The 71,324-nt window shown below is 49.3% G+C and overlaps 2 protein-coding genes across 4 annotated transcripts; one reads left to right on the forward strand and one right to left on the reverse strand.

The window, feature by feature from the left end:
• The first annotated feature begins 1,557 nt into the window (after window positions 1-1,557).
• Window positions 1,558-33,202, forward strand: LOC130030341 (proteasome inhibitor PI31 subunit). The gene is made up of 7 exons (XM_056121593.1): window positions 1,558-1,732; window positions 4,715-4,867; window positions 6,559-6,641; window positions 17,737-17,922; window positions 30,909-30,962; window positions 32,054-32,212; window positions 32,812-33,202. Exons 1-7 carry the CDS (start codon window positions 1,604-1,606, stop codon window positions 32,861-32,863), a joined length of 816 nt encoding a protein of 271 aa, XP_055977568.1. The 5' UTR covers window positions 1,558-1,603; the 3' UTR covers window positions 32,864-33,202.
• Window positions 33,203-46,909: 13,707 nt separating this feature from the next.
• Window positions 46,910-51,760, reverse strand: LOC130030417 (transmembrane protein 74B-like). Of its 3 annotated transcripts, none has more exons than XM_056121693.1 (2): window positions 51,437-51,760; window positions 46,910-47,690 (listed from the first exon to the last, which is right to left on the reverse strand). In XM_056121693.1, the coding sequence occupies exon 2, from the start codon at window positions 47,655-47,657 to the stop codon at window positions 46,983-46,985; it is 675 nt and encodes a 224-aa protein (XP_055977668.1). In that variant the 5' UTR covers window positions 47,658-47,690; window positions 51,437-51,760; the 3' UTR covers window positions 46,910-46,982. The 3 variants fall into 3 exon arrangements, with proteins under 3 accessions (XP_055977668.1, XP_055977669.1, XP_055977667.1); XM_056121694.1 differs by lacking the exon at window positions 51,437-51,760 and adding an exon at window positions 50,865-51,008; XM_056121692.1 differs by lacking the exon at window positions 51,437-51,760 and adding an exon at window positions 48,788-48,808.
• Between the last annotated feature and the right edge of the window lie 19,564 nt (window positions 51,761-71,324).

The following is a 71,324-nucleotide window of genomic DNA, read 5'->3' on the forward strand; positions in this document are numbered from 1 at the left end:
TGACCCCAAAAGCAAAGATAAATAAATAAAATTTTAAAAAATTATGAGGGATTCCATGGGGGGTTGGGGGACACCAACGCAGCCAGTTCATCTGGATCTGGCTCACAGTGGGCACTACAGGAGGACTCCTCTGAGTAGGAACCTTTGAGTAATACCTACCTGTTCATGGGAACCCAGTCTACAGCTTTAGTGAATGGTGGGTTGAATGAACTAGTCCACTGGGCGTTTCAACAACCAGGAAAGGTTTTGCCATCAGAAGGGACCCAGTAAGTGGAAGCAGGGGAGCTGGAAAGTATGCAGAATCTTAGCTGCTGAGTGTAGAACACTCTTAGGGAGAGAGAAAATGGAGTCCAGCAGTTGAGAGTCTGGTCCACTTGCCAGTGAGATGATGATGCATCATCTGAGATGGAAAACACTAAGTTTGTTTAGGTAGAAACGATAAGTGGATTTGAAGAAATTTGTCGAGGAAGGGAAGGGCAAATACAAGATTGAAACCGGTTCTTTTACAAAATTATTGTTCTGGTTGTAACATGGTTACAATCGTGTTAACATTCATGTTTTTGATGTACAAAGTTACTGGCACCTTCAGGACCACCCGAGTCTCCAGACCCTCCAGCATAGATTGAAATTTGATAGTGGATCCATCGTTCGGGGTAGCTTCAGTTCCCTGAGCTGGTGCTGTCATGGGCAAACAGAGGTCATCAAGGAACATCCCTCAGAATGGTTGATAGTGAGGTGAAGCGTGGGGCACAGGTTCTAGCGCACAATACGCACGTCCACGTTTTGTTGTAGGAGGCAGATTGTTGGGTCCCTGCACCGTGTCTGCTACTCCCAAGCTGCCAGTGGCATCTTGGTCACCTCCGTGCCTGTTCCACTCATCTGCACAATGGCTCGATCAATGCACCCCCCTTATAGGGATGGGTTGCGAGGATTGCGTAAAAGAATGCCAGCTGGGGGCTGGAGCAATAGCACAGCGGGTAGGGCGTTTGCCTTGCACGCGGCCAACTCGGGTTCGATTCCCAGCATCCCATATGGTCCCCTGAGCACCGCCAGGGGTAATTCCTGAGTGCTGAGCCAGGAGTAACCCCTGTGCATCGCCAGGTGTGACCCAAACCCCCCCCCCAAAAAGATAAGCATGCCAGCAAAGCACCTAGAGTCACGTGGCACACAGCGGGCACCGCACAAGTGCCAACCGTCGCGAGGAAAGGCTTCAGCCCCGTTGCCTAACCTCTTCCCCCACCCTGCGTACGGAGGGGGAGTCAGTGGCCCAGAGCAAGGCGCCCTTCCGGGCAGGCACCGATCCTGTCAGCCACAAAGATGCAGCTTCGGGGTCCGGCCCCATGCACCCCGCCCTCACCCCGCCAACGCCCCCGCCCCCACCCCCCAACCCTCCGGCGCCCGCGCGCGGCCCGCGGAACTGGCAGCGCGGAGCTCGGTTTCCCGCCGGACGCGAGGCGGCGCCGCGCCGGGAGCCACTTCCGGCAGCCGCGCCCCGCCCCCCGGGCGTCCCCGTTTCGGCCGCAGGTGGAGACGCCGCCGCGCCCCGAGGAGCAGCGCAGCCGAGTCGTCGGGCGCGGAGGGCGCCGGAGCGGCCGTGGCGGCCATGGCGGGCCTGGAGGTCCTGTACGCGTCGGCCGCGCCCTCGCTCAGCTGCGCGCAGGACGCGCTCGTCTGCTTCCTGCACTGGGAGCTGGTCACGCACGGCTACTCCGGCCTGGGCGCTGGCGAGCAGGTAGGCGCGAGGGACGCACACGCACACGGATGTGCACACGGGGACACACACAGACACACTCAGACACGCACACACACAGACACAGACACGCACATACACACACGCACGCAGACACGCACACACACGCACACAGACACGCACACACAGACATAGACGCACACAGACACACACACAGACACAAGCACACACCCAGACACACGCACACACAGACGTACTCAGACACAGACACGCATATACACACGCACAGACACACACAGACACGCAGACACAGCACACACGCACACAGACACACATGCACACACAGACACACACACAGACACACACGAAGAGACACACAGACACAAGCACAGACACACACGAACAGACTCAGACACAAGCACAGGCAAACACAGACACACACACATGCACACACAGACACACACAGACACACACGAACAGACACACAGACACACACGAACAGACACACAGACACAAGCACAGACACACGCACACAGACACACAAGCACACACACCCTGGGGGCTTTGTCTGAGTCCCCTGACACCTTAGGGACATCAGACTGGTATTGACATCGTCCAGGGAGGATCTGTCACCCCTTGCTGTAAACTATGCGCCCCTAAATTTTCAAAAACGTGCAGAGAGAATATGATGGTCCTTTTTTTTTTTTAATTGAATCACAGTGATCAACAAATTTACAAAGTTGTCATGAGTAGATTTGAGTCGTAATGTTCCAACATCCGTCCCTTCACCAGTGTACCTTGCCCACCACCAATGATCCCAGTTTCCCTCCTGCCCTCCACCCTCCACCCCATCCTGCCACTCTGGCTGCCCACTCATCCTCTTAGGGGAGCCCAGAAGTGAGGGGTGCCCCCTGGCAGTCTGCCCCTAGTGCTGATCATACCTGCCCTCCATGGGGACGGCATTTGTATTCCACTCTTGGCGGGGGGTGTGGGGTGTGTTTTTGCTTCTCCCTGTAGAGACCCCACGCAGAGGCGTCATTACTATTGTTTTATTTGGCGGGGGGTGGGAGGGGGGGCTCTCTGGCCGAGGCCAGGAGATTCTGCTGACCTAGAGTGTTTGTCAGACTGAAGATGTTTCTGTGGCCTGCTGCCACCTCCCGCCACCCTTTCAGAGGTGATAAGAGAGCATGGAAGGCGTCCTAGATGTCTACTTGGTCGTTTGACAATTAAACAGAAAAAAATAAATTTCTGCTTTTTCTCTTTGATGTTGTCTCCCTTGACACAGGGAAATTGTGTACATAGAGTATTACTAAAAGTAACAAAGCTATTGGCTTCATGAAAATTCTTGTGCTTAAATTGTTTCTTGAAGCTCAAACCAGCTTTTCAGCTCCTGGATGGGCTAGGTGGCCAGGGGACAAAGATGGCCATAGATTTGAGGTAGAGAATTGGGGTTTCTGCTGTTGGGGCCTAAGGGCTCTGTTTCCTTTGGATATGTTTCTGCGCCTAGGCCGTGGGATGGACTTGCAGCTGTTACACAGTGCCACCAGGCCCAGGTCTCTGTCAGAGGGACAGTCCTTACTTTCTTGGGGCTTGTCCAGCTGGCCTTGCTAATAAAAGCCCCCAGCAGTCGCCCATCTGGACCTCTGGATGCCAGGCCCATTCTGCCCTTGACTCACCAGGACCATGGGCACATGCAGCCCTCAGAGCCCTGTTTTTCATCAGAGGAGAGGTAGTTCAACTCCACAGCACGCTCGCTGGGCTGGCCAGTTTCCATCTGTAGCTCTCTGGAATGCCTGATACTGATGTTAGGGCCTAGAGGACTGATGGATACCGTGTTTGGCTGTTATCACCAGGGCCAGTGCCCCGCTGTCCCATCAGTCTCATCAGTCTGCCCTATATCAGAGCTGGTCTCAGCCTGGGAAACTCTGATTCCAGTGCAGTAGGAGCTTCACCTCCCAGGGCCCCCAGAAATGATGGGATAGTGAGCAGATCAAATTGGGGGGGTGGGGGTAGAGGGGCAGACAGACAAACAGAAGTGTCTGCCATAGAGGCAGGCTGGGGAGGATGGGTGGCAGGAGGGAAACTGGGGATGATGGTGGTGGGAAATGTGTGTGCACTGTGATGGGATGGGCATTGGAACATTGTATGACCTGAAATCCAATCACGAACAACTTTGTAACTGTGTATCTCACAGTGATTCGATAAAAATGGAGAGGGGGTAGATTATTACTGATTAAAAAAAATCCTGGTGGGTTGTCAGGAAGATAACTACACATTGCCCCCACCCCCCTACACAAATCTACCTTTAAACAAACAGCAGAAAGTGCCCCCAATTACATTGGAGGTCTCAGCTGCATCCCTGGATCATTCTGTACTCTGCCCCCACCTGGAGCAACACCCTGCTTCCAAAACTTTTGCAAATTTCCCAGGAACTTGTTGGGGGAGGAGAACAGTTTCTTTTTCCTACAAGTAGCATAGTGGTTGAATCAGTTTCACTTTTGTTTCTGTGGGTTTCATTTTGCTTCAGGTCTGTGAGTTTCCTTATCCTTAGCCAAGTCTTCACACAGGACGTTTAGAGTAGTGGGACCCCTCTCCCGCTGTGGAAAGAGGCGAGGCCTCAAACCTCTGTTCATCTCCCTAAGGGGGTGTTGCCCCCCAGCAACTTGATGATCCTCTTGCAAATTGCCCGAGTTCCTAGTAATGAAAAACGCAGTCTCAGAATCTCACGGTAGCCCTGAGGTGAGTGGCCTTGTTCTTGGCAGGAGAAGGTGCTTCTCTTTAGACCAAGGCTGCAGATTTCTTGACAGGTCCTACCCGGGGCTGTACTATAAAGCACTGTCTTTATACAGCTGTGAGGGAGGAGCACCAAAAGAGAGTTCAGGCCTGGCTCCCGCACCTCTAACTTGTTGTGTGGCTTTGGGTTCCTGCCTTCTGACCTCCACGCATCAAAGAAATGAGTACAAGGACAAGGGTCCTTGAGAGTTTTGTGTCCTGATCCTCCTTTCTACCCTACTGTCTCCTTAGCCAGGTCCCAGCGATAAGAAATCAGAACTTCTGCCTCCCGAGTGGAACAGCAACAAAGACCTGTATGTCCTCCGGTATGAGTCTAAGGATGGGTCCAAAAAACTCCTCCTGAAGGCTGTCACTGTGGAGAACAGCATGATCATCAACGTGCTGGTGAGGTGCTGGGCTCAGGGGCTGGCCTCTGGCAGTGGACGTTGGGCGCCTTTTTGAAATCCATAACCAGTGTGACTCTAGAACCTAAAATGCTTATAAAGTCCTTACTTGACCTGAGGTGAGAACCCTGAATAGTGGAATAGAGACTATTATAGAAAACATTTAAATAAAAAAAAAGCTGTGTGCTTAGAGATGCTGACCACCTAGTTTTGTAGAAGGGAGAAGGACTTTCCAATATGGGGACTGGTCAGATAACCACTCATGGGTAAATAAGGTCAGTCCGTTTTGTGGCAGACAGTAGGAGGGCATAAAGCTCAGTGCAGTCCTAGGGAACTGGCTCTTCTAGCTTTTCACTCGGCCTACGTGTATATTGCCTGGAAGGTTTGACATTTCATGCTTCCTGTGCTGGAAAGTTCTTTCCCCTCTGCCATTGGCCACCATACCCAGAGCACGCCTTTCTCTACTCTAGCCAGCTCGTCTCAAAAGTCCCATTCTCCTTGCCAGAAGAATCTACATTTTTATTTTCACCATCATTTTATTTTCCTGCCTGGTGCTTGCCACAATTTGCAGTTATATATTTACGCTTTGATAATGTTTATGTTCTGCCTATAAGCACCTTGAGGACCACTAATATTGTGCCCCTATTATTTATACGCATGCTAAAAGTGTCTGCCTGTACTGCATCTTGCTGTTCTCACTCAGTATGTTTTGGAGACTACATGGAGTGGTTGGGCTGGAATAATAGCACAGCAGGTAGGGCATTTGCCTTGCACGCAGCCAGCATGGCCGACCCGAGTTCGATTTCCTCCGCCCCTCTCGGAGAGCCTGACAAGCTACCGAGAGTATCGAGCCCGCACGGCAAAGCCTGGCAAGCGCCCCATGATGTATTTGATATGCCAAACACAGTAACAGTTGTCACAATGGAGATGTTACTGGGCCCGCTTGAGCAGTATGAACAACGGGAGGACAGGGACAGTGACAGTGACAGTGATGTGGTTATAAATATATCTTGCAGACTCTACTATGTGGTATTCTTTGGTACTATAATTTATTCATCTCTCTTTTGTTAACTATTTAGATTTATCTCCCTTTTATTAACTATTTAGATCCAATTTATTCATCTCCCTTTTATTAACTATTTAGGTCTTTAATCAGTGCATTCAGTTAGTTTACACAGATCGGTTTATTGAAAGAACCAGGATGGGTTGCGCATTGAATTGTTCAGATTTCTAGTCTGGTCTTCCAGAACAGTGCCTGCAACATGTCATGGAAACCACTGCTGCTGCCCCCGGGCATTAAGTACTGGGCCACCAGCCTGGTGCCCTTCCTCTGCGCTGCCAACACCATGCCTGCTGTCCCTGCTGCTTCCCTGTTTAGCTGATATCTGCCATCTGCCAGCTGGCTTCTCCTTGTCACCCACCTCCAAGTCAAAAGTTGTACTTCCATTTAGACTCTCAGTTATATTCATGTGCTTAAGCCTCAAAAGAGCTTAAGGGAATAAAGGGCGTTTTCTGGGCTTTGCTTGGAAAGGTGATTTCCCATGTCAGCACTGTTCCTAAGCTGTGATGTCTTGAAATGCATAGATATATTCAAGTTGAAGATTCGATTGTTACCGTTCTCCCCACACCCCCCCAACCCCCTTAGCCCAGAAATATTCCTGTTCTCTCATTTTTCTGTTTGCATTTTTCTAGGAATGTGGCTCACAGCAAGTGTCAGACTTGACCCTGAATTTGGATGATTATATTGATTCAGAACACCTGGGTGACTTCCACAGGTACTTCAAAGGGGGGGTGTTCCCAGGGGATGAGATGAGAGACCCAGTGGCCAGATAAAAGGACTAGGTGGAAATGTCCAGAAGAAGGTTTCTGGAAGATTCCTTTGTCTCCCAAACACTGACTTCTCAGTTCATATTTTATTTCTAACTGAAAGTTGTTCACTATTAATTGAAAGTGTTCTTCTCAGAGAAGACCTATAAAAGTTGCCTCAGGAAGTGAAGTGACTTGAGCCAGAAGCCCACCAGAGCAGCAGTGGTCGCAGAGTGTGAGGATGCGGGAGTCAGTGGTGGGATCAGAGAGCAGATTCCTGAAAAGGGGCCACCTTGCCCAGTCTCCTGTCCTCCTCAGGTTTGGTTCTTCAGAGCATCTCAAACCAAGTGCAATTCCCTATACGGCCATGGCCACATACGTGCCTGTGTCTGCACAGCCTCTTGTGGTCTGCCCTAAGTGATGCTTTTGGTGCAGTGGATGAACCCACTTAGGGTAGCCCCACATGCTTAGAGTAAGAATTAAGTGGTCATCCTTGTGGTGTGAGGGTGTGTTTCGTAAGAAACTGCCAGGCCTTTCTAAAGCAGTGCTACCATTTGTACGTTTACCAACAGTAAATGAGTTTCATCTCTCCATATTTTCCCGGGTATTTTGTGGTATGTGTTTTACAGATTTGGGGCATTCTAATCAGTGTGTAGTGACATCTCATTGTTTTAATTTATGGTTTTCTAATGATAGGATGTTGCGTTTCTGTGCTCATCTACTATATATATATATATATATATATATATATATATATATATATTGTTTGGTGGGCAGGGGGGTCTGCCTAGAGTTTTTGTTGAGCTTTAATAATATTTCGGTTAATAGTCCTGTACCCTCTTCGCAAATATATTTTCCTAATCTCTCCTAAAAGTTCTCATCTTAACCTTTCATTTGAATTAGCAACGCCAAAGAAAGATAGTTTGGGTTAGTGAGATACAAACTCTGGTTCCAATCGCCAGCACCACGTGTGGTCCCAGAGCACCACTGGAGGTCACGCCTGAGCACTGCCAGAGGAGGCCCAAAGCGAAAACCAGAAAAGGCTAGAGAAAATAGTTTGCAAAATTGTTAGTGACAACCCTTTCCTCCGCCTCTCTAGGAGAGCCCAGCAAGCTACCGAGAGTCACCCGTACGGCAAAGCCTGACAAGCTACCCGTGACATATTTGATATGCCAAACACAGTAACAAGTCTCACAGTGTTACTGGGTCCACTCGAGCAAATCGATAAACAATGGGAGGACAGTGACAGCGACCCTTATACCCATCACCTAGATTTATCCATTTTTATCATTTGATTAATTTTCCTATTTTTTTCATTTTGAATCATCAGAATTCTTTTCAGATTTTATGCGCCTTTACTTCTGACTTTCTGCTGTCCTCCTTGACCCTGTGTGAACAATGCCCTCATCACACAGGGAGGGTGAGTACATACATGCAGGTTACTGTGTGCAGCCCGGACTGTGACTGCCTTATTCATCACAGTGCTGTGCTTTGTAGCTCATCTCCGACTGTGAGTGTGCTGGTGTTTCCTCATCTATTCAAGGAGCACACATTGGCGTTTGTTTCCATGACTCTGTAATTGCATTTAGTATAAAAGTTCCCTAGAAGTGCTTTTGGTATTGGGCGTTTTTGAAGACTAAAGATTAGTCATTGTGTTGAACGTTCAGATAGTTTCCTCATCATCACTCTATTCAGGCTGAGCATTTTCAACAGGAGGACTTTGTAGGTGAATCTGTGTTTAATGTTATATCAGGCACTTGACTTTTGTCTCAGCATTGAATTTGTTCTGAGCTATCTCTTAGTTCTGACAGCGTCTGCCAGACTGCTACAGTAAAGACATTTGTTCGCACTTGGGTATAGCAAGTGATCTCATACTAGGAGACTTAATATTCTGCTTTCTTTATTCCTCCACCTTTCGAAGAAATAAATGAACCATTCTTTGATGCAGTGGTTTTTATCCGCTATTTATTATAATCCTTAGCAGAATCACTTGTCACTGTGATTATAATCTTCTTAGAACTTCAGGGGGTGCTCCCTGGTAGTGCTCAGAAAGTCTGGGGTGCCCACTGCTAATTCTTGACCAACCAGGCTGGCAATTCAGTGCAGGGGCCCAAGGCTGTGATGCCGGTTGGGCCCTACAATGCCCAAGATCACCTGGACCACACCCAGCGGTGCTGGGAGCTCTACAGAGCTGCACCCATTGTTGGTCAGGAGACTGTGTAGTGCTAGGAGTTGAACTTGGGTAGGGCACATGCCTAAGTTCTCTGATCATTTTATAATTATCATGGGACTCTAATCCTCTTTATTTCAGTTTCATCTTTCTTCTTTGGAGTGCCGTTGCCCAGTATCAAGACTCATGTTCATGGATTGATCCTAAAATAAACACACAGTTTCTTTTTTTTTCTTTTTTTAAAAAAATTTTTATTAGTGAAGCACCATGAGGTACAGTTGTAGACTTACAAATTTTTGTGCTTGGGTTTCAGTTATACAATGATCAAAATACCCACCCCTCCACCAGTGCCCATTTTCCACCACCACGGGTTCCAGTATCCCTCCCCCCATCCCACACTGCCTCTCTGGCAGGGAATTCCCTTTTGTTCTCTCTCTCCTTTTGGGTGTTGTGGTTTGCAAAAGAGGCGTTGAGTGGCATTCATGTTTGGTCTATAGTCTACTTTCAGGACACACATAGTTTCTTAACTACTTCATCAGGAACTCCCAAGAACAATGCTACTCAGTTCCAAAATTGATTTTTTTTTTTTTTGGTCCTTTGACTGTTTTACAGGGGGTGTTTTTAGTCAGAATTCTGCATTCAAAAGCCAGTTAGACTAATGCTGTTTTTCCATCAGTAGCAATGAAGTTACCTGTTTGATAATTGATGGGTCAGTTTAGTTCCACTTTATGCCATATTGGCGTTCTTTCCCCGGTGCTGTAAGGCTTTAGGAGCAAACTGGTATCTCTAAAATCAAGTTACTAAAGCTGCCTTGCAGCCCCTTGGGGTTCATTTATGTTAAGTTAGTGACCTTGAACCTGCTGCTTTCCTCTCAGATTTCCAAACCTCTTCTGCCCTTTCTCTGGCCACCCCCTGCATCTCCTGCCCTCATCCATGCAGCTCTCCTTGAGAATACATCTACTTTCCTACATGCTACCTTCCAGTTGATTTTCCACATAGCAGTCTTATAAAACATAGAAAAGATCATGTGAATAGCTTTGCTTGAGGCACTGAAGAGGAGGCAGTACAGTAAATAAGCCTTGCATGCTGCTGACCCTGATTCAGTTTTCAGCACAGAGCCAGGAGTAAGTTCAATGGGTGCAACCCCAAAACCAAAAGTAAAATGCTTTTTTTTTTTTTTCAGGAAAAAAAATCTTTTTTTAATAAATCACCATGAGGTACAGTTACAGACTTACAAACTTTCATGCTTACAATGATCGAGTACCCATCCCTCTACCAGTGCCCATTCTCCACCACCAATGTTCCCAGTAAATGCTTTAAATCATGGCTTGAAACCTCCCAGTCATGGCATCTCACACACATTAGAATGACTGCACGTGTTGGTGAGGAGTGAAAAAATTGGAATTGTCACAAGTAAGATCACATCCACTAAGGAAGGCAGTGCAGAGGTTACTCGGAAAATTACCCCTGTGATTTTGCAGTTTCATTCACATCTGGACATATGCCCAGGAGAATTGAAATCAGTGACTTCAAAAATACTTTGCACAGGGGCTGGAGCAATAGCACAATGGGTAGGGTGTGTGCCTTGCACGCAGCCGACCTACGTTGGATTCCCAGCATCCCATATGGTCCCCCGAGCACCGCCATAAGTAATTCCTGAGTGCATGAACCAGGAGTAACTCCTGTACATGGCTGGGTGTGACTCAAAAAGCAAAAAAAAAAAATTTGCACCTGTGCTCATAGAGTATTCTTTACAGGAGCCAATAATTGGCAGCAACCAAAATATCTATGAATAATACCTAGGACTGACGCTTGGATAAACAAAGCATGATGGAGATGAAATATTATTTAGCTTTAAAAGGGGAGGGGTGGGCCGGAGAGAGAGTACACAGGTTAAGGAATATGCCTTGCATGCAGCCGACCTGTTTGATCCCAGGTACCACGTCCTCTGACCTTCACACTGAAACAGGCCCAGCTGACTGGAATCACCAGGACAGGCCCCAAGCCTCCTGAGCATCACTTGGGAGACCCCAAAATATAAGTATATTTTAAAAATGGAAAGGAAGTGCTGACACAAGCGACAACAAGGTGACCCTATTCGCAGAAAGTACAGTGATGGCTGGGGCCTTGGCGAGTTAGGTCTTAGTTCCAGTTTCAAGATGAAGTGAGTTTTGGAGATGGTGGTGATCAAATAGTAGTGGAAATGGACTTTGTGCCTCTGAATGCTACACTCAGAGCTGGTTACATTGATATATTTAATGTGTATCTTACCACAGTTTAAAAAAAATTTAATTATCTAAAAAGAAACCCCAAATTCCTCTGTGAATGTTAGTTGTTTTAAAGTGAAGAGAGAACTCGGTGAGGCCTACAGCAAGTACCCCTCCTCGCCAGTCTGTGACGCACTTCCTCTGGTTCCTAGGACTCAGCCAGGGCCTGGATTCTTCTCCTGCCAGAGCCCCTTGCTCTGCTTAGAGTGCTCCTCTTATCACACCACTCTCCTAGTCTGCCTTCAGCTCTACTCAGATGTCGACTCACAGAGGAGCCTCCTGGTTTCAGAACCACCTTTCAGACACAGGTGTTTAGTGACAGACTGACTTGCCATCATTGCTCTCCTCCGAGCCTTTCTGGGAGGCCTGGGGTCTGGTCTGTATTTAAACAGGCTCCAAGGCACAAAGGGGTGGAGGACCTGACCTTGATGGAGCCGCTGCTCTGGCTGCCTCCAACACTAGGACCTTCACACTCCCCTTCCAGACTGAGGAAGACGATCTCTCTTGCCATCATCATTCTCGAATTCCAGGGAGTTAAATACCCAAAAGCTGTAGAAGAACCTAGGCCCTGTCTAGGCTGTCCGCACTCGTCAGAGCATTTACCAGGCAGTACCAAGAGAGAAAGGATGATGATTGTCTCCATTTATATTTCAGCACACGTGTCACTGGGTTGGAATGGGGGTAGGAGTGCAGGATTTACAACTATAAAACAAGAAATACAAGATACTGTCTCACCGTGTTCTGAAAACAAAATGAGATGTCCATGCTTAGTGCTGGGGCCAGTGCTTAATAAATATTCATAGGGGGAAGAAACTGATCACCAAGAATCGTCTCCATGGAAACAGACGCTGCAAAGATGGACTGTACCTCTGTCTCCTAAGCATCGGGGCCTCTTCCTCTCCACTCTGCCCACCTGCTTCTCGCCATGCTCCCCCCATCTGGCCCGACTTGTTGCCCTGGCATGTCTAGTCTGTTCTAGATAGGAAGTCCCGATTAGAGGAGGCACAGAAACATCTTCCTTTCTGCCAGCCCCATGCTGTGCTAGGGTGACAGAATGTCTTTTATGCTACCAAAATTACATTTTTCCTAAGGTTGAGAAATTAATGCAGGAACTTCTTTGGGACAAAGCAAATTTTTAAATCAGACCTGGCATGTAAACATATCAAGGGAAGATTGGAACTTTGCAGCTCTAGCATATGATTAAAGGGAAAGGAGGGTTTGTAATCACGACCTTTGCCCAGCAAAGTTCCTTCACAGAAGGAACAGAGTCCCCAGGGTTCTGCATTCTAAGTAGAAATGTGATCCTTGTGAGACTAGGTGGACCACTGGCCACTAGACAATATGGCAGGTGTTGTCATAGAACTCTTCTTTAGGATTGGTGTGTTAAAAAGTGTTTGCTATGGGGGCTGGAGAGATAGTACAGTGGATAAGGCCTACCCTTTCACACAGCTAATCCGGGCTTGATCCCCAGCATCCTATATAGTCCCCTGAGCACTACCAGGAGTGCCAGGAGTAATCCCTGAACATCACCAGGTGTGGCTTCGAAAACCAAAAAAATTAAGTAGCATTTGCTCTAGTGGAAAGTAGAGGGAAGGCAGGATACGGAAACCCCTGGCACCCCATTCACTTTCTCTCCTACCATCTGGACTCCTTTCTATATTAGAGAAACTACCAGGCTCAGTCCCCAGCACCTCAGGGAGTGATCCCTGAGCACCACCAGGTGGAAGGGAGGAAGGCAGGAAAGAGGGATCCATGTACAAGCGATATAGTTACTATGAACGCTCACCAGCAAATGGTGGAATCAAAATTGTTGATTTCATTTTGGTTACTGGTGCTGAGAATCTCTTCATGTGTGTTTTTGCCATATGTGTGTCATCTTTGGCAAAATGTTCACAACCTTTAACCTACTAGAAAATTGAATTGGTTGGTACCTTTTTACTGGTGTAGTTTTGACTTCCTTAAATATTTTAGGAGCAATTCCTTTACTAGGTGATGGTTTATTCTTTCTCCCTATAGTTTGGTTTTTCATTCTTTGTTGCTGTTGGGGGGGGGGGGCAGTTGCTAAGGCCCAGGTGTCCCCCACCAGTGAGTGTTGGTCGGCCAGACTGGTGTCAGTGCAAGGACTCGGTGCGATGCTGCTTAAGCCCTGACATCTTGGCACACAGGCTACACCTGGTGGTGCTCCAGGCCTCCCCTCTGGGGCTGTACCTGGTGGTGTTCAGGGGAACTTTGTGGTTCTGGGAATCGAATTCACTCCCTAACTGCTGTACTATCTTGCAGTACCTGTTTTTCTGGTTTTTGGTTTTTAGTTTTTTGGGGGTATATTTTTTCTCATTCTTCAACAGAGTCTTTTGCAAATTAAGTTTCTAATTTTGAGATAAATATTTTACCCTTTTTTTTATGGATTAAACTTATGTTGTTAAATGAAAGATCTTTGTTTATCCCAAGTTTCAAAAAATCTCTTTCTGAACATTTTATAATTTCGTGCTTTTATACTTAAATCTGGTCTACTTTAAGTTAATTTTTGTATATAGTATGAGGTTTTTCTTTTTTTTAAATTTACTTTATTGAATCACCATGAGCTTTCATGTTTGAGTTACAATCACACAGTGATCAAGCACCCACCAGTGTACATTCCTCACCACCAATATCCCCAGAATACTCCACCTTTCCCACCCTCCCACTGCCTCCCTGGCAGACAGTATTCCCCATAATTCCCCATACTTTCTCTCTACTTTTGGGCATTATGGTTTGCAATGCAGATAATGAGAGGTTATCAGGCTTGCTCCCTTAACTACTTTCAGCTCACATCTCTATGAGGTTTTTCTTGCCTATAGATAATCTATTTCCTTCAATGCCATTCTTTTCTTTCATTAAATTGCTTTTGCAAGTTGTTTAAAATCGGTCTTCTGTACTTGTGTAGGTCTGTTTCTGGATTTTCTTTTTCCATAATAGTTGTACCTGTCCCTCTGCAATCACAGTTTTAATTATTGTAGCTACATAGTAGATCTTAATATTGAGTAGAAAGGTTCCTCCCACGCAGTACTTCTTTGGCAGTGTTGTTTTAGCTATTTTGGCACTCTGTTTCTGTTTAAACTTAGCACTCTTATTTAAAGTTTGTCTATTTTTGTAAATGCCTCACTGGAATTTTAATAGAACTTTTATAAACTTACATAGGTCATTAAATCTATATTGTAGACCATTGACACTTTTACTATGAATGGGGTGAATCTCTCCATTTACATAGGTCTTGTTTAATTTCATCACCATTTTGTAATTTTTAGCACATGAGATCCTAAACTTCTTAAAATGTCTTTGGCAGGGAGAGGAGGTGAGAATAGTTGAGCCTATTGTCAGTTTTGATTTTGAGATGTTTGTTTGTGTACAGAAAATGGGACTCATGTGTTTTGAGCTTGTATTCTGTCACATTGTTGAGCCCTAATCTTGGTTAATGGGTGGATTTTGTTGTTTTTCTCGCCTTGTTTCAGTGGTTGAAAATTCCAGTATTATGAAAGCTGGGGAAGGGTCTCCTTTCCTGGTCCCAGGCTTATAGGCAGAGTGTTCTGTCTCTGTTAACTATATTGTTAGCTGTTGGCTGTTTGTGAAACTTGAGAAACCTTTCTCTTTGTTGAATCTTCAGCATCAGTTTATCATCTTGAATTTTGTCAAATGGTTTTCCAGTGCCAATTAATAAGATCTTCACATGCTTTTTCTTAGCAGTGTGGTTGCAGTGTACGTTTGTGAATATTGGGTCTTGTCTACCACAACACATCCTAAAATATACAATTCTTATAAAACTTGAAAAAAATTGAAGTTTATTTTTTTTTTTGCACCCAAGTTCATGGAAAATGCCAGTCTCAAGTTTTCATACTTTTTGTACTCTGTTTTAATATCAAGTAGTACTGACCTCACAAAACAACTTGGGAAAGTCTTCCTTCTCCTATTTTCTGGAAGTGACTGTAAATTGGTGCTAATTCTTCCTGAAATATGTGGTGGAATTCTTCACTAAGGTCAGATATGGGTGATTTATTTTATGGGTGCCAAAGTTAATTTAGTAGAACTGTGAGATCATTTTAGCTGAAATGTTTATGAGTCTTGAAGTCTTAAAAAGCTTGAAGAATTATTCTAAGAATTCTAAGTTGTTGAATTAAGTTTTTCTTCGTATTCTATTATCCTTTTAGTGGCTACTAACAAATTAGAAAGATCCCTTGAGTACGGATCTAATGTCTTCCCTCTTTTGGGGGCAAGGGACCAGTGCTCAGGGCCACATCTGGCTCTCTGCTCAAGGATCCACACCCAGCAGTGCTCTGGGGGCCATAGGTGGGGCCAGGGTTTGAACCAGGGCCAGGGCTACAGCCACATACTACACCTTGACCTCTGTAGGTCTCTCTGGCCCCTACTTCTCTTTTTTATTCACCTATCTTTCCAGGAGTTTATTCATGTTGCTCATTTTTGGAAAGAACCAACTGTTTGTTCCCTAATGTTTGCCTCTCTTTAAATACTTTTTTAAAATTCCCTTCCCATTAAAAATAATTTTTTAAATTATAGCACCGTGATTTATCCAGTTGTTGATAATATAGTCAGCTCAGGCATTACATTTTCCAACACCAATCTGACCATCAGCTGCCCTTCCCCCCACCAATATCCCCAGTTTCCCACCCACCTCCCCAGCCTGCCCCTTTGCAGGCACAGATGTATTTCGTATCATTTGTTACAACAGAAAATATAATTATCAAACCTTAGATCAATAAGAGTAAATTTGAGATCACTGTCAGATCTCACAATGGTGTGTTACTGTCTGAGGATCTGCTGTGCTGCGTGGTGCTAGTTGAGCCTCTGTCACTGTTTAGACTCATCGAGCTTGATGAGCTTCTGTGCAACCTTCCCATCAGATATGCTGTGATCACACTGGGCTGACAGTGCTATGAAACGTGAGGTGTCCAGGAGCTGTGGAGCTGGAGCAGTTTGGTGGCTTAGTAATTTGATGAGGTTCTGCTGTGGAGCTGGGACATTTCTATGTCATAGAGTGTAAGGTGTGGCTGTGGGCTGCTTTGTCTTCAGGCAGGAAGGGGAATCTGCCCATCCCATTCTGAGAAGACCCCAGAGTTCTCAGCCTGGACTAGTCTGTCTGGGAAGATTTCGTGGCATTGTTTTTTTTTTTTTTTTTGATGCTGATTTTTTGCTGGCAAGATGGCGGGTGTGGGCAGGGGCCACTGGGTTTTCCATTGGGGTTGATTCGGCACACCCCCATTCCAAGATTGCCCCCAGTTCAGCCCAAAGACTGGTCCCACCTATTCCTGCCCATTTTTTTAGTAGCTATTGGTGGTGTGATAATACACACCTTGCTCTCGTATTGTGCTCACCAGGGTTACAAACCTGGTTGAAATGCCCACATACCTGGTCGTGGTGCTTATAGTGTGTTTGTCAGAGTCCCACTAAACAGTTGAGGCCCCTAAGTCAGGGTCACGCTCACTGGCCTCACCAGGGTCACAGACCTTACTAGGCGCCTGCATGCTCCTGTCTCTGGTTTAGTTGGAAGACTCTTGTGGCAGAGAGGAGCACGGAACCATCTGCTCCAACAGAGGAACTGCTGGGCTGGTGTGTGTGCATGGTGGAGTGGGAGTGGGTGCTGGGGACATCGTGCACGAACCAGGCAGGCCCTCGTGGACTGGTTCTGATAGCCTTCTGCACATTATCCCTTTACATCTCAGTGCTTTGGGTTTAATTTACTCTCTTTCTCTGTTCTTAAGGTTAGGATTCTTATTTTTTTCCAATAAAAGCCTTTAGTACTATAAAGTTTCCTCTTGACACTGCTTTAGCTGTACCCACAAACTATTAATTTTTTTATTCTGTGATCTGTGACCTGTAGATTATCTGGGACTCTGTTGCTTCTATATAGATAGAAATTTTCTTTCTGTTTCGATCTGGTCAGAGAACATTCTTTGCATGACTTCAGTTTTACACATTGTGAGGTTTCCTTTTTCCACCCAGAACATGTGTCTCATTTTAAAATCCCAGGTTATCAGGAACCCTCAGGTTCTGCCCCTCCCTCCTCTCAGGTGCTGCAACACTCAGGTTCATTGCTTGTCCCTCACTGGCAGAGAAGAGACAAGCACAGCTGCCCAGGGACTTCTGGGCGGGTGACAGAATCTTGAGAGTGGGCCCCTTGGAGGCCTGCTGCCTAGCCCAGCACCCGCCGCCTCCTTCGTGGGTCAGAGAAGCTTCCATGGCTGTCCCTATGACACGGTGATGAACACACAATGCCCCTGCGGGCGGATGGGCTCAGGGGCAGAGGAGAGACCACTAGGTCCTGTGCCCCCACACCATCACCTCTCTCTAATGGGGTGCTAAACGAGGAGGGGCGACTCAGATGCCTAAGAAGCTCAGGCCCCAGCCTCGGAGACGACGCCGTGCTGTTGCCCCTGCCACCCGGGGCCGCCAGGCGGCCCGTTGCCACCGTTGCAGACAGTCCTCTCGCCGCACCAACAACTCCCACTGCCAACACCGCCATCAGTGCCGCCGCCCCTGCTGCTGCCCCTGCCACTGCCAACGCCGCCCCCACCCAAGTAATGCGTGCAAGGCTGCCAGGAAGGTGCCAGGAGCTGACACTGCATCTCCTTCCTACAGGGCCTACAAGAACAGCGAGGAACTTCGGTCCCGTATCACAACTGGAATCATCACACCTATCCATGAGTCCTGGGACAAGGCCAGTGTGAGCAGTCCCCACCGGGAGTTTCCCCCTGCCACTGCCAGAGAGGTGGACCCACTTCGGATTCACCCACACCACCCCCACACTGGCCGGCAGCCTCCCTGGTGAGTACGTGAGTACCGAGTCCCCATGAGCAGCCCGTGCTATTCAGCAGGATTCCAGCCAGGACCATCCGGCGTGGATGGTTGGTGCTTGCCCACCCCTCTCTGGCACTCCCGTGTGACACCAGAAGGTCCGGGTCTTCATCTTTGGAGACCTTGGTGGAGTGCCGAGTTCTTTTCCTCCATCCTGCCATCTTGCTGCTCAGCTTCTGAAGGCTGCCCACCCTTTCCAGAAGCCCCGTGTTGCCCCTGCCTCTGTGCAAGGGCTTTGCTTCTGGGCGGTGTGTGGTATTCTGAGGTTGCTGCCAAGATTTTCACGTTACTTGTCCCAGAGTGCACAGAAGCGCTAAGCCAGGCTTTGGAGAGCCATGACAAGGCGGAGAAGTCATTTCCCAGAGGGGGTACAGTCTCAGTCCCAGTGTCTTGCTCATTTCATTGACCCCCCCCCCCTTTGACAATTTCAGAGCTTTTCCAAAACAGCACAGGATATAAACAAGTCCTGTCTGCATTATTTCATTGTTTGCAGATTAGGGCGGCAGCAATAGAACTGGAGAATTCTGCTCTGAGGCAGGAACAAGGGCTAGGGAGACTTTAGTCTGTAGCTGAAAAGGCATTTCCCAATTTGGGGTCCACAGTGTGGTAGTCATGGCAGGGCTGGGGCAGGGAGGGTGGGCAGCTCTCTGGGGCCAGAATAAACATGCTCAAGTGTTCGCTGCCATTGTTGGTTCATTGTTTTGCAATTAGGTGACTTTGGTTAGCCAAAAAAAAAAAAAAAGAGGGAAATTTAATTATTGCCAAGTAATAATTGGTGAGTCTGGCAGTCTTCGAAAATACTGGGTCCTCTGGGGAAAGTGGAGACTTAAAAGATGAAGAACATTTTTTTTCCATCTGAAGGGAACCAGATATAAAATGGCTGCCCAGGTCACCAGAGACTAATAACTCAGTGCAAGCGGGGGTTCCAAGGTTCCTCACTCCCAGCACAGCCCCATGACTGCAACATGAGCAGAGTGTGGTAGTGAGATTTAAGGCTGTGCCCTGGGGGAAGCTTTTAGACCTGACACTTGTCTCCCCTCAGCTAGATTAGCCTCTAGGCTCTTTTCAGAACTACTGTGTGAAATCTCCTTTACTCTCTTGAAATGCAATCTATGACAACTCACCCAGGGTGGTTGTAAGGGGTTGGTTTAAAGTCCTAACTAGTATATATTGGAAATGAATGCTTCGTAAAAGATGGCACTCAGAAACATTGTCAGACATCTACACTTCTGAGTGAAAGTGTTTTGAAGTCAGCAGCGACAAGCTGGCATTTGGAGAAGTGGTGTGTCAGCAGTGTCCATGGTACCAGCAGTGCTGCTGTTGCCCGAGAAGGGTGTCCACACTGTACGTGGCACCAGCAGGACTTTGTTCTCCTGAGAAGGGTGTGCCACAGTGCACACGACACCAGCAGGGCTGTCACCTGAGAAGCTGTGCCACACTGCACACGGCACCAGCAGGGCTGCTGTTACCAACCTGACTTTTCTGAACTGGGGAGCAGTTCTCAGGAGCAAAGGGAAAAACAATAATAGACACTGTTCCCCTTTTTTGTTTTTTGTTTGGGGGCCACAATCAAGGGTTATTCCTGGCTTGCTAATCAGGAATGACTCCTAGTGGTACCCAGGGGACCAAATGGGGTGTTGAGAATCAAATCCAGGTTGGCCACATACAGGGCAAACGCCCTCCCTGCTGTACTATCGATCTGGCCCCCTAGACTGTTCCTCTAATCATAGCATAATTGCATTCCTGGAAACAAAACTTATATTAAACAGATTCTGAAATACTTTGTGTGTTTAGAAAAAATTATCTCAGACTCGGTTTATGTAGGCTTTACATCAGGAATGTCTAATAAGACTTCACAAAGTTGTATGAGATATAGGTCATTGCTATGAATTTTAAGAGCAGACACCACCCCTGACCTCTTCTGTAGCTGTTCTCCAGCCACTGTGACAAATGTCAGCTCCAGGAGCAAGACCCTGAGTCTGATCCATGGCACTGCATGGCCAGCCAAGCAACAGACCAATCTGTCAGACCCAATGCCACTAGGCTGACCTCATCAGGAGTGGTTCTTTGGGATTCTGCAGTGAAACAGGGCCCTGGACCTCCCTAAACTGGGAATCACAGGAGTCTAATTAAAGGGTTGTTTTTTTTTTTAAAAAAAGTTGGTTAAAGGGTTTAAAAAAAAAAAGTTGGGGAATAAGTAGAAAAATTAGAAATAACCATATTAAGACTTCTGCTAAACATTGTACCTAGGTACACATTGTCACTAGTTGCTAAAACAATTAGTCAGGAGATTGATGGGAAACTCTATCTGTAGTGGATTCATCAGACTGACATCACCTAACCCCATAGATCAACTTAACAAAGTGGGACAGCGAGACACTATCTCCAAATAGCAATAGTAAGTACACAAGAAACTGATCTAAACAGACTCATGGTGGTTTTAAAAGAAGCAGGAGGGATCAAACAGGTTAGACATACTTGAGGATGCATGTGTTCAGTCGAAGCAAAGAAATGAACAATTTTGCAGGGTAGGTTGGCCTAGGATTTTTTTTTCTTCCAGCAATAAATTCAGTGGCATGGAGAGGGAGTACTATTATTGAAATTGTGAGTCAAATCAAACTGTGTTTAGTTTACTTTCGATCTTGAATCAGACAAATTTTAAAAATCAAGATATTTGGGAAAATTAGAACCCTGGCTGGTTTTGTTAGGTGAAATAATTCCTGGTTTGTTACTAAAATTCCTGGTTGGTTAATATTTTGTTAGAAATACATATGCATATATGTGTGTATATATGATGACATCTTTAAGAGTGAAGTGATACACCTGGGATTTGATTTAAAATAATTTCAGTCCCCAAAAGGGTAAGGGACATTTTAAAAGAGCATAGGTGAAATAAGAATGGTGTAATATTGAAAATTAATGGAACTTAGTAGAAGGATATGTGGGGGATTAAAAAATTAAACTATTTCTGCTTTATCTTTGATCATTTGATAATTTAATAAATTCATTAATAATCCTTGACAGACTTTGTTAAATAGAAGAGAAATGATATCTCCCAACTCTTTTGTGAGACCATCATTACCCTCATTCCATAACCAAACACATCATAAGGAAACTACAAACCAGTATCCCTTATGAATACAGATGTAAATTCTCAACAGAGAATTAACAAAACAATTGCAGCAACATATAAAAAGAATTTTCATACACCACAACCAAATGAAATTTATCCCAGGAATGATTAATTTAACATCTGAAAATAAATCAGCGTTTATACCTTGTTAATAGAACAAAAGACCAAAACCACACATTCATCTCAATGGACAGAGCAAAGGCATTTGACAAAATCCAGTACCCTTTCATGATAAAAGTGTTCAACAATAGAAGGAAAGTTTCTCAACCCAATAAAGATCATTTCAAAAAGCCCACAACCAAATCTGACTTAATGAAGAAAAATTACATGCATTCCCCCCAAAGATCAAGAACAAGACAGGGATGTCTACTTTTGTACTTTCATGGAGCACGATTTGAGATTCTAACTAGGGCAGTTGCTGGGTGGAAAAGAAAACGGTATCCAGATTAAAAAGTAAGACGTAAAGCAATCTCTGTTGTCAGTGATTGAGATTTTGCATGTGGAGAAAAATCTCGAGACATTCCATTTAGGAGAATTTAGAACCAGTTAAAAAAAAGTTCAGCAATGTGACAGAATGCAAGATCCGTAAACAGAAATCACTGTATATCTGTACAGTGGCAGTGAACAATCAGAAATAAAGTTAGTGGGACTGGAGCAATAGTACAGCAGATAGGGCATTTGCCTTGCATGCGGCCGATCTGGGTTGATTCCCAGCATCCCACATGTTCCTCCGAGCACCGCCAGGAGTAATTCCTGAGTGCATGAGCCAGGAGTAACCTCTGTGCATCACTGGGTGTCACCCAAAAAGAAAAAAAATTAGAGAGATTTATAACTCCGAAAATAATTAGACTACTTAGGATAAATTTACCAAAAGTATAAGAAACTGAAAACATTTTAGAAGGAAACTAAGGAAGATGTATGTAATAGAAAATATATGTTCTGTTTTCATAGAAAGGAAGAGTTGATATTGACTGCACCCCCCGAACTGGCCTCTATCATTTCATTGTGATTGGAGTCAAATTTCCAGAATTAATTTGGAAGGGAGTCAGGTTTGGGGTTTGTGTTTTTGGGTTTTGTTTGCAGAAATAGGAAAACTGATACTAAAATTCATAAGAAAATGCAAGGGAACCAAAGGAGCTTGCAATTGTAAATAAAATAGTTGGAGGATTTGCTTCCCAGTTTCATAACTCGAAAGCTGCAGTAATTAAGACAAAGTGGAACGATCCATTGGAGAAACATCTGAAGATGGGGGATAGAATCAGAAGTCCAGAAATAACCCATTCACCTTCAGAGGCCGTTGACTTCAGTTTAGGTTCCAGTTCAGTGGGGAAATTTTAAACAGGGGTTTCCCACACACAAAGTAAAGCAATCCTGTGAAGCCTTTCAGAAGCCAAAATGAGAGCAATTTAAGATTGCTACTGATTTACATGGAATTTTGGGTTCCCAGACACAAAACGCTATCTATCGCATCATACCAAAATAACACATAATTTTTTTTTTTTTAAAAAGAAGACATTAAAGCAGAAATGATACGGTCAATATATGGCCCTCACAGAGGTAGTTCCCCAGAAGGGGACTGCTGGTGGTCCTCGGGTGCTACAGTCTCTGTAAGCAGCTCACTGCAAAGCAAATGCTCAAGTTGTTTTCATTGTTTGCTGTGTTGGGAAAGTAAACATCCTTTTGGGATTTCTTTAGGTTAGCAAAAACAGAAGAGGAAAGAGGGCCTGAAGATGGATGCCCGGGGCACATGCCTTGCACATGTGGGATCTGGGTTCCAGCTCCAGCATCACTTGACCCAAGCAGAGCCACAGCGCTGGGTCTAAACGTTGATACATCCAGCCTGGTTGGACAAATAGTACCAGGAGTCGTCTCCTGAGCACCGACTGCTTGGGAGGTACCCCCCGTCCCCCAAATACACAAAACATAAAAGTGAAATGACATGAAGCAAGTTTTGAAAAGCTGGGATGATCCCTGTAGTTCTTTTCAAATGGGGTTTCAGACAGTGAACACCCACATGTAGATGAGGGATGTTGGACCCCTTCCTCAGCCAAAACTAACTGAGAATGAATTACAGATCCTGCATATGAAAGCTAGAACCTTAAAATGCTTGGGAACAAAACTGAGGAATGAATATATATGTTACTTGTTGTTTGTGGTTTCTTAGATACCAAAAACATAAGCAATAAAATGAAAGAATAAATAAATTAGACTTCTTCAACACTAGATACTTTGTGCAATCAAAGAATTATACCAAAAAATCAAAAGGAGGGCCCAGAAAGAGAGCTGAAGGGGCTGGAGTGTACCATGCTTCAATTGTGGAAGATTGATTCGGTCCCCAGCATCACGTGGTCCCCTGAGCACTACTTGGAAGCAGCCCCCAGTAGTGTAATAGGAATAGCCCCCTCCACTGCTGGGCATGGCCCAGAGCCAAAAACAGCAACAACAGCAAAACCCACAAAGTAAAAAGACAGTCCACTTGGTGGGAGAAGGTGTTTGCAAATGACCTGACAGACACAGGTATCCAGATTATAGCAAGAATTCTGATAGCTCAACAGTAGAAGGACAGTTCAACTGAAAAAAATGGTTAAAGGATGTGAGTAGACTTTTCTCCAGGGAAGATGAGAACATGCTTCACATCATTGTCACTTGGGAAGTAGAAATCCAGCCTGCAGTGATGTAACACCACAGTGTTTGTGCACATTTTCCTGTATAACAGTTTTGCGCTTGAATGTTCATAGCAGGCAGAGGTGAGAATTCATGATAGCCCAAAATAACCTAAATGTCCGTATTGAAAAATGACCAAGCATTTTTCAACAACAACAGAAAAATCGAGTGTACTGCTCCATGTTCTAAAACATGAACGGTGAAATACTTGATTCAAAATGAGGGAAGCCACCACCTGTTGTTTGATTTCTTTTACACTCATTTGTCTGGGGAACGCAGCCAGCAATGCCCCCATGTCAAGAAGTACAGCGTAGCAATTAGGAGCACAGGCTTTGGAGCTCAGATCCTGACCTTGTGGCTTTATCTTTCAGTGAGCAGATTTCGCCTCATCTGCTGCTTGATTATTGTGCCTGTTTCAAAAGCTTCTCAGGAGTGACTGTGATAAGGGGAGTTCCAGGTTGAACTCCATGCTTGGCATCTAGTAACTGTTCACTACTGCTCAGTAGATCCACTCATCAGGGGCAGATGAAGATAGGACCACAGGTGTAATGCATGTAGAGGGTCTCCCACAGAGAGTGTCTTGTTTTCAGTGCTTCTCCTCAACCCTCCCCTGAGACTTGGATGCAGTGCAGCCTCACTGGTGTTTGGAGCCAAGGGAGGATTTGTTGGTGATCCAGGCTGCGCGGCCCTTTCCCGGCAGTGTTTTGGGTTTTGTTTTTGTTGTTTGTTTTTTTTTTTTTATTTTTAGTCACACCTGGTGAGGCTCAGAGGTTACTCCTGGCTCTGCACTCAGGATTTACTCCTGGCGGTGCTCTGGGGACCATATGGGATGCTGGGAATCGAACCCAGGTTGGCCACATTTAAGGCAAACGCCCTCCCTCTGTGTTATCGCTCCAGCCCCTCCAGCCACATTCTCCAGGGATAAAGGTTACTGTCATTCCCTTCCCTCTCCGCCACATCTTGACTCCTGAGCTGGTGCTCTCATTCATAGTTGCTCAACTTCCCAGACACCCCTATGAGATCTATGGCCCCTCCACTCGACAAGGAGGCAGGGTGGGGAGGGTGGAAAATGGAGTTTTCCTAAGGGGAGTTGTGAAGATGGGGGTGTGCTGCTGTGTGCCTCTGACCCAGCCTGCTTCCCCCCCCCCCCCCCCCCCCTTCTGCTGGAGCTCACGTCCTGGTCAGTTTCTACCCTAGGTCACTGTGGCGCCCTCTTCACTCCCGGCCCCAACCAATGGGCCAATGAGGTTTTTCTCAAACAGAGCATGGAACGTGACAACGATGTTCAGGAGACTTTCTGGGTCTCCCCTCTGCTTCCTTCCACCTTCCCTGTTCCTCCTTGCCAACGCACATTCTCCTCAGCGTGGACCCCTCTAATAACACCAATTCCTTTGTTAAGAATCCCCTGGCCACCCCTACTGGGTTGCTGGGCAACCAGGCACTCATTTTCACCTTCTTGTTTTTCTCGGAAATGCCTCATCTGGGGGGTGGGACCTTAGGGCTGGCAGAAGGGAAGGAGCCACTTAGCAGCTGGGCCATCTCCGCCTTGGGTATTAATTACCCCTTCCCTGCACAGCTTGGCTTCAGATCCACTTAGGAAATAGCAGCCTCGCCTCCTGCACACAGTACCCTCACGCCTTCCTCACAACCACCCCCCCCACCAACCCCGTGTCTGGCCCACACCTGAAAACGGGGCTGGGGGAGAGGGGCCTGTCTGCCCTATTGTATGGACAGCAGATGCTAGAACTTGTCTAAGGCTCTGGGGTCTGTTGGTTCGATGTTGGGAGCCTAGGGGCGGATGTTCTGCTGTGATGGGAGAATTGGGAGTGGGGAGGGGAGAGTGTCCTCCCCCAGATTTCTGTGCCAGAATTACTGAAAAACCACTCCTTGAAAGAGAAATTCTTTTTTGGCTTTTTGTTGTTGTCATAACTACTCTAACCCATTTCCCTTTGCCACATCGGTCCTCAGGCTCTATATCTCTGTTCCTTTTTGAAATACCAGTTTTGAGGGTGGAACAATAGTACAGTGGTAGGGTGTTGGCTTTGTATGCAGTCTGGTCCCTGCATCCCCTATGATCTGTCCCCCCAACCCATCCTCCACACTCCCCCCAGTGAGCTTCAACAGGAATAATTCCTGAGCGTCTCCAAGAGTGGCTCAAAAACCGAAAAAGAAACCAATATTTGCTGTGCTCCTCTAGCTTCACCTAAAATTTAAGTCCTTCACTGTGTTCTTCAAAATTGGTTTTCATTCCCAGTCTGTATCTGCACATCCTGTTTCCAATATTGTGCATTCATATTTTCCTCTTTAAATTTTCATAATCTGGGTCTGGATAGTACAGCGGTTAAGGTGCTTGCCTTGCATGCATCTCGCCCAGGTTCTGTTCCCACCACCACATATGGTCCCCTGAGCCAGAGCCCGCCAGTCGTGTGCCCTGTGTACCACCACGTGTGGCTCAAAACCAGCAACAACCAAAAACTTTGATAATCCTTTTACTGAAGTGCTGAACATAACTTTGTTGAATGTTTTATTTCGCTGATTTGCTGTATAGTTTGTCTTAAAATCCTTGGGGTCTTTTAAAATTCCAACTTCTTGTTTTAAATAATATACCTGTGAACATCTCTCTATATAAATTATTTCTTTGAGTTATTTTCAATGCTAGTAGATCTCAGGATAGTTGATTTTAGGAATTCTCTTGCACTCTGAATTATTAAGAACTCTGGATTGCTAATTTGTATCTGTCAGTTTGCTACATTAGAAATTGTAGTTGCGATTTCTTAAATGCACTGTGTACTCCTTTATTTAATAACAAACCTGTGATACAGTAATTATGAAAATAATCATCTCTCCAGGAAAACCACTTAGTGACTTCTTTCATATTGTTACAAATCTTTTTAATATCTGGCATAAGATACAGATTCTCAGATCTGTTTCAGCATTTAGTTTAAGGGCAGTACTATTTTTATTAAGGCCTGACAAAGGAGTTGTTGGGGGAGTAATCCCTGAGCACCACCAGATGTTACCCAAAAAGAAAAAACAAACATGTATATAGAGATGCTGGGGAGAAAACTTGGGTCCTCCCACATGTAAAGGAAGTGCTGTACCCAACCTGTATCTGAAAAATGGAATAATTCCTAAGATGAGAAGTTCAATATTTATATTGTAATGTCTCAATCAGCCACTAAAAAATCTGTAGGATGAGATTGGTCAGAAACATCAGTTGGTGGGGTTGGTGGCGGGGTCAGAGAGCGAGATCAGCACCTGAGCGCATCTTTACTGTGGGAGGCCCTGATCTGATACCTGAGCCCTTCCACTATTGATCCTGGAGCTCAGAGCCAGGTGTAGCCCCTGAATTAGTAATGTGGCCCCAAAACAGCAAAATGAAACAAACAAAAATCAGGAATTAACACTGAATAGAAAAAAAAAAGATTGAGGACATAGGAATGAAAAAAAGCAGAAACAACTAGAAGAACAATTTTTAAAATAGAGTAGATCTCAGTCTGTATATCATTTGATCACTTGACATCCCATTACTCATTGAGCGGGTGCCAGTAACGTCTCCATTTGTCACTGTTGAGTGCTAGTGTAGCCCAGTGGCGTCCGCTCGTTCTAGGAACACGAAGAGCCCCGAACTGATCTCATTCAAGGTCTTGACAAAGAAGTCTGACCATCTTGTAGGTGGGCAGCCACGCGATCTTTTGACGTCCCGTGGAATCCAGTCGGTAACAGCTCTAGTCCAGCGGTCATCTCCAAATCTCATTATGTGTGCAGCCCATCTGATTTTTGACGCCTTGGCAAAGGAGACAGCATCCCTGATTCTTGATCGTCGACAGAGGTCGGAACTCCAGATTCGTTCTCTCATTTGAGTGAAGCGGGTTACTCCGAGCATAGCTCTTTCGATTCCTCAGTCTGTATATATGGTATTAAATTCTTCAAATGTACAAGTCAGGGCCAGAGTGATAGTACAATGGATAGGGTGTTTGCTTTGCCTGTGGCTGGCCTGGGTTCAATCCCTAGCATCCCTTATGGTCCCCTAACACTACCAGGAGTGATTACTGAGTGAAGAGCCAGGAATTACCCCTGAGCATCACCAGGTGTGACCCCCCCAAAAAAAAAGATATTTTAAAAAATCTTAAATAAAAATCAACATACAAGTCACATTAAATATAAGAGATCTCAGCACTCCAATGAAAAGACCATGAGTTTAGAGAATAATAATTGGACAATGTTTAGATAATAATAAAAGAACATGTGTTTAAATAATAATAGAGCATGGGCTCAAATAATACTAATAATAAAATTAGCAGGGGCTGGAGAGAGAGTACTGCAGTAAGGAACTTTGCCTTTCATGCATGGGAACACAACCTGGGTTTTATTCCCCAGCACAGCACACAGTGCTAGGAGTGATCCCTGAGCACAGCCAGCAGTCAGCCCTGGCTACTACCAGGGATGGTCCAAAAATGAAAATGGAACATAGGACAGTGCTACAGTGCTACAGTTTAGTAGGAAGAAAAATAGTAGGGTGATAATAATAATAATAATAATAGGACCTGAGTTTTGAAGTTAAATAGCCCTGGCCTGGATCCTGTCTCAGCCACTGATTATTACATACTCTGGTCTTGGCAAGAAACCCTATTCTAGCTTATCTGTAAAACTAAGGGAAATTTTTTGTGCTTGGAGGACTGCTGTCAAGTGAAAGGAAACCGTGCTCATGAGAAACTCAGCACACTTCTATTTCAGAAAGTAGTGGCGGGCTGGGGGCTACTCAGTTCCATGCAGAGTGCCTGGCAGGACAGACAAGGAACTGACACTAGTGTCTGTGGGAAGACCTGGGAATCCGGGGGACAAGGATGAAAGAGAGAGGGTTTGTTTTTTGTTTTTTACTTTTGTGGGTACATAGTCTCTCATCTACAGTTGAGAAATCAAAAGTGCCATGTAAACAAAGTCACAGATTTTGTTCATTCTTTTGGTGGTGGTGGTGATTTAAAGACTGAGGCCTGTCCTTGTTTGGTAGAAAAATCTGACCTGAAATAGCACAAAACTCTTGCATGTTTAATTGATTCCACTGAGGCGTGAACAGTCATTCATTCTGCAGGAACACCTGGGGATTGGTTTCTGGGTTCTTGGAGTGTCACAAGCTTCAGAGTGTTACACGGTGTTACACCATGTGTCATATTCATCGAACCTTAGCTACGAAAAGTTCAGAATTCTAAATATGGTTTAGATACTAGACAAGATTGTAAACCTGTGCCTCCTTTTTCTCTCTTGAACCTTGAAACTACTGAATGTACAGTACCTGCTTAAAACAGTACCCTTTTATTTTTCTCGTTTCTATTTAAAACAACATTTCACACAGCTCCTGCCACAAAGCAAACTCAGGAAGTGGTGTTGGTAGTGGTCATTACCTCAACTACCTTATCTGTCCGCAAACCCACCTGTGTCCAGTACCATGTCTCACCCATCACTTTTTTTTTATGATGATTTGTTCCAGGTATTCAGTATTCCAACACCACACCCATCACCATTTGATCACCTTCCCTCCACCAGTGTCTCCAATTTTCCCAACCACCCCTCAAGCCTTCCCCCCTAGCAGGCCCACAATGGTTTGCTTTTATATTGCTTGTTATCAATAAGTTGCTAACTGAATGATCAAAAAATATTTCCTTTGAAGAAAATTAATGTAAATTGCTGTATCTCACCATGGAGACATTAAGTCCTCGTATGAGGGATTCCTGAGATGTTAGAGGTTAAGTCTTCTGTGTTAGTTTGGTTAGTCAAGATTGGTTGCCTTCTATGTTATACCCCATCCAATCTGGTGGGGTGTTTGGGTGTTAAGATGGTCACCTAGACCTAAAATGATAGGCTCAGGAATGTAAAGATGCTTTTCAAACTTGTGAAAGCTAAATATAATTTTGAATGTACATATGTTATAGAATAGCATGTCCAGAGCATGTGTAGTCATTACTGCCTTTGGTTCGAAGACTCTCAGGTCGAAAATTGGTTCTTGGATGAAAAGCAGTGGTTAAAGAAAAACTCATGGAGATTGAATGATGTTGGCTATCTAGAGATCTAGAGTATCTGACAAGGGGCTGGAGCAATAGCACAGCGGGTAGGGTGTTTGCCTTGCACACAGCCAATCCAGGTTCAATCCCCAGCAGTCCATATGGTCCCCCGAGCACTGCCAGGAGTAATTCCTGAGTGCAGAGCCAGGAGTAACACCTGAGCATTGCCAGGTGTGACCCCAAAAGCAAAAAAATAAAAATAATAAAGTATCTGACAAGTATATGGTCACTGCACTATTCAGGTTTCAGGAGGCACCAGTGGGAAAGCTTTGTGTGGTCCTGTCGCAGCTGTGAGCTCCCTTTCCATTCCACTTCTGGAATCATTCAAATCTTAGTTTTTTAGTTTTTGGTTTTCAAATATTATTCTAGGACCAGAATGATAGCAGCAGCAGATAGGGAGGGCCCTTACATTGCATGTGGCCAACCTGAGCTTGATCCTCAGCACCCCACACAGTCCCCTAAGCCCCAACAGAAGTGATCCCTGGCAGCAGGAATATGCCCAAAGCATCACAGGTGGCCCTAAAGCAAAGTATAAAATATATTTTTTTATGTTTTTTAAACATAAATGTAATATATTCTTGTTCTGGTCTCAAAATTCCTTTTTTTTTTCTTTTTGGGTCACACCCGGCATTGCACAGGGGTTACTCCTGACTCATGCACTCAGGAATTACCCCTGGCGGTGCTCAGGGGACATATGGGATGCTGGGAATCGAACCCGAGTCTGCCACATGCAAGGCAAACGCCCTACCCGCCGTGCTGTCGTTCCAGCCCCTGGTCTCAAAATTCTTGGTTGGTTTAGGAACTTGAGAAAAGTGCAGTTAAAATACAGTTTATCAGGAATTCAACACTGTTGATCTTCATATCTGTCCTCGTGTTGGCATCCTCCAGCAGCTTTTCCTGGCACTGCCATCGCACTGTTGGGGGCACTGTGCCAGGGGCCACTCCCCACTCTTCCTTGGCAGCAGATTCTGGCGGGCTTTCCCCTCTTCCCCACTGACTGATGGTGCACTTGTGACCCCATGGCCTCCGCTTGGGGCCTTGGGGAGCCCAGGCGCCTGGCGGCTGTGGGATGTGCACTAATTGTTCCTTGTTTGTTTCAGGTGTGATCCCCTGGGCCCGTTTGCTGTCGGGGGAGAGGACCTCGACCCCTTTGGGTGAGTGCTGCAGGCGAGGTGGAGCAGGCTTCTCCTCCCCAGCACATCTGCTAATTTTAGAGCTTTTCGTCAGTCTTCCTGGGGGCGCTGGGGAGGAGACGGGGGTTGCTGCACAGCTGAGAACCCATTGCTATGAGCAGAGCAGGGGAGAACCCCGATTGCGCCCACCGCTTCGTTCCTCTCAGGGCCCGCCTGCCCAGGTCACACCCGCAGCCCTCCCTGAGATCGATGAACACTACGGGGCTGGCCAGGTGCAGACCAGAGACACACAGGACCAGAGAGATAGGACAGTGTGCGAGGCACTTGCCATGCATGCAGCTGACTCATGTGTTGATCCCTGGCACCCCATGTAGTCCCCCGGGAGAGATCCCAGAGTGCAGAGCCAGGAATAAGCCCTGAGCACCACCTGGTATGGCTCCAAAGCCAGAAGATAAAAATAAAATGAAATAAAGCACACACACTGTTCTGGTGACCCTCAGGCCGGCAGCACGGGCTGTTCAGAGGTCTCCAGTTCCCATTAAACTCGGCAGCTCCGGTCATGCCCCTGACTGTTACTACAGTCTGGACTACACGCAGTCTTCTCAGGATGACTCAGGCTAGAGTCTAACCTCTGCTCACCTGAGTCTTCAGTGGCATTTGAACAGCGACTTCAGCGTGGGGGCAGGTCACATCAGTTCATTCATCGAATTAGGAGTCCTGCTGGTGTGCCTGGGTGGAGCAGTGCTCCCCGGGCTGCTGTGCACTCTGAGGCAGCAGCACAGCAAACGTGGGAATTGTCTCAGCCATTGTAGTCTTTGCACCCAAAGCCGTGCCCTCAGAGCCTCGTAGTTTTGTGCCCGCCGGGCAGTTCGGGGCACCCATTGTAGACCAGTGTCTCCTTTGATGGTGGGACGTGGTGGGACTCACAGTTCCCAGGCTTAGAGCTCACAGAGCTAAAAGTGCGGCTCATGCGTGCCATCAGGTGCGCTCGTGTCCTGCGGGCCCCAGGCAGCCTCTGGAAGGCCAGCCCAGCCACCAGCTGCCCTCCCCCCACCCCCCACCCCTGCCTGCCTCCTTGCCCTGCTCACTCACTCTCATTCTCCTCCTCTCAGGTGCCGGAGAGGCGGCATGATAGTGGACCCCCTGCGATCTGGCTTCCCGAGAGCACTTATCGACCCATCCTCTGGTCTCCCCAACCGGCTTCCTCCAGGCGCTGTACCACCCGGAGCCCGCTTTGACCCCTTTGGGCCCACTGGCACTAGCCCATCCGGGTAGGTATCATTCGGCCCTGATGGCAGTGAAAAGACCCTGGCCATGGGCACCACTGTCCCCTGTGCCCTGCCCTGCTGTGGGGTCTCCCGGGGGCCTCTTAGGGCTCTTTATCCCTAACTGCCACCTTCCCCTGGCTCCGCCCAGCAAGGAGGCAGAACTCCTTTGTCCGTGCCCTGAGGAAACAGCACTGTCCACATTTCAGAGGTCAGCGTCAGGGCCTGAGAGATGAAATTGCTTCTCCAGTATGCGAGGATCCGGATTCACACCCAGAACCCAGGCTGTCTGGCTTAGGGTTGCATGCTGTATAGTGCCATGAATTGGGGCCAGGGAGACTGTAGAGCAGCTCAGGCACTTGCCTGCACACAGCTGACCAGGGTTGAGTCCCCAGCACCACATATATGGTCCGCTGAGCACAGCCAGGAATGATCTCTGAGCACAGAGCAGGAGTAAGCCCTGGATGTGATCTTCACCCCCAACCCCCGCCCCCAAAATTGACCCAGCACATCATCCCAGAGGCAGGCTCTCTCTGCTCCAAGCCCTGCCTGCCTGTCTGCCGGGGCCCTCCATTCCTCCTCACCAGCCCCTCTTTCCCTTCCAGACCTAACCCAGATCACCTGCCCCCACCGGGCTATGACGACATGTTCCTGTGAAGGCCTCAAGAATGTAACAGCCCAGCATTCCTTCCACTCTCCTGGAGCCGCTGCCACCGGCCGCCTCAGCACTCGTGTCCTGGTGGGCTGGGGTTGCCTCCCCACCCCCGATCAGAGCCAAGACACCCGCTGCCACGTGCCACCTGGCTGCACCTAGGTCCCAGAGAGAGATCCTGCATCTCACTAGGCGCCAGCTCCTCCCCACTCCCCATGGGAGAACTCTGGCAGCAGTATGCCCTCTACCCGAAGTGATCCTGGTTGCAGCGCTATAAGAACAGAACGCATTTTGGATGCTATTATTAAGAACCAAATGTCAATACAGAAATCGTGTTGCCGGTCTCCCACTTTCCTTTCTTGCTCAGCTCCTTCCAGCTGTGAGATGTTAGAATCTTAGGAGTCCACATGACTTCTCCCACCCAGGGCCCATTTCTTTTCAGGCCCCTTCCCAGCTTAAGTAACTCCTTCTCACTGAGGTCGGTCCCAGTGTGGCTGCACGGATAGACACGAGTGCCTGGAAACCCCATAGGCCACCACAGTGACTTTCACAGAGGCAGGCACTGACTGTGCAGAAGACCGCGTCATGCTGATGGGCAAAAGCGTCCACTTCAGCCCCAAGCCAGGCATCTCTGTCCATCCTGGGCCGTGGCAGTCTATAACAAGGATTAAATAGCAGACATGAAGGCCAGTCTCATTCCTGCTATTTGCCACTAAGTGAATTTAAGAAAGCCCCTTTCCTTCCCAGGGCCTTTTTTGCCAGCTTATAAAATCTCTCCTGCTCTAAAACGTTGGTCCTGCTTCTGTCTGTGACAACCCCTGAGACCTGGGGCCAACGGGAAAGTGTGAAGGCTCAAGGCTTGGTGCCATACTTACCTGCTGAGTTTATTACTCTGTGCCACTTCTCCCTGGGGTCCACACAGGATCCCTGTCTCCATCCAGTGTGCTGGGGAACTTCGGGAGGAGCAAGAGGCCCAGCCTGCAGGAAGGTGTGTCTGCCCCAGGGAGCCCCAGCCCCAGAAGCCTTGTCCTCTCTCCAGGCCATCTGACCTTAAGCCTTCTCCAGAATCCCTTTCAGACAGAGGCAGAGGCATCAAGGCAGTAGTCACCATCACACCATAACTAACATTCCAGCCACAGGAGGGCCCTGGCTCTCTGGCGGGGGCCCCCCAGCAGCACCCATGCATTCCTGAGCCCCCCTCTGCTCTGCCCAAGACGACTCCAGGGAGCTACAGTGACACAGAGGCCCAGGAGGAGCCCATGATGAATAGTTGACCTGGGTGGGGTTAACTCTCACGAACAGACTTCCTGGGCTTTTCTGGAAAACCCCATCTCAAGTACTGATTTAATAAAAGACTGCCAACAGGTCCTGACACCTCTGCTCTGGAGAAGGACCCCCAGAGGAAGCAGTGTGACCACCAGAGTCTTCAGACCTCAAATGCCAGCAATGAGTGGAATATTTGTTTGGAAACTGGGTCATGCTGCTGCTTAAAGAACTTAGGACAGTTTGTTCATGGAAACATCTTTATTTTAGAAGGGAGCATTTAAAGGAACATCAGGCCAGGGACCAACCAATAAACAGTGAAGGAAAATAACTTTTGGAACCCCGATTCAAGAAAAAGCCCAAGATTGAAACCATAAATTCTGCCCCTTGCATCATGTCGTTGCAAAAGTTGTACAGATTAGTCCTCCTTGTTTCTGCTTCCCCAAAGCAGAAACTAGTGAATCATTTGCAGAATCAGCCTTTTTTTTCTACATGAGCCTCCTTGCATCAAGGACACTGAGGAACCTGATCTTTCCTTTTTATGTGGTAGCATGAGGGGAGGGAAGGGGCCCTGTAAACACACCCAGGTTCAGCCGTTCTCTCCTTCCAGAAGCCATTCACCACGCAGCGAAGGGGAATGGTTCAGGTATATGTTTTCTGGAACTCAAAAAGTTGTAGCCTCAGCAATAAATATCAACCTCTCTAAAAACAAACAAAAATAGCCAATTAGCTTTATTGGGCTTATATATAATTCCCATGCCCATTATGTCTGCCCTTTTTATAGTGGGCTAATCGGTGGTTCTCAGTCTATACAGTACTCTATTCATCGCCATGTTTAATTCCTGGACATTTTCACCACCCCCAGAACAAAACCCCACATCCATTAACAATTAGCAGCACTCCCCCACTCCTCCCGGCCGCAGTCAACTATGGATCTACATTCTATAGCTATTCTGAACATTTCTCAGTAGAATCACACAATATGGGGCCTTTTGTGTCTGGTTTCATAACATTTTTATAGCATTCGTCCATGTTGTATCTATCAGTATTCCCTTTTATGGCCAAATAGTATTTGATTGTATGCAGTATACACCATATTTTCCTTATCCATTTACCAGCTGGTGGACCATTGGATTGTGTCAACTTTTGAGCTATTATGAATAACGCTGCAGTGAACATCTTTGTGTGTGGACATGTTTTCTGTTTTCTTGGGTACAGAGCCGAATAACTGGGTCAACTTAAGGTGTGACTCTTTGAGGTGTAATTTCTTGCAAGACTTTCCCACAGCAGCTACACCATATTTTTGTTTTGGTTTTTCCATTTCCCCTGATGGGGTGCAAAGATTTCAGTTCTTTCTCCGTCTTCAATACTTGGTACTCCTAAATACAGCCATTCTAGTGGGTGTGACGTATCTCATGGTCTTCTGTTTTTTTAATTTTTAAAGGAATTTTGGCTTAAGCCAAGAGAGCAGAGCCATTCGCCCCTGGGAAGCAGACTGTGGCTTTGCTGCTGGGATGCTCATAATGGTGGGCCAGTCACTGCAGTTGAGTCTGACCCTAGGGAGAGATTCTCGGTCAGCTGTGATACAGGAAAGGTCCCATCTGCCAGGGATGTTAGCACAACTTTCCCAGGTCTAGTGAGTTTCATGGCATCACTTAAATGGTTCTGAAATGTCCTGGTTCATCCAGTGATTTATAGGTCTGGTTTAAATACTTGCAGTGTTGGTGGTGCCACTGAAACAACTGGGCAGCACCAACATGCCCACTGAGTTGTTCCTTGGCTTTCCCTGTGTTCACAGCTGACCCGTGTTTCCTATTGGATTGAGCTACCCATAACCCACTAGCAAATCACAACCTTCCAACACTGACTCCAAGGATACGCACTCAAAATGAAGCCTGTCTTCCTGCAGGGGCTCATCACTAGAAATGAGTGATGAGAAGGACCCATTGGTCCTTTGAACCCCAACTTCCCTGGGGCCTCACTTGCACTCTCCTGTCATTAATGACATGTTATGGTCCAGGCCTCTGCGCAGAGGCTGCGTCAGCAGCTGGCAGTGGGATCCCCCTCACCTTCTAATCTTGTCTACTTAAGCAGTTTCAGTAAGATGGGTCCCACATCTGGAGGGTGGGGAGGCTCCCTTCATGTACAGCCTCCACTCTTCCTGTCATTACAATGCCATGGGCAGCTATTTTCCAGTCATGGGAAGATTGCAAGGTAAGCCAATCCCAGCTCTGGTTTGTCCCAGGATACTACCAGGCACAGCCCAAATCCCTACAGCTGCGCTACACTGAAGGCGGGGAAAAGGCAGGGCTGGTGGTAAGGATGTCACCAAGTGACAAAGGACGGTGAGCCCTGGAATGCAGGCAGTGATCTGGGCTGAGAATACCCCACAAGTGGCAGGGCAGTACAAGACCCATGTCCACCGAGGCAGGTGGCACAGTGGAGGAGAGACTTTATCCCAGGCAAGGTGTTTGGAGAGACCAAGTGAGAGTGTCAGAGGAAAGGAGTGAGGGCAAGCGGGGAGTTAGAGGCTGCTGAATTGTCAGTTCTGGGGACCAGCTGCAGTAAACTGCTTTAACTAAAAAAAAAAACAAAAAAAAAAAAACTTTGTAAATAGGATCACATCATTGGGATCCTGGGGATCAAAGTCCAGTCACAGCAACTGCCTTCATCTGCTCTGACACAGCCTAGACCCTGTCAGGGCCCTGTCACCTGTCACCTTGCACAGCTCCAAGTTCAGGGCCCAGAAGAATGTATCTGAGAGAACTTGCATCACTTCTCAGACAGCAGCTATGGAGGAGCCTGAGACACTGGGCCTTGCTCCCTTTCCCCACCTCTCCAGCAAGGTGCCTTGGGGACAGGTCCAAGTGAGACATCTACGCCATTACACAGGACAGGATGAGAACCAAAGCCAGGCTGGTGCCTCCAGGGATGCACATCAGACATCACGGACCCCCAATCCAGACCCAGACCCGGACAGCTAAGAAAGGGCTTTGCAATAGGCTTTTATTTATTTTACGTTCTTTGGGCAATTCCTATTAATAAACAGGCAAGTCAAGTTTCCTAAGAAGGGAAGGATGCTGGTTACTGCACGCTTGTTACTGAAACCAGCAGTGCCAGCAGCATCCCCTGAGAACTTGTTAGAAGTGCAGGCTCTCGGGACCCCCGACTTACTGAGCGAGAATCTGCATTTTAACAAGTTTCCCAGGAGATTTGTGTGCACACTAAAGCTAGAGATGGACTCGTGGACAAACTATCCTTTTCCTTCACCTGGCTATCGGGTGCCAAAAATAATCATCAACCTGGATCACTATGACCAAGGCTGCATACGAGAACCTCCTCCTCTGAAGTTGCTCCAGCCTCCCTTCCTGGATCTACTTGCTTCCTTGCCCCAGGGGCTCCCTCAACAGGGTTTCATGTTTTCAATGATGTATCTGCCCTTGTAAAATAAAATTAGTTCTCTTTCCAAATCACAAAAAGTAACAATGTATATCTCCATTTCCTAGGTCAGAAAATGAAGGTTGGGAAAGGTCCGGTAACTTTCTCAAAGCCTTATGGGGTCTCAGAATCAATCAGGAACGGGGCTGGAGCAATAAGCAGGTAGGGCATTTGCTTTGCACGTGGCCGATCCAGGTTCGATTCCCAGCATCCCATGTGGTCCCTGGAGCACCGGCAGGAGTGACTCCTGAGTACACAGCCAGGAGTAACCCCTGACCCCTGAGCATCGCCTGGTGTGACCCAAAAGCAAAAAATAACAATAATAAGAATCAAGCAGGCATGGTGTGACTCTCAGTCCTCCCTTTGTTGGGGTGCAGTCTCAACTACAAATGAGCATCATCTCCCTCTAGAATTGTAGCCTGGTCCAGCTTGACGCTCGGTGAACACCTGTCAATACCAAGACCACATGGGTACCACATGGGTAGGTATGGCTGGGGGTCATGGGAACAAGAAAAGGATTCATTTGGTGGCCCCTGGGTGCTAGGCCCCTGATTGTACCACTAGCCACCACTAGTGATTAACATAAGCATTATTAAGTTGAGGTGCTGAGTCTGCCCTTCTAGAGATGGGAAAACAGGGTTGAAAATCCAGATCAACCTGGTTCCAAAGCCAATTGGTTTGGTTTGCTCATAAAATCAGTGCCTCCAGATCCCACACACTCCAGATGAAGCTCATAGACCCCTAGGAGAAAGTCATGCCTGAAACCAGAAAATCAGGACTTATGTAATCCCCAGGATGCCTTAAGACTCCAGTTAGTCCCATTTCCACATTTCCAACCACATCGCCCAAAGCCCCCAGACTTCAGTAGCATTGGAATCTCCCTCTCCCACTCCCAAGTATAGCCCCCTTTCTGCAGAGGACAAAGAAGGTTCAAAGGTACTAGACTGTGTGGGTGAGTTCAGGAGAGATGAGTTTAGGATGTTGGGAAGGAAACTACTTTTCACTGAGAAAAAGGGCCACAGCAGTAGAAGGACCTTTTCCAAGGTCACGGTGAGCACAGGAGTCCTAGCCGCAGGGCTCTCTCAAGAAATGCCTCCCGAAGACATAATGCTGCCCCCTGGGGAACTTCCCATTCCGCCCCTCTGCCAGGCCTAGGAAGTCACTCAGGCGGGTTCAGCACCATGGTCAGCACCCTCGCCTGCAGCTGCAGCAGGCAAGCTGAATCAAGACAGGCTGTCCTGCTCCCTAAACCAGGATGTCTGGACAGGCAGACATCCCTAAGAGAAGGTCCCAGACTCAGATGCCTCCAACATCCCCACCCCATTCTCCTTCAGATCCTAAGCACGAGTGCTCACTTTCACACCATAGGCTGGTTAGTTTCCATGACAGGAATTCAAGTCAGACATCTGTGAAAAAGATTCCTATCGCTGGCTCCCTACTGAGGTAGCACTGGCTTCCTACTGAGAGAGCACTGGCTTTCTACTGAGGGAGCACTAGCTCCCTACTGAGGGAACATGAACTGCGCGTCTTTTCCCACTTTGGCTTCCCCCACCTTTAAAGTGGGATAAAGATGGACCTGTAGGTCCTGTCCATCTGTGGAACTGCAAGATGGGAAATGGATCCTGCCAGTGAAGTCAGATTGACCGAGTTCAGTACTCCCCGCCCACGCCCATCTGCCCACCTGTCTGCCGAGTCACCCAATTCGTTTAAGCCACAGCCTCAAAATTGCCATCCCACAGGCCAGGTCCATCTGTAAACATGCTTCAACCGACCTGCAAGTTATTCAGCATCAGTCTTTCCTCTGCTGTTTACCAGACAACCTCGGTCACATCTCTGGAGCTGCCTGTGCTCAGCTTCCTCGTCTGTAGGACAGAAATCCACCTTTCTAAGAGGTGGTAGGGGAAAGACTTAGAAGAGTGTTTGTCACCGGAACACTCTACATTTGGAAGGTTGATGCTCTCGGGGTCTAATGTATCACTCATCAAAATACGCAGAGGTAACGGGATGTCTCTGATCTCACTGATATCTGTCAAAGTCCCTCTGCTCATCTCAACATCTTGGGTCCAACCAACAAGTAATCAGCTACACTGATTTGCAAACTCAGTTCAGTTTAATGTGTCCCAACTGAGCCAGAGCGATAGTATAGTGGGCAGGGTGTTTGCCTCATTGTGGCCAACCAGCATATGATCTCCAGCATCCCATATAGTTCCCCCAAGCACTGCCAGGAGTAATTCCCGAGTGCAGAGTGAGGACTAACTCCTGAGTATCTCAGGGTGTGACCCAAAAAGCAAAAAAAAATAAATAAATAGTAAAGTGTCCCTACTCATATCCAGTCACTGGCCATCTCTTTTGTCCTCTCTTGAGCCCTTGCTCTTCTGCCATGGTGAGCTCAGGAAGAGGAAGAGAGGAAAGTGGGGTCTCTGTGTCCGTCAAGACAGAAGGAGTGATGCAGCAAATGGTGTGACTCTAACGCGTCCTGGGTCAGTGCTCCATCAGCCCTTGCAGTTCAGGGGCCTCAGCCAGTGTCAGAGGTCAATGCACCTCCTCAGGACTGACAGGCCCTGGGGAGGGATGCCTGGCCCCAGAGGGTGGCCCCCATTTCGTTTTTCCTTGGTTTTCATTATGATCTCAAGTTATCTTTCTCAGGCTGTGGAATAACCCCTTTCAGCAACCACTGACCACAGGAAGGCCCAGGTGTCCAGCTGGAGCCGCCCACCAGAGGAAATGGCCGGTCAGTGCTGAGACAGGTGTCACCCTACTCCTGTTGCTGCTGGGCAGAGAGTGAGTACAGTGGGCAGGGCATTCACATGCAGCTGACCCCAGTTTGGAATCCTCAGCACCAGACACGGTCTGAGCACCACCAGGAGGGACCCTGAGCACAGAGCTAAGAGTAAGGTCTAAGCACTTACTTTTGGCCATCCTCCCCCCCAAAAAAAATCTTCCTGCCATTGTCCCCCCAACCAGTTCCATTAGCAAATGTCACCTGCTGAGCATCGCAGATTTCTCACTGGGCCCGTTTCTTCTTTAATGGGGGAGGGTGGGGAGTCTGGGGAGAGCCAGGTGACTGGCAGATTAGTCATCAATAGGAGCAACTCACCTGGGGGTGTACAAGGCCGCCCCCCCCCCGTGGGCAGCTGCAATGAGAGCAAATGAGGACACAGAGAAGATGCTGCAGAGAGAGGAGGAGGAGGAAGCGGGGGTCAGGGACAGCCGAGGGGGGGGGGCCCAAAGACCTGTACTTCAGTGAGTGATGACCGTCTTACTCAGGGGATGTTGGCATGGCAGCCGCCTTCTTCCTCTGCCATCCTGCCCCCCGGGGCCACTCACACCTGCCCCGACACCCAGGGGAGTGGCAGTGCCATTGCTGCCGGAGTGGCAGAAATCGGGGGTGGGGCTGCTGAGTGAGTGGGGGAGCAGCCCCTCTCCCCTCGGGGCCTGGTTTCAGGAACAGGCCACCCTGGGCCACCACTCTGCACCGGCCACCACAATATCCTCCCTAGGTATGCAGTGAGCGCCAGCCACATGCCAGGGCCCCGGCTGCACTTGGGTCCAAATTCAGTTTCTCGGCACAAGCCTGCGAGAGGGTGGGTCATGGCCCCATTCTGCAGGTGAAATGTTGCCCCCAGATGATGGTCCAGCCCCTCCATAAACTCCCGACACTGGCATAGAATCTCCCCTGCCACCGCTCCAGGACACTGCAGGCTGGCGGGTGCCCACACCGTCTCTCCCCCTCTCACGGACGCTCCTCACTGCTTTTCTTCCCTACAAGCTGGTCAGCCTTCCCAGGAAGCTTGTTCTGACCCCAGCCCCAATATTGCCTTTGCATCCTGCTCACACACCCTCTGCACCACTACAAACACAAACACACACACACACACACACACACGGATACACATAGACACATACACAGACACCTACTCAGATACACAGAGACACACAAGATACACACAGTCTCAAACACACACGCATATACACAGACACACACACAGACACCTACTCAGACAGATACACATGCAGATACACAGAGACACAAGATACACACAGTCTCACACACACAATCACAGAGACACAGACTCATATGCACACGCATATACACATAGATATACACAGAAACCTACAGACAGATACACATGCAGATACACAGAGACACAAAATCCACACAGTCTCACACACATTCACAATCACATGCAGACACACACACACACACAAACTCTGCTGTGCATTGCTTTGGTCAGTGACCAGAGACCATGCATCCTGAGGGAAGGAGAGGTAGGAAGGGATGGGTAGATGTGGACACCTGGCCTTGAGTGACCAGGGCTGTCTCAGTCTCACTCCCGCTCTCTGGGCCCCCCTTACAGAGAAGGAAACAGATTCAGAGGTACCAGCCACCCACATCAGCAGACTCCAGAGCCAGTGGCTGCATTATACTTTTCATCTGATGGGCCATCCTCCGTGCTTCCAGAGCACCCCATAAGGGAGCCGGTCCCATTCCTTTCAGATCTAAGAAAAAATCCAGAAGCATTTCAGAGGGAGGAGGAGGAAGAATCCTGCCACCCTAGGTCCCACCCAGCTCTCCCGGGCACACCCTTTGGTATGGGTGCCGGTTACAAGTCAGGAAGGAGGATCTGGGAAAGAGGGTTTAAGGGCCAGGGGCAGCACCAAAGAGCCACACTCAGGTTGCTGGGCATTGACTGTCCTCCACGGAGGAGCAGGAAGCCGTTGGGGCTTTCAACTCAATCTTTCCGGGCCCCACTGCCGCCCTAGTTAAAGCAGCTCCTGCATTGTGAAGCTTCCTCCCTCACTGACGGGGCTGCTCAACCTTCTCCACTCCACTTCCTCGAGGCCATCAAGGGAAGTCTGCGCTCTTCAGACCCAGCTGCGGGGGTCTCCAGAGGCACTGACAGTGCCGCCAATACCCCACGCTCCTCCCAGAGAGAAGCCTTAGCGCTCCACCTCCTGCAGCTGCTTCATACCACCTCCCTTTCTGCCCTTCCTCCTGCCCATGGGGTGCTGTGCTCCCTACTGCTGAAAGCCTCCCAAAGCCCCCAGAGAAGGTGGGGTGACCTGCCCCAATGCCAGGAGGGCAGGGGTACCCCACAAGGCCTGGCTCCCCTGGGATGGTCCAGAGCCAAACAGGCCTCCAGAAAGATGCCAGGTAGAAACATATCCCCAGACATCTCTTCCCATACCATGCAGGTGGCAAAGTGGGAAGAATGCCCACATGCCAGCTGAAGCCGGAACAGGGAGCCCCACCACTGCGAGGCGGGCATCCCCAGGAACTTCAGGCTTCTAGCTCTGGAGAAAGAGAAAACTATGGGAAATCCAGAGTGTGCCCTGGGATGGAGCTGCTTGGGATGTGCGTGTCCTTGGCTTCTGAGCTAGGTCAGATAAGGAAGGCGTGGGCGTGTATGCATGTGTACATGTGTGTATGTGCACGCATACATGTGTGTGCATGCATATGCATGTGTGTGCACATGCATATGTGTGTGTGTTTACATGGGGAGGATGACGTTGCAGAAGGCACTGTGCTTGCCGAGGAAGGAAGCAGCTGTAGGATCTCTGCCTCTCGGGATCTGAGGGCAGAAGCGTGAGGTTGGAGACTGGAGTCCCGGGGCAAGGCCTGAACCTTTTGTGGGGAAGAATCGGTGCCAGCAGATCTCACTCCTCAGCACCCGCTCAAGGTCCCCCCAGACTAGAACCCGGCCATCTCCCAACAAGGAAAGTGTGGTCTTCCTCCACCAGAGAAACCTCACTCGCGGAAGGCCAGGCCACAGCCCCAAGAGAGGATGGCTAATGGCTTCCCCAGGTCCCACGTCGGACTCAAGGACAAAACCAATCCTTCCAACACTACCACACCCCACAACTGACCATCACCCCTTCAGGGGGCTCCAGGAGGCAGGACAGGGACAGAGATATCCAGGCCCCACCTGGGCCCCACTGCATTTCTGCAGGCAAAAGACACGTGTTCCATTTGTGCATTTGGTATGATCCCTACTCGGTGGCCAACACTAAGCAAACACAAGGACAGCGGGAACCGGGGAAGCCAACATGGCAGCCCTAAGCGGGGGAGGGGGGGTCTCACCAGCAGCTGGAGGTGGTGGAAGGAGAGAAAAGTTCAAGAGAGCAGGCTGGTCAGCGATAGGGGTTTCCAGAGAATTTAAGCAGGGATGAGGAAAAGAGAATGAGATGGGGGAAAGGACAGAATTGAAGTTGATGATCAGTAAGGTGATATATCTGGATAAAGCCCCAAAAGAAGTGAGGGTGCAGGAACAGAGAGAGGGGGGCCTTTTAGGCAGAAGGATCTGTGAGTGCAAAGGCCCTGAGGTGGGCGTGAACCTGATGAGGGTGTGGGACAGGCAGGAAGCACATAGGTTGGACAGAGTGAGCAAAGAGGCAAGGGTGGGAACTCAGGGGGCAGAGCCATAGTACACCGGGTAGGGCATCTGCCTTGCACACAGTCCACTGGGTTTGATCCCCAGCATCCCATATGGTCCCCTGAGCACAGACAGAAGTGATTCCTGAGTGCAGCACCAGGAGTAAGTCCTGAGCATTGCCGGGTATGGCAGAGAGAGAGAGAGAGAGAGAGAGAGAGAGAGAAGCAGGGTATCAGGTAGCATAGAGGCTCGTTCAGATGTGTGGGTCCCTGAAACACATGGAACTTAGGGGGCCTCCTAAAAATAAAGTCAAAACTATAATATCGTGACCCAGCCTGGGAGCTGAAGAGATGTGGGTGGTAAGTGGTCACTGGCCCTGTAGGAATCCTAGCTTCTGCCTAGAGTGAGGGAACTGCAGGAGGGAGCAGTGCAGAGCCGTGAAGGGCCCCCGCAGGCTGCAGTGAGGGACGGGCTGGGAACAGCAGGCAGACAGGAGAGACTGGCACAGTCAGGAGCAGCCGGGATGACCGAGGGCAGTCTGTGGTCACCTGCAAAAACAGACTGACAGACCTGCTGCCTGGAGATGGGGGAGGAGGAGGGAAAACGAGGATGGGCAGACCTGGAAGATTCCAGAACAATGGACGTGTTCCCAAATAAGAAGCGTGACCACTGACTGCGACAGGACCTCAGACCACGGGGGCGTCTGTCCTCTGATCTGCACCTGCTTCCCCTGGGGAGTGAGCCACACAGCCAGGAAGAGGCGGGTCTTTCCAACTTCAAAATTCTGATCTGATACATGAGGAAAAGGAGCCAAGGGGCACACCAGGTGTGAGAGGCCCTTTCTGACACACTTCAGTGCCCACAGCGGTGCCCTGGGGCTACTCCACATCTACCCCTGAGAAAAACCACCAAGAAAATTCTCAGAGCCCGCAACCATGCTCCTGCCCAATTCCTTCCTCACCCCACTTCTGGGAAACCCGGCTGGGAGAGCTCAGCCGCAATCTGGGGGAAATGTTTTTGGCACCTCTCAAGTTTCCTTAATTCACTGACAAGGTAATGGCTGCTCCGATCCATGATTGCACATTTTCTACAGGACTTTCTGCATTAGGATGCAAAGCAGGTTTCTCGGACTCGCCGAACACCTAAAATTCCCAGGATTTCATCTTCGAGCAGCGTTCGCTCCTAAATACAATTCAGCGCCTATAATCGGATGTGAATTGATGGCTCCCAAAGGCATCCGCTCACCAGGCTTGGCCTCCAAATGCATCCCTCCACCTTCCCCGCCATCGGACTGGCCCAGATTGATATTTTTATCTTCCTCACGACGGGGCTGAGAGGGCTTACTCAGTCCCTGATTTTAGGAGGTCAATTCCACTGTCACTGACCTGGGACGGTTCAGGCCATCCGCATCCACTCCTTGCTGGGAGTGACGCTGCCTCAGAGGGAGGCCTGACGCCCTGGCGCTGGACTCTCACACCACCCTGAGGCTTTGTTCTTTGCAAACCACAGCCCGTCCACACCAGAGCCCAACCCTCACCCCTGCAGACCTCCCCACTCTTTGCTCCCGGCCAAAGCTGCCAGGAGGAGCAGATGGCTGACAAGCAGAGAAGCCTTAATGTCCCTCCACCCAGATGTTCACTTCATAGGCTCCGGCTCCAGTGACCATGGGAGCCCAGCCCCCCCCCCGCACCTTCCCACCTCCAAGAGACAGGATTTGTGCCCATGTGGCCGCCATGTGGCCCCGAGCTGCCAGAAACCCACGGATCACCAGGATGACCCCATTAAGAATTTCCACACCAGCAGCCTAAAAGCCAGGGACTTGCCAAGTCCAGGCAGTCCGGACCATGCTCCTCCAGCCCCGAAATACCCAATCTCCATGCACACACCACAGCCCCATCCCACTTCCTGTCCGTGTCTATTTAAAGAGGGCCTGGACAGAGCCTGGAAGCATCCACAAGGGATACCAAGAAAACAGTGATCAGACCCAGAATGGACCTGATTTCCCTCCATTAGATAAATAAGGGACACTCTTGACTGCTAAGGGGATGTGGCTGGGGGTGGGGAGGGGTGGAGGGCAGGAACCAGGGGAAGAGATAACAAATTTTTCAAAGGGATAACAAATGTTTCAAAGGGAGTGTTCCTGCTCCAGGAATAAGGTCCAAGCCAAGAGCCAGACCTCCAGCGAGGGGTGCAGGATGAAGGCCCATGCGTGAGTTGTGTCCATAGGAACGCAACACGCCTTTGCCTCTTCCGGTGAACAGAGCCCTCATGACCAGAAACTGGGGATATGTTGCTCGACTGTGAAAACTGGGTGGCAAGAATTCATCCCTATCACCCACCCCCCTGCCAATTCAAGACTCAATGCAGATTGCAGCAAACTGCCTCCCCCGGTGCACTGAGCGGTTTGGGGGTTCTCTAGCAGAACCCAGGGGGCGGTGGCTGGCTGACATGGTGGCCACCAAAGCCAGGCTGGAAAATGGCACAGAGACTGATGAGCACCACCAGAGCCACTCCACCCCCGAAGGAGCGGCCAGAGGCCATTCCGAGCAGAGAAGTGGCAGCGCTCCGGGGACGCCACCCAATCCCACCCACCTCACTTCCCTGTGGGGGTCTAAGAGCAGACAGAAGAGAGTCCCCCCGATGCTGACTTCCCCACCCTCTCTGTGAAGCCTCCCTCCCATCTGAGATGACCAGAAATGACAAGGGTCCCACCGCAGCTCCCCGGCCCCACCCGCCCGCAACTCTGCCAAGGAGCAATCCCGGGCTTCCCCGAGGCACAAGCACGGGGCTCTCCTCCTCAGAAACCCCAGGACACCTCAGGCCACGGCAGCAGTTTCCAAACGTTGTGTATTTAGAGCAGGGAGCCACCCTCCAAATGAAACCTTCCACAAAACCTCAAGCTCCAAGACAGAGCCGGAACCAATCTCCCAAGAGGACCCTCGCCAGGCCGGGGGCTTCCCCCTCCCAGCGAGCTCCCTGCTGCAGTCTCCAGGTGGGCGGGCGGCCGGGAACCCCCGAGCTAAAGCATCCAGAGAGCGCGGCTCCTTACTTAGGACCCCTGGAGGCTGTGGCTGGTCTCTGAGGCATGGACGACCTCGCTCTCCACCAGGGCCTGGCCCCCGCCATCCCCATTGAGCTGTCTCATGCGCAGGTTAATGGAGCCGTAGGTCTTCCGGGAGCCGCGCCCCGAGACGCAGGTGGGCTGGCGGTACAGCTGGCCCTTGCACAGCGAGACCATGAGCAGCAGCGACAGGAGCATGCCGCCCACCGTCAGCAGCCCTAGGCCCGCGATGATGCACTTGTCCAGGTGCGAACCCAGGCGTGCGTAGTACATCTCCAGCCGCTCCATCTCCCGAGCCGTCACCGTGTCCGGGTTGACGCGAGCCTCGCGGGGGATGGCGTAAGCGGTCACCACCAGGAGGATCCCACTCACCAGGAACACCAAGGCCGAGACGAAACCATAGTCCACCGGGCGGCTTATGGGCTCCGGGCCCGGCCCCTCCTCGGAATGCAGGGACAGATCGTCCCGCGGCCCAGAGGCGGCGCCCCCCGCGGGGCTGGGAGGACTGGCCAGTCTGGGGTCGGCAGAGTTCTGGAAATGGATCTCGTGTTCCTCCAAGGAGAAGCAGGCATTCTCCACACCCCCCCTGGATGGGGCCGGTCTCCTGGGGGCCTGGGGACCATTGCTCAGGGTCTTCAGTTCCAGGCCAAGGGGAGATGCCATTGGGATGGAGGAGCCCAGCTCATCCCTTGGCACCTAGCAAAGAAAACAGACGTCAGTGGAATCGGCCAGCTGACCCCAAGAGCCCGCGGCTGCTGGAGCCCCACTTGGTCCCTGGCATGTCAAGCATACACCATCCCACCTGGGGAGCCGGCCCAAGGTCAGGGGGAAGGGCGAGACAAGGTCCCAGACATTCCTCCCTGGGCCTTTGTCGCCACCTACAAAGCCACAGGACTCCCACTCCTCCGTCTCTGGGGGGCCACTGCAGGGCTGGAGAGGAAGCACTCAATGCACAGGACTTGAGATACCGTGGACAGCAGCGTCAAGCCCTGGCTTCACCACTCAGGATGAACCAGGATTGTGTGACTCTCCACACTCGCTTTGATCTGTTAAATGGAACTAAGCAAAACGCCTCCCTCCTAGGGATGAGATGAGGAGCTCATGAAACGCTGGATGGGAGGTGCAGCCAGTTCAATGCACGGAGCCCGGCTGTGATGGGATGAGGGTAGCCAGAGGGTGAGGGCAGCGGGGTGGGCAAGGTGGGCAGAGATGAGGGAGGCCACACAGAGACTAAGGGGTGAAATTGAGGGAAGCTTCTGGGTGTTGGTGGCACTTGAGTCAGATCTTGAGGACAACTGTGAGACGCCCCAGCTGAGGGGGAATAAGGGCGTTCTGGTGAGGGGACAGGGGTCCCCAAGCCACTCTCAAGGGACTCTTAAGAGTCAGTGCAGGAGCCAGGGCACGCTGAGGTGGGCTGTGGGGAGGCCCAATAGGAGGGGAAGGGGTAGAGGGAAGATGGGTTTGGGGGCGGCATGTGGAGGAAGTTCCGGCAGGAGAAAGGAGGCCAGAAGCCAAGGGCATTGAGGAAGGGACATGTTTGTAAGCAGCAGAGTGGGGCACACCTGGATGGGGACCACAAGAGGGGAACGGAGGAGAGAAGGAAGGACTGTCTGTGCCCCCCCACCCACACACACAGACACACACATACATACGTACACATAGATACATAGACACACACAGACACACTACACACACAGACTCACAAACACACACAGACACACACATGCACACAGACACACACACACACACACCACACACAGACAGCACCCCTCCTGTCAGAGGATGTAGCTTACATCACATAGGCTGGAAATGCCTCATGGGAAGTTTTGCTTTTCGGCTTCTTGTCTGTTTGACTTTGGTTGAAGTAGTTGCCAAGCCATGAGAAGTAAAACCTTTCACACCTGGGGGAGGGGGATATAACATATGCCTCCAGGTGCGAGGCCCCGGGTTTGATCCTTAGTACTCCATGCCAAAAAGAGAGATTACGACTTTAGACTCTTCTTTCCTGCATCACAACATGGCAGCACTGCCATTGAGCCCGCTGAGGGGACCGTAGGGCTCCCCTCTTCATCACCACAAGGGATTCCTGATCCCAGCCCACAAACCCCCCTGCTTCCTGCCCACACTAACATCATGAGCACACGGACCGAGGGTCCCACACTATACCAAGACCCCCCAGGAGTCTACACATGCATACCCTCACATACATCCTCACACGAAGACACAAGCACACATTCAAACACACTCACACTCTCACATACTCACCAATACACACACCAACACCCAGCACTAGAAAGACGGCTGTGGTAAAGCATGTTTCACATGCAAGAGGCCCTGAAGTTGATCCCCAACTCACCCCCAAACACGCACGATTCTAGTTGTTTCTATGCTTTTGCCTAGCTAATTCTCGTGTGTCTATTGTTTCATGTGTGAGAGCGAGCATACATGAGCTAATGAAAAAAGTAAAAGTGAATGGAATGAATGAATGCGTAAGACTCCAAAGAGCTCAGTGTGGGAGGGCACGTCCTGCCCCTTTCTGATCTTCCCTCCCGCGTGGACTTCCATCACACACATCCCCAGCGCCTCTTGGGGCATATGGGGCCTTTCATCCGAGTACAAAGCCTTTTCTACTGTCAACCCACTTATACCACCACGTCCCTCTTCCCTGACTGCCGACTTAACAAATGTTTCCTGAGCACCTGCGCTACCCCAGGCTCCTAGAATATTTGAAACAACCCTTCCCATTCCAGGAATTACTAGCTCTGGTTCACAAAATCTGGCCAAGGGCTGGAGCAAAATACTACAGGCAAAGTGCTTGCCTTGCACAAAGCCAACCCAGGTTCAATCTCTGGCACCCTATCTGATCCCTCAAGCCCTGCTAGGAGTGGTCCCTGGGCAGAGAACCCCAAGTATCATCAGGTGTGGCCCCACACAAACAAAAGCTACCTGGTCATGACCCCAGAGCTTGCTTATGAGGGCGGGTATCCTAAGAACTGTGACCACCCCAAACCCTCCCCCTTCCTCCCCAGCTCTCCAGCCCTCACTCCGACCCTCTGCAAGCTCCTCTGTTGTCCCCTGTGGGCACACTGAGACCATACCCCAAAGGAAACCCAGGACCTAAATTCTGAGAGCAGGGCCTTTTTTCACTCTTTAGGGGCCCCAGACTTTTTCCTGCGGTTCTGAAATTGCCAGAGTAAGGAAAAGGAAAATCAGGGGCTCCCCATGATGTTTCTCACATACAGTGTGGGTGGGGGCTTCCCAGTTACCAAAACAGAAACAAACATCCAGGTGCCTATGTCCCCACTATCACCCCCTTCTTCTCCAGGTAATCACCCCAATTCCATCCACCGTCCAGCAGGCAATGAAAGGCTCAACCCAGCCCCACATTCACACCCAGTCCTTTACACATATCCCCACTGTCCAGGGTAAGCCTCAAAGTGGTCCTAGCACCACAGCAGGTACCCACAATATGGAACGGGTAGGGCTGTGGATTATACCACCCACACACATGCACAAACGCACGCACACATAACACATACGCAGGCAGGCACGTGCGCAAACTCACACAAGCACGAACGTGCGCACAAAAACGCACGCATGCACAAGCACACACACGCATGTGCGCACACACATAAACATATGCACGCAGGCACGCACACACATGCACAAACACGCACACACGCGTGTGAGCACACATCCACACTCGCGCACGCACGCGCATACACACACGCGCGCGGACACACACACACACACACACACACACACACACGTGTCCCCAGGAAAGCTGAGATCTAAGCCAAGATTCCCCCCACCCCCGGGCGCAGCACCCCACCCACCACCGCGCGCTCACGGGCGGGGACACTGACGCACAGGAGAGTGGGTGAAGCCGCGCCGAACCCAGAGCACCGACACACGCACGAGTTGTACACAAAGCCTCGGGCGCGCACACGCAGGTCCACGCGCTGTGCCCAAAGTTCCACGCCGAAAGCCACGCACCGGCGGCCCGCGCGCCCGCCGCCGCAGCGCATATCCCCGGCTCCTGCTCTCGGCGGCCGAGCGCCAATGGGGCCCGGCCAGGCCACACCGGGCCGGCGGCGCCCAGAGCCGCACGGCCGGGCGTTCCGGGGAGGCCGGGCTCGGCGGGGAGCCGCGTGTCCTTCGGCCGGGCCGGGAGGTCAGGCTCGTCGTCGAGCGCCGCGGCCCCCCGCCTCGGGCCCGCAGCCTCCCCGCCGGCCCCGCCGCCCCCCGGCGCCGGCGTACCTGCGCCCCGGCCGCCCTCCTGGCCTCCGCGCGCGGGCGCGTCCTCCCCGGCGCCCACCCGCCTCGCCGCAGCCCGCGTCTCCGCTGCGGCGCATCCCCGGGAGGGCGCGGGCCCGGCCGCCGCCGCCGCCGCCGCCGCCTCGCCCTCCCGCGGCTCCCGCCCCCTCGCCGGGCGCACGTACCTGCCCGCGCCGGGGAGAGGGCGCCGGGGGAAGGGGCGCGGGGGGCGGGGATCGCCGAGCACCGCCGAGGGAGCTCCGCCCGCAGAGTTCGCGCTGGAGAGACCCGGAGTCCGGCGGGGGGCTGGGGGTGCAGCTCCTCGTCGCCTTCCGGGGGTCGCGGCGTTGGGGGCGGGGGGATGCTCGGTCGCTCCAGCGCCCCGGCTTCGGGCGGCGAAGCCGAGAGCCCGCGGGGCTCGGTGCAGGGGCGGGGCGCGGGGGTGGGTGCGGGCGGAGACCCCTCCCCCGCCGCCTGCTTCCCGGCCCGGCGGGGGAGCCCCGACTGCGCCAACGCCTGACGCTTCACGTTCCCCGCTCGGCCCCCCGCCCCTCCCCCGGCACACTCGCGCGCGCACGCACGGCCCCCAGGTAGGACCCAGGGTCCTCTCCGAGCTCCTTCGAGCCCCACGGTCGGCGCCCGAGCGCGGGGCTCCGCGGATCGAGGGCGCCACCTAAAGGTGCAAGAGAGCCTCGGACCAACCTAGGGAGCCCCCGGCCCTCGCGCTTCTCGCTCCGTGGGACGGTGGGGTACCGAGCCCGGAGGGATTGGGCTCCCTGGCGGCCTGGCCGAAGGGCACCCTCACCCTCGTGAACCCGCTACCGCGCTCCCTTCCCTGGCTCCCCAGCGGGGGACCCTACCAGGCTCGCGGGCGCGCCCACGCCCCCGGCCGCTCCCTTTGTTCTGCCCGGGTCTCCCGGAATCCTGATGATTTTTTTTTTTTTTTTTGGTCAATTGCCCGCCTCCTTCACCAGAGAGTAAACTCCTCATCCCCCAACCTAGACCCCAGGTGGGTGGGTGTGTCAGGGCGTCAGAGGGCGTGACTTCACTCTCCTGTACTGGGTCCTCAGGCCAGGGACTGAGCGAGGAACCCTTCCCCTAACAGTGAAGGACACGCTCCCTCTTGGGGGGCTACTAAAGCCCAGAGAGAAGTTTCATGGCAAGATGGGCAGGTGGGGTTTCCAAAAAGACTCCTGAGCCCCAGCGTTGGCTTCGGGCACCTACAATCCAGTAGTCCCCTCTGCCGCCGGAAGCTGGGACTGCACGCTCCAGCTGTGAGGGCTGGCAAAGGGGGGTCATCTAGAAGGGCCTAGAATTACCCAGAAGGGCAGAGGAGAATGCCCTAGCCTGGCTCCCCGGTTTTACCCGGGTGCAGCCCCAAAAGCAGTGCCTTCCTCACCAGTAGGCAGGAGGATTCACCCTGGAAGCCAGGTGCCTGGGTCTCTACAGCCCTGTGACCCTGTGATGCCACTTGGCCAGGCCCTCCAGGGATGGGGGAGCCCCAGCGCTGACTGCCACCCACAGACCAGGCCAATTGTCAAAGCCTCTAAAGGATGCTAACTGCCCGGCACCCTGGTCGCTGGGCTCCCCACTTCACAGCTGGGCAGCCGTGTCCAAGAGGCTCCATTCTCCAGCTCACTCTCCTCTCCTGTGGCTTGGCTGTCCCCTCCCTCAGACAGCCTGTCCCTTGTCCCTTCAGATCTACTTCCAGGTGTTCCAGGCTCACCCCCTCACTTCCTTCCTTCCAGCCTTTGTCAGGTGTTGTCACCTTCTCTGAGATTCCTCCCGTATCATCCTATAAAAGTTCAGGGGACTGGAGCAATCGCACCGTTGGGTAGGGCACTTGCCTTGCACATGGCCAACCTAGGTGTGATCCTGGGCACCCCATATGGTTCCCTGAGCCCCACCAGAAGTGATCCTTGATCACAGAACCAGAAGTAAGCCCCGAATTCTGAAGGTATTCTCTCCCCACCCCCACCCTCCAAAATAATAAAAGATGGCAGGGCCCTGACGCCCCTTTCTCCCTCACTTGGAGTACTGTACTGAGCATTTTTCAGCTCCTGACATTGGCTTATTCATTATTTATTGTCACAGTCCCCCCACAATCCCCTAAAATGTAAACACAGAGATAGGAGGGGCCTCAAAGGGCCTAAGTTCTTATTTTACCTACAGGAGCCCAGGCATTGCATGGTCCTTTGGAGCACTGCTGGGAATGAACCTCATGCACCAAGCTGGGGGTAGACCCTGAGCACTGCCAGTGTGGCCCCCAAATCAAAATATATAAAGCTAAAATAAGTGCCACCAGGATGGGAGAGATAGTACAATGGGTAAGGTGCTTGCCTTGCACTGGCCTACCCTGGTTTGATCACCAGCACTCTATATGGTTCCCAGGAGTGATCCTTGAGCACAGAGCCAGGAATAAGCCCTGAGTACCAATGGGTGTATTCTCCCACCACCAAAAAAAGGAAAAAAAAGAGTGTCTGAGGGCAAAATATGCCCGATTGTCTTGCATTCTTATCCCAAGAAATAAGAAAAGAGCAGACACTGGGACCAGAGAGATAGAATACAGCAGGTGGGACGTTTGCCTTGCACGCAGTCAGGATTCAATCCCCGGCATCCCATATGGCCCCCCAAGCACTGCCAGGAGTAATTCCTGAGTGCAGAACCAGGAATAAGACCTGAGTATGGCCAGATGTGGGCCCCCCCCCAAATCAAAACAAAACAAAGAGAGAAAGAGGGCAGATACTTAGAGGCCCTCAAATTTTTCTGAGAATCATTTAATTAAAAAAAAAAGAATCATTGAATAAACAAGCCCAAAATGTACTAGGCATCAGTTATATACCCATTAAGTCAGTAGACTCCATTTCAGTCATCAGGAAGCAAAGGTAAGTGGTGCTGTGTGAGCCAGAGACAAGGGGCTTCCCTGGGATGGGAGATGAGGACGGCTCTCTCGAGCAGTGAGGCCATTTAAGATGGGAAGGATGAGTAGGAGGCAGGCAGGTAGCCAGCAGAGGGGCTGGCCTGGGAATGTGGTGAGTGTGAAGGCTGATGGGAACATGGAGGATTTCTGGGCCCTGGACAGGCTGGGTACCGCAGCACTGCAGTATCGGAGAGCTTGCCCTCGCCCCTCTGAGACTGATGAGCGTGAGGAACGATTCAAAAAAATAATAATAATAACCTTGTCCTCTTTGCATGAAAATTTGACCTCTGGTCAACTAGCTCTGTTTCCTTGGAAACAGATAAATATGTGTTCACTATGTTACCAGGCAACGTTGCAATGATCAAGAATGACACTCCACCCCCACCCCCGCTCCTGCTCCCCCAGGAGGAAGCCTGCGTGATCTTCCCGGTAATGAATGAGAAGAGGAGATCACAGAATGGGTTACTGTTGAGCTTCATGAAGATGCAGAGGATCACATGGAGAAATATTTATAGGCATGAGTATACACACGGGTTAGTATCCACACTTATGTTTCCTTTCTCTCAGCTCCAAGGCCGTAGAAGTAATGGCGCTGCAGAGCACCGAGCACTCCTGGCACTCTTGGTTTCTGAACCATTGTTCAATCGGAGGAACCAGGCAGACACGGCAGACCCAGGACTGGTGCTGGAAGTAGGCAAGGCGAGCCTGGAGTCTCCTGCAGTGCCAGGAAGTGAAGAGATGCTTAAATAAGTGAATGAAACACACAGAGAATATTGGTGTGTCAGAGGACACAGGGGCCCAGGGAAAGAGAGCCCCATGGCAAATGGTAACATTTGCTAGGCAAGAGAAATAAAGTCCGAGTGGGACTGTCACCTAAAATATGGTGAACAAAAATAAGGGGAGAAAAGATTGTCTTCAGTGCAAATTCCCCTCCCAGAGCGACCCCCTTCTGAAAGAGGCAGGGCCTCATCCCCCAGTTCTTAGGTGTGGGCTGAGCACAGAGGTTTTCAGAGTTCAGGATGGGAGGCGGAGTGGAGAGGTGGCAGTGATGCTTCACAGTCGGGAGCCTGACAGAGCTGAGGTTATTCTCAACAGCCAGAGCACACTGATAGTAGGGCCTCTGGATCTGATGAAAGCCTACCTCGGCGGCCCTTCTCCCAGGACCCATAATCGCAGACTAACCATGAGCTAAACATCAGACAAATCCCAACAGCGGGGCGTTTTCCAAAAAGAACCTGAGCAGCACTGCTCACCAACGCCAAGTACATAAAAATTACCAAGTGCACTGAAGAGAAGGAAGGCGTGGGGAACTGCCACAGCTCAGGGGAGTGTTAAAGAGAGATGTAACAAGTAGGGCCAGGAGATGATGCAAGCACACAAGCACACATCCTGAGCATTATGAGCCCTGGGTTTGGTCCCTGGAACCACATGCCCCCACTCCAGCATCAGCAGGCTATGGGCCCAGGCACCATGCCTCTGGATGAGAGAAATTGGGAAGGATCCTCCTCCTCCCTGGTGACCCCTATTTTTTAATATTTATTTATTATTGAATCACCATAAGAACAGTTACAAAGCTTTCAGGTTTAAGTCTCGGTCATACAACGATCAAACACCCATCCCTTCACCAGTGCACATTTTCCACTACCAAGAACCCCAATATGCCCCCATCCCACCCCTCCCCCTGCCTGTGAGGCAGATGATTTTCACTTAACTCTCTCTCTACTTTGATTACATTCATAATTTTGACAAAAGATGCACCATTATTATTTGGAATTTTCCCCCAATAATCAGACCTGCTGAAAAGGCATCATTAAATAATTTGTTTTCTATTGCTGGTTATTATAAAGAGCATATGACATATCACGGCCACACAACTTTGGATTTCTGATATTTTACTAATTAAATAAGGAGGGATTTCTGCCCAAAGCCATGGGTTCTGAATTGGGTCTGTGTACCTCTGGGGCCATGGCCATGCCGGAGAGCCGCTGGGAGCGGGGGGGCAACTCATGATCTCAATGGGGCGAAGGATGGGCTGGTTCCACCCCCCCCCATCCCATGAGGCCACAGTTACCCCGTCACTGCTGGCTCATACCTGGCTGTTCAATAGGCTTTGAGGCGGTGGCCACTGTGCCACCGGGGTGGGGGGGGGTTGGGGCGGGAGGGCAAGGCGGAAGGGACAAACACCCTTTCCCACCCAGTGGGTCATGGCACCATAGCTTAATGCATACTCCAGTCACATTTCTGCCAGAAGCCGCTAGGTTCTGAATTGGGTCCGTGTGCCTCTGGGGCCATGGCCGTGCTGGAGAGCCACTCGTGGGGGACAAGGTGACCCCTATTTTTCAAGTGTTTTGCATTTATTGACAGAACAACTAAATGTAGTTTGATATCTTAGACCACAAAAGGACATTTGGCCAACACTAAGGAAATCTGAATAAGATATGGTCTTTAATAATAATGAATCAATCTGGGCTTACCAGTTGTCTCAAGTATACCTTAGTTAAGTTTTAATATTAGCTATAGAAGAAATTGGATATGGGCCTGATGGATCCCTTCTGTGCAGGAAAAAAAAAACACCTGATTTTTCTATTCATCAAAAATGATACCTGTAGGGCCTGGAACAACAGTACAGTAGGTAGGATGTTTGCTTTGTACAAGGCCAACCTGGAATCAATTCCCAGCATCCCATGTGGTCCCCTGAGCACCACTTGATCACTTGACATCCTGTTACTCATTGATTTGCTCGAGTGGGCGCCAGCAACGTCTCCATTCGTCCCTGTCGAGTGCTAGTGTAGCCCAGTGGCATCTGCTCATTCTAGGAACACGAAGAGCCTCAAATGATCGTTCAGGGTCTTGACGAAGAAGTCTGACCATCTTCTAGGTGGGCAGCCACGCGATCTTTTGACATCCCGTGGAATCCAGTCGGTAATGGCTCTAGTCCAGCGGTCATCTCCAAATCTCATTACATGTCCAGCCCTGAGCACCACTGGGAGTAATTTCTGAGTGCAGAGCCAGGAGTAACTCCTGAACATCACTGGACATGACCCAAAAAGCCAAAATAAAATAAAATCATTCCTTTAAAAAATTAAGTCATTTTTAAGACCGTAATTGGTACATTTCATGTGCACTGGAAGAAACTATAAATACATGCTGGGAAATCATAAATTGGGTTTTCTGAGCCTGGTGACTCACGTTACTGGGCATGGCTGAAGAGAACGTTCCCTTGGACTGGAGCTTTTAAGCCACAATGACTTGGGCACCCACTAGGGAATCTCTGCTCCTGCGCCCACCCACAGTGCCGGCTGGCAGCCTGGTCCTGAGCAAAAGGAGCGGCTGGGGCTGGATTCACCTAGGGGCGTATTGACTTAACCATCCTGCTCCCTTCCCAACAGGTTGATGCTGTGTCTTCTCTGTTGAATCAGAGTTTGTGCTTGAGCCTAAAACCCTGTGTGCACTCTGCCAGTGACATGATTCGATGAACACTTTGAATACATTCTTCCTTTGGCTTCTCCTGGGTATAGCACACATGAGAGAACATAGAGACCACAAGGGAAAGTGTGTATAGTTGTGTGAGCATGCACGACATTTTCAGTTCATTTGTCACATATTCGTAGAAATGAATATGGGTCTGCGAAAGAGAGAATGGGGATGTCTAATTTTTGTTTTGTTTTGGTTTGATTTGGTCTGGGGCCACACCTGGCTGTACTCAGGACTTACTCCTGTTTCTACGCAATCATTCCTGGAACAATAATATGGCATGCTGGGGATCAAACCCAGTTTTAGTCACATGCAAAAGGTAAGCACCTTATCCACTATACAATCTCTCTAGCCCCAGAATGAAAACTTCTTATAGAACACTAGAACATCTTCCAGAATTTTCCAAAACATGGTGATTCATAACACAATTTTAGGTGTCTAGCGGGGAAAAATATGTTTTTATTATCTATTGCTGCATTACAATCCCTACTAAAATTTAATAGCTGAAAAGAAAATCCTCATGTATTGCAGTTTTGCCCCTTAGACTGAACTCGGCAGGGACAGCTAAGTCTGTTCTCCCAGGCACTAGTCAGGGTGGATGAATAGTTGGGAGCTGATGGGGAGCACTGAGCCCTACCCTGTGTCCTAGGATGTGGCTCTCACTATCAGGGTTTTCCTGTTCTCTATTACCTGTATTCTCCAAGTGGCTAGCTTGGACTTCACATGATGGTAGTTTCAGGTTGTCAGGTCTTGATATGGCCCTGACCTTTCCCCCAGAGTATAAAAGAAGTCACTCTGCCTGAGCATTGGAACAGGCATTTCTGTTTTCTGTTGCTTTAATGCAGGCAATAGCCAGATAAGATGGAAGGGATAGTAGAGGCACATAGTAGAGGCACATATACAGGGGGATGGTAAAAGTCTCCCAACTCCTATAGTTTTCTATACACACAGACATATAATAGATAGATAGATAGATGCAAGGTTCCGTCCCAGTGGAAAACCAGCAGGACCGTACTACTGTTCAAGAAGGGAGACATCCATGACATTGGCAACTATCGCCCGATCTGCCTATTGTCTGTCATCTACAAGTTGTTCACTCGAGTCATCCTAAATAGGATTGGCAGAACACTAGATGAAGGACAACCATGCGAGCAAGCCGGGTTCCGCAAAGGATTCAGCACCATCGACCATTTCCACACGATAACCAAGCTCATTGAGGTTTCTCGGGAGTTCAAGATGCCGCTCTGTTTAACGTTCATTGATTTAAAGAAGGCCTTTGATTCTGTTGAGATGGAAGCGGTCATTGAAGCCCTAGCCAATCAGGGCATTCAAGCTCCTCCCTGAGCTGTATTGCGGATTCACTACCAGGATCTCACCATTCTACAAAGAAGTGATCATCGATGTCAAGAGAGGGGTTCGGCAGGGTGATACCATTTCACCGAAACTCTTCAGTGCCACCCTCGAGAACATCATGTGATGACTGGAATGGGAAGGAATGGGAGCGAAGATAGATGGCCGGCAACTACACCACCTCCGCTTTGCTGATGACATTGTTTTAATAACACCAAACATCAGCCAAGCGGCACAAATGCTGGCCGACTTTGACCGTGAGTGTGGAAAGGTAGGACTACAGCTGAATCTTACAAAGACAATGTTTATGAGAAACAGCCTCATTCCTGATGCCCCATTCGCTCTCAACGGAATGACCATCTCCGAATGCAACAGCTATGTGTACCTAGGTCGAGAAGTCAACATGACAAATGACCTGGCACCCGAGCTGCGCAGGAGGAAGAGAGCGGCTTGGAACGCCTTCAAGAACGTGGAAGAAATAGCTAAGAGGAAGAAGAACCTCCGGCTCCGGGCACATCTCTGTGATTCCACTGTTCTTCCTGCATTAACATATGCCTCAGAGACCTGGGCCCTACGCAAACAGGATGAGAACGCTATTCAGGTCTCCCAAAGAAGAATAGAAAGAGCTATGCTTGGAATATCACGTCTCACTCAAATGAGAGAAAGAATCCGGAGTTCTGACATCCGTCGACGATCAAGAATCAGGGACGCTGTCTCATTTGCCAAGGTGTCAAAAATCAGATGGGCTGGTCACGTAATGAGATTTAAAGACAACCGCTGGACTAGAGCTGTTACCGACTGGATTCCACGGGATGTCAAAAGACTGCATGGCCACCCACCTACCAGATGATCAGACTTCTTCATCAAGATCATGAACGATCGGTTTGAGGCTCTTCATGTTCCCAGAGTGAACAGATGCCATTGAGCTACACTAGCACGCGACAGGGACAAATGGAGACGTTACTGGCGCCTGCTCGAGCAAATCGCCGACTAACGGGAAGTTAAGTGATTAAGTGATTAAGATAGTAGGTAGATAGATAGATAGATAGATAGATAGATAGATAGAGGGAGGGAGAGAGAGGTGTATTCATTTTAATAGCTGGTTTCCTTTTGTTTCTTTTTTGGGGCCACAACTGGAGGTGCTCAGGGGTTATGCCTAGCAGTACACAGGGGACCATATGAGATGCCGGGTATAACCCAGGTCAACGGGGCCCAGGTTGGTCACATGCAAGGCAAGCACCCTACCTGCTGTACTATTGCTTTGGCCCCTAATGACTGGTTCTTTATTTGAATGTGTTTTTGAAAAAAAATCTAACTCACTCATAAAGCCAGAAATAATATTGGTTAAAGTAGGGACTAAAAAATATGAATCTATATAAAGTTAAGAGAGCATAATCTGCTGGTTTTCTTCCACATTTAGTCTCCCTTTCTCCCACTGGGATAAAATCCTGTCACGCTGCACTCAGAATAAGAATTCTATATCTGAGGGCCAGAGCAATAGTAGAGCAAGTAGGGCACTTGCCTTGCACATGGGCAACTTGGGTTCAATCCCCAACGTCCCTAGAGTTCCCTGAGCCTGCCATGAATGATCCCTGAGTGCAGAGCACAGAATAAGCCCTGAGCACCACTGGATGTCATCCAAAGAAAGGAAAACAGACAAAAGAATTCTGTGTTTGACTCTCACTTTCAGGTCAATATACCCAAATGAAGAGTAAAGTCATCATAATGTTGGAGGAGAGAGGCCAGAGCAATGGTACAGAGGGGAGGGCGTTTGCCTTGCACACAGTCAACCTGATTTTAATCCCCAGCATCCCATATGGTTCCTGATCACCATCAGGAGTGATTCTGGAGTGTAGAGCCAGGAATGAGCCCTGAACATCACTGGGTGTGACCCCAAAACAAAGCAAACAACAACAAAAAAAAAACAACAATGAAGGAGGGACCAGAAGGCAGTATGGGAAGGTGTGTGCCAAACAGAGGCCAACCAGGGTTGATACCCTGCACCATATGCCCTCCCCCGCCCCCAAGCACTGCTGAGTGTAGAGGTCCCCAACACTCTGGGATAATCTTCAGCATCATGTCACAACAACTGAGAGTCACAGATGCTGACCCACCCTGCCCCACTACCTCAATTCCCCCGACCCCCGCCAAATGTCACAACAGGTGGTGTGGCCAAGTGGATTTCTTCCTCCTCCTCCTCCTCCTCCTCCTCCTCCTCCTCCTCCTCCTCCTCCTCCTCCTCCTCCTCCTTCTCCTCCTCCTCCTCCTCCTCTTCCTCCTTCTTCTTCTTCTTCTTCTTCTTCTTCTTCTTCTTCTTCTTCTTCTTCTTCTTCTTCTTCTTCTCCTCCTTCTTCTTCTTCTTCTCCTCCTTCTTCTTCTCCTTCTCCTCCTCCTCCTCCTCCTCCTCCTCCTCCTTCCTCCTCCTCCTCTTCCCCTTCTTCCCCTTCTTTTTCTCCTTCTTCTTCCCCTTCCCCTTCCCCTTCTCCTCCTCCTTCTCCTCCTTCTCCTCCCCCTCCCTGTCCCCCCTCCTCCTTCTTCTTCTCCTTCTCTTTCTTCTTCTATTTACAATTTTTAAAAAATCTTAGGGAAACAATATGAGGTTCCAGGGACTGAGCCAGGTAAGTGTGTGCCAGGCAACTGCCTGCTCTTCTGTACCATCTCTCTTGACATTCTTGTGTCAGGATGCAAACCTGGAGGCTGGAAGCTGAGTAGTCATCATGAAGCATGAAGCCAGGACTCTGTTAGAATGGGGAGTGCAAAATAGAAGAAATCTGGGTTCCAGGTCATCATGAAATGGGGACAGTCTCCCATACTTGATCTATAAGAGAAATTTATACTTCTCCCCTGTATATGCTGCTATCTTGTGGGGCTTTGGAGCATGCAAATGAACTATTCCTATTGATCATGGTATGTCAAAGACAAATATAAACAGAGCAAAGTTGAAGCAGTAGGCAAACCCTGAGCAGGTATTTGTGTGCCTAACATTGGAAAATATATATTCGGGCCAGAGCGATAGCACAGCGGGTAGGGCGTTTGCCTTGCACACGGCTGACCTGGGTCCAATCCAGGGCATCTCATATGGTCCCCCAAGCACAGCCAGGAGTGATTCCTGAGTGTAGAGCCAGGAATAACCCCTGAGCATTGCTGGGTGTGACTCAAAAAGAAAAAAAAAGAAAATGTATATTCAACCCAACCCTTTGTCACAGAGAAGAAAACGCCAAAGTCAGTCTATCATCTGTCCCAAAGGGTAATACAAAATGATCACCTAGGTAGGGCTGAGGTTTTGCTAGATGAAGGAGTCAGGGAGGAAGGAAAAGTATTCCTGGAAAGGGAAAGAATATGAAATGAGTCCAGAGACAAAGTAATAGTGATGAATTACTTGTATGTTTATTTCATCTGACAGACACCTTGATACCCGCCTCATATGGCAGATATGACTCCAAGTGCTTTACAAACATTGAGTCACTCAGTCATTTATCACATGATGCTTTCAGTACGCCCATTTAAAAAAATACAAAACAAAAAGGAAGCTAAGGCACATTGTGCTTAATAGCTTACCCAAGGTGACAGAGCTAGTATGTTACAGAACTGAGGTTAAAATCCAGACCTGGGGCTGGAGAGAGAGAGAGAGTGCAGATGATAAGGTACTTTCTTTATGTGGCCCACTCTGGTCTGATTCCTGGTACACATATGGTGCCTGAGCACTGCCAGGAGTGATCCCTGAGCACTGCCAGGAGTGGGCCCAATACCTACCCCCTAACCCCAAATAATAAATAATAAAATCCAGACTCTAACTCAGTGCTCATAACCACTCTGCTGGATCCCATTATCAATTTCAAAGCTGATGCAGAATTCGGGGAGGGTGCATTAGGAAAACTTGAGTTCAAAAATGGAAGACATAGATTCTGGCCACGCCGAAGCTAGAGGAAGCGGCTCTGATTCTGGTGGATGTTGGAACTTCAGACAGATCTGAAGAGCCACGGCTGACGCACCCCATGCCTGCTGCTCCCCCACACCATTTCAGCTCCTGCTCTCAAGCCTCTTGCTGAGTTCTGTTTGAGTTTGTTTACTTGTCTTATGTTTACCTTCTGGCACTAGCTGGGCTCATCTGGCTTGTGAAACTTTATGGAGAATTGCAGGTTTCACAGTCACGGGAGTTGGCTCAGGGATTTGAGGAAATAACTTGGTGACTATACTACACACACACACACACACACACACACACGCGCGCGCGCGCGTCTTGATCCAGTTGGACTGGCAGTCCTCCCTTTCCACCTGATTTCTCTGCAGCTCGCAGCCTTGAAAAAGGAAAAAAAAAATCTGGAAGATGCAACTCCTGTCTGGCCTGAAAAGAAAAGAAAGGAAGGCAATAACCACATTCTGAGTCACTGCAAATATGAGCACCTTTGCTGTGAGGACAGGAAACTTATCTTTCCTTCTCTCTGTGCCCTTGTCCCCAACACTCAGAGTCTGGTGCACTGCAGGTACCTGTGAGTCTCAGCCAAGCTCTTGGGAGAAGGGGGGCCCAGAAAGAGAGGGGATGAAACAGCCTAGATGGGACCCCCTCCTGCGTGCTGGCGCTTATGTGATTTACCTCACTCTAGCACCTGTGCTCACACACAAATAGGCAGTTATATGGGCACATGCACACATACACACGCCATACACACACATACACACACACACATTCTAACAGTTGACAGGGCTGAGATCAGACAGGCACCGTACCTCCACGGCATGCTCGGGCTAGCTGGGGCCAACAGACACTCTCCCCACTGTCTCATTCTGCTTCCCCACTCTGGGGTCAGGGACTGTGTGGTAAGGATGTAGGACAGTGGCCAGTTGGGCATGAGACAAGTGTGGGGGGGACCCCTGTACAGAGGGCACCTCTGTGCAGTGCAGAGTGCAAGAATACTTGCAGATTTGTATTGCACAGAAAGAGATTTCTGGGATGGGCTTACATGGATAGGACACAGCATAGATGCTGCTCCCTGGGAGTAGATCCAAAGCAAAAATTGAGGGAAAGTGGCATCTGGGTAGTGGTCCCAGGAAACAGGAAGAAGGATGGGGGGAAGGGACACGGAGCAAGGAAGGCGTGCAGGAAGGGCTTCGAGTGCTGGCATGAGCATGGAGGCTCAGCCCTTTGGGCCTGGCCATACCCAGGAACCCGGGAGTGTAGGAATTTTGCTGCCAACAGGTGTAACTTTGTTGAGGGCAGTTCCTCATGCTATGGCCTGTCCTCTGCTCAGGTCACTCATGGTTCGCACATTGAAGTCGAATTGCTTCCTATATTCTTGAGCATATATGACAGAGGCTAATGTTTCAGGGATAAGGATGAAGCCCTGGTGCTTTCTCTGTAGGATGCCATGTGCAGAGGACACTTAGGACCTGTGAATGCACAGACTCAGGCACAGAAGGAGACCAACAAGACCACTGGGCCTCATGCAAGTTTTGAAACTGGAACCCTGGGGTTTGATCCCCAACACCACAAGGTCCTTGAGCACAGAGCTGGGAGAATCCCTCGAGTACTGCCAGATGACCTAAATACTAAACAAAAATCAGGTGCACACACACAAAAAGCCTGGGAGTCATATTGATGTCTGGCCTTGCTTGCCCAGGTCAAAGAGAGGTCTGCGGGTAGGGGTCAGCAGCTGCAGGGCAGCTGGTGTTGGGCCACCCCTCCCACCTGTACCCCAGGCTTCCTCCACTTGCTGTGGTGACAGCAGCGAGTATTTGGGGGTGGGGCAGAGGTGGCGAATCTCAAGGCCTTTCACCACACAGAAGAGTCTCTCCACTACTCTTCCCCCTCATTTGTTTTTTACAAAGTAGGAGTGAGGGCTGAAGCGCCCCAGAAGGGAAAGGGGACAGCACCCAGGGGAGGGATAGATCCTAGACATAGGGTCAGACATGGAGGCTGAGTTAAAGGACCCTCTGAGTCCACTTGTCCTATCTAGGAGACGGAGATAGAGCTCTGTCCCGTGCCTTAGAGCAGATCACCATCTACTCCTGTGTATTCGCCTCCCTGTCATCCCAGAGAGCACAAAGGCCTTCTGCTCTCCCCCGTGGCCTCCACAGAGCTGTTGGAAAGCAGTCTGGTCATGAGCAAGAGAACCCTTAGAGAAAGAGGTCGGGGCTATGGCTTAGTGGTACAGTGCAGGTCTGGCCTGGTGATGCCCTGGACTACATCCACACCATCCTGGGAGAACCAAAATCTTAAGTATATAAAAGATGTAGACAGGGTCTGCTTGGAGAAATCAGGCAACCAGGGCTTCTGCAGTTCTATTTGTAGAACAGTGAATTTTTTTTCTTTAAGAACAGTGAACTTAAACCCTTAATAAAGAAAGAGACCCGGGACTTGAGATATGGTACTGTAGGTGGGGCACTTGCCTTGCATGCATCCGACTAAGGTTCAATCTTTGGCTTCCCATATGATACCCCAAGCCCACTAGGAGAGATCCCCGAGCAAAGAATCAGGAGTGAGCCCCTGAGCACAAATGAAGGTGACTCTCCAAAACAAACAAAAAATAAAATAAATATGATCGAGAGACCCACGAAATGTGTCTTCAATAAAATTGGACTTCTTTCTCAGGTCAAAATATATCTGGCAGTTGAGGCAGGAAGCACTGCTGCTTCATCAATCCCAAGAGACCCGGTTTCCTTTCATCATTTTGCTCTACCATTCTCTCCCTTGGGATCCAGGATGGCTGCTGCACCTTCAGCCTTTATAATTCTATTCCAGCTAATAGGAGGACAAAGGGGAGATACAGGAGCCCTCCTCCTTCCTTTACATCAGGAAGGTGCAATGGTGGTGGGATTAGTGTTGGAATACTGAACATAACAAATCATCATGAACAACTTATAAAAATAATAAATAAATACTAGTTAAAAATTTTTAAATAAAAGGCACCATCCAGAAATTGCACAGGTCACTTCCATTCATAGTCCATTGGCCAGGATTTAACCACCTGGTCATGCCTACCTGCAAGAGAGTCCAGAGACATAGTTTTTCACCATGTGTGAATGGAAGAAGGGATACTGAGGGATAGCATGCACTTCTGTCACAGCTACTGGTTTGCTGGGGCAACTCTTACCACCATTTGTGCCATACCATCTTCATTTGCAAATTCATTCATTCATTCATTCACTCTTTCTACATGCATATGCACCAGGCTCATAGTAGCACTGTAGCACTGTCCTCCCGTTGCTCATCGATTTGCTCAAGTGGGCAGCAGTAACATCTCCATTGTGAGACTTGTTGTTACTGTTTTTGGCTTATTGAATACACCACTGGGAGCTTGCCAGGCTCTGCCGTGCAGGTGGGATACTCTCCGTAGCTTGTCAGGCTCTCCAAGAGGGACGGAGGAATTGAACCCGGGTTGACTACGTATAAGGCAAACGCCCTACCCGTTGTGCTATCGCTCTAGCCCAGGCTCATAGTACAAAAGATTATCTATTTTTGTTTTGGGGGGACACCCCCAGTTGTGCTCAGGGATTACTCCTGACTCTGCACTCAGGGATCACTCCTAGAGGGCTTGAGTGGCCATATGGGGTACTGGAGCTCAAACCTGGGTTAGCTGTGCATAAGGCAAGCACCCTGCATGCTGTCTTATCTCTCAGGCCCCTAGAAAATGACATTTGACCCACTTGATTGCCAATATACCATCTTATTATATCCCATGAAGCTGGTGTAAGGTCTTTATTGCTCACAGCCATATTTTCCAGAGTGGAGTCTAGTTCACAGACTCATACTATTAGCTGCCCAGGAAGGTGATGGGTTATCCAGTTGGGCTTTTGTATTTGAAGTTTCTTTCAGAAGTTCCTTTTCTTTTCATGGCCCCCTGACTCTACCAGCCCTATCCCTGTGTACCAAGTGTGTGAAATAAAATGTACTCTGAGCCAGAATCCAGAAAGGAGAGTTAACAGTAAATGCAAGTGCAGCAAAACAAGTTAGCCACAAGAAATGGCTTTCCAGGATCCGGAGCCATAGTATAGCAGGTAGGGCATTTGCCTTAAATGCAGCCAACCCGGGTTCGATTCCCAGCATCCCATATGGTCCCCCAGCACTGCCAGGAGTGATTCCTGAGTGCGGAGCCAGGAGTAACTCCTGAGTGTCGCTGGGTGTGACCCCCCCCAAAAAAAATTAAAAACATGAGAAAAAGAAAAAATCGCTTTCCAGGGTAATTAGACATAGGCAGGGGAGGCCAAGGATAGAGTGCCAGCCTCAAACTGCCAAGCCCTCCTAGCCACATCTCTGCTGAATGTGGCAGCAGATGGCCCGCTGGAGTCCCTGCCGGACCCTCCACCCCTTCAAGTCAACTGCAGCAATACATGGCCTAGGAGAGCAGGTTCTAATTCCAGTTCTGTTTCTTACGTGTTGGGCAGGTCTTAGGAAAGTCCATGCTCTTTGAGGCCCAGTTTGATCTTTGTAAGAAGGGTTCCTAGCAGATCTACCCATAATGATCTGTAAAATGCAGCAGTGCCTACCACAGGGGAAGAAATTCATAGAAATTTTAATATCTCAGTAATTTTTCACAGGGCACCATGCCCAAAGAATGAACGATTGTTTGCTAAGCAATAACTTTAAAACAACTTAATGTTAGTAGCTTATTTAGTATTCAACAGCTATTACTGTGTTTCTCTCAAAATGAAATTGTTTGCGCAGTGCTTCGGGGTGTCTTAGTACATGGTTTGGGAAATGCAAAAGAGATTTTTTGGGGGGAATGTTGTTTATAGGGGTCATAGCCAGCAGTTCTCAGGGGTCCCAAGGAGCCACACCCAGAAATGCTCTGGACTAACAGTGTGGGCTCAGCAGAGGAGTCAGTGCTCGGGGGTTACCTGGGCGACATTTGGTGGGGCGGGGAATGACCTGCATGTGGTGCTGGGTATCAAACTCAGGGCCTCTCACATGTTAGGTAATATGGTCTACCACTGGTGCAATCTCCCAGGCTGGAGCCTCCAGGCCAGATATGTTTATGTATACCAAGGATTTAGTTCGATACCAGATCCGGAGTAATGATCATTCCATGCCACTTATTCTACTTCGTTCTGAGATCACCTTCTCCCTAGTTGCTTTGGGGTCTCCTGCCACTGGCTCCCGACAATGCTCCAGCTTCCAGCCCTTCACCTCTTGATATCTGCTGCTGTCATTCTTTGGGTTGCTCCCGTGTAAAGCTTGACATATTTTTCTTTTTTTTTTTCTTTTGCTTTTTTGGGTCACACCCAGTGATGCTCAGGGTTACTCCTGGCTCATGCACTCAGGAATTACTCCTGGTGGTGCTCAGGGAACCATATGGGATGCTGGGAATCGAACATGGGTTGGCTGCGTGCAAGGCAAATGCCCTCCCCGCTGTGCTAACACTCCAATCTCCTGACATCTTTTCTTCTTTCTTTCTTTGTTTCTTCCTCTTTCTTTCTTTCTTTCTTTCTTTCTTTCTTTCGTTTTGTTTTATTTGGGGGGTCACATCCAGCTCTGTGCTTGGCCCAACTGGCATGTGGCCAAAATAATACCATGGCAGTTCTAAGGTCTACCTAAGAGTCCCTTCAAGGTTCCACTTGTTTTTTTCACCCCCTTTTTATTGCCAAGAGAATAACATGCCCCAGTACCTAGCCAATTTAGAAGAAGAACCTTAAGAGGCCCAGGGAGCAGGCTCACATCTGCACAGTCCAGCATAGTTTTGTTTAGCTTTTGGTTTACAGTTCGAGTGATTGTGTTGATGTGAGTTGCAGTGGCCACGAATTTGGGAGCCTCTGCATCAGGGACAACAATCACAATGGCTGCATGCTGTGCAGCCCTGCCTGGACCCAGGCCATTTCTCAATGCTTGGTGCTCCCTTGCATTGCTTGCCATCTGCAGCATCTGTCAATCTGCATCGTTCCTCCACACCGTCTGCCAATCTGTGTCATTTTGTTTTCATTGTAGATCTTGCCTGTCAGTCCGGTCCACAGACAGGAGAGATCAGCGCTGTCTGCCTGCCTATACGTGTGTATGCATATTACCCATCCCTTCCCTTAGCCATTCCCGTTATCTGAATCTATTATATCCCATGTAAGTGAGATTTAAAGTAACCAGTTAGGGGCTGGAGCGATAGCACAGCGGGTAGGGCATTTGCCTTGCATGCAGCCGACCCGGGTTTGATTCCCAGCATTCCATACGGTTCCCTGAGCACCGCCAGGAGTAATTCCTGAGTGCAGAGCCAGGAGTAACCCCTGAGCATCACCAGGTGTGACCCCCCCAAAAAAAGCAAAAAATAAAATAAAATAAAGTAACCAGTTGGCTGGGGGCCAGAGAGATAGCACAGTGGGTAAAGCATTACCTTGCAAGAGGCAGGTCCAGGTTTGATTCCTGGCACCCCATATGGTCTCTTGATCCCACTAGGAATGATTCCTGAGCACAGAGAAAACCCTGAGCGTTGCTGGATATGACCCCAAAACAAAACAAACAAATGAAACCAAAGAGCTGGTTTTATTTGTATCATCTCTCTGGTAGTACAGTGGATAGTACAGTGGGTAAGGCACTTGCCTTGCATGCATCTGACCTGGGTCCCATTCCCAACATCCCAGTTAGTCCCCCAAGCAATGCCAAGAGTGATTCCTGAGTGCAGAGCCAGGAGTAAGCCCTGGGCATTGCTGGGTATGAGCCAAAACATTAAAAAAAATACAAGTCAGTCAGAGAGATAGCATAGGGATTAAGGTGCTCTTGTTGCATGTGCCCAATCCTAGTTCAATATCTTATATCACACGTTGGTTTCCGGGATACCAGCAGGAGTGACCCCTAAGCACAGAGCCAGGACTAAGCCCTAAGCATAGTCAGGTATGGCCCACGAAGAAAAAAAAATTAATTAAAAAAATTTTTTTAATTTTTTATTTTAAATTAAAAATGATCAATTGAATTGTCTTGGCTATTTTTTAGGTAAAATTTTTTGATTAAAAAATTTTATTTTAAAATATTTTACAAGTTTAAATTAAAAATTTAAATTAGATTGCTTTGGTTATCTGTCCCCACCCTTGCTGTCTCTGTAACAAGATCTAATTGCATCACATTGTCACCAGAGCACAGGCACCCTGAGAGCAGTCTCGTTCCCATCACTGACTCAGACAGTTGTCCCAGGAGGACAAGGTCATTTGACTCCTGGCCTAGAGGGAGGGTCTGTCCAACAACACTCATTTCTGGTCATGGTGTGAAGGTGATAGGCAAGGGTTTCTCAGATACTCTCTGGCTCTGAAGAGTGACAGCCAGGGAGCTGGAGAAAGAATTCGGGGTTTTGACACTTGTCTTACATGCAGCAGATCCTGGTTTGATCCCGGACACCACACAGTGTCCCCCTAGCACCTGCAGGGGTGATCCCTGAGTACAGAACCAGGTATAGTAAACCCTGAGCACGAATGTACATTGCCTCAAATAATAACAACAATAACAACAATAATAACAGTTAAACCGGGAGAAATGGCACTTAAATTTTTATCTGCATGTGGCAATCAGAATACACCCGAGACTGTGAGTGAATCCCTGTGTGGAAGGAATGGGATGTTTCTTACTACTCATTTTCACAACTCTTTTGAGCCTTGTTATACCTAAGATAGAAAGGATGAAGCTCAGGGTCTAAGAGAGCCTGGGTCACACGCAGGAGTTCCAGCTTCCTGTACAGAGCCCAATTCCCTGCCCTGCCCAGGGTGCTCTTGAAAGAAGCTCCATTGTGGGGCAGTGGAGATGGTGCAGCAGGGAAGCCCTTACAGAGCATCGACCCGGGTCCGAGCCCCAGCCAGGAGTGATCCCTGAGTGCAGAGCCAGGAGTAAGCCCTGATCACAGTCGAGTGTAACCCACCCCCTCCCAACAAAAAGGAGCCCCCATGTCCCTCAGCAGTGTTCAACAGGCAACTGGACAGAGTCCACTGCTCAGGAGAATTCTAAGCACCACTTTCTTCCTACTGAGTCCCGATCCGAGCGGCAGGCCTGAAGCTTGGTGGTAGAGCATTTGCCTTGCATGGGTGAGAGCCTGGGTTCCTTCTCAGGCTCTGCAAGACAAATAACCAAAAAACCTCTGTGTCCTGATTTGTCTCACTGCATCCTATACCTCCAGCCTTCTCTCCCTCTTCCTGGGATGCAGTGAGGACTGTGCCCAATAAAATTAATGGGGTATGCTGTCTCACGTAACAGGAGACCCGGGGTGATTCCAGACTCTCTTGTCTTCACAGCCTTTGTCAGGATTGCAAAATGATTGCCTCAGGCAACATATCCACATGCAAGGCAGAAAGGAGAAAAAAGGAATAATAGAAGGGAAGTGCCAATCCCATCCCTTCCCTTATAGGCAGGCCCAAGAATTATTTCCTAG

This window comes from Sorex fumeus, unplaced genomic scaffold (assembly GCF_029834395.1).
Source record: "Sorex fumeus unplaced genomic scaffold, SorFum_2.1 ptg000044l, whole genome shotgun sequence".
Lineage (NCBI taxonomy): Eukaryota > Metazoa > Chordata > Mammalia > Eulipotyphla > Soricidae > Sorex > Sorex fumeus.

Bases quoted from the DNA above. Each gene is read 5' to 3' on its own strand.
- LOC130030341 (XM_056121593.1), top strand. From the start codon at position 1,604: ATGGCGGGCCTGGAGGTCCTGTACGCGTCGGCCGCGCCCTCGCTCAGC. The intron at 4,868-6,558 runs GTGAGGTGCTGG...GCATTTTTCTAG, and splicing joins GCATGATCATCAACGTGCTG to GAATGTGGCTCACAGCAAGT. The intron at 30,963-32,053 runs GTGAGTGCTGCA...TCCTCCTCTCAG, and splicing joins GAGGACCTCGACCCCTTTGG to GTGCCGGAGAGGCGGCATGA.
- LOC130030417 (XM_056121693.1), bottom strand. From the start codon at position 47,657: ATGGCATCTCCCCTTGGCCTGGAACTGAAGACCCTGAGCAATGGTCCC.